The sequence below is a fragment of the Ranitomeya variabilis genome, chromosome 1, assembly GCF_051348905.1.
Source record: "Ranitomeya variabilis isolate aRanVar5 chromosome 1, aRanVar5.hap1, whole genome shotgun sequence".
Taxonomy (NCBI): domain Eukaryota; kingdom Metazoa; phylum Chordata; class Amphibia; order Anura; family Dendrobatidae; genus Ranitomeya; species Ranitomeya variabilis.
This window is the reverse complement of record NC_135232.1, coordinates 1061680355-1061752443: the sequence shown is the minus strand read 5'-3', so window position 1 is coordinate 1061752443 and position 72089 is coordinate 1061680355. Positions and strand designations below refer to the sequence as shown.

At 45.7% G+C, this 72089-nt stretch overlaps 1 protein-coding gene across 3 annotated transcripts; it reads left to right on the top strand.

Moving 5' to 3' along the window:
- Positions 1 to 46173: 46173 nt before the first annotated feature.
- On the top strand, positions 46174 to 71460 carry TMEM33 (transmembrane protein 33). Of its 3 annotated transcripts, none has more exons than XM_077279843.1 (8): positions 46174 to 46312; positions 52985 to 53040; positions 57915 to 58009; positions 59682 to 59869; positions 66924 to 66991; positions 68274 to 68407; positions 69170 to 69253; positions 70667 to 71460. In XM_077279843.1, the coding sequence occupies exons 2-8, from the start codon at positions 52996 to 52998 to the stop codon at positions 70794 to 70796; spliced, it is 744 nt and encodes a 247-aa protein (XP_077135958.1). In that variant the 5' UTR covers positions 46174 to 46312; positions 52985 to 52995; the 3' UTR covers positions 70797 to 71460. The 3 variants fall into 3 exon arrangements, with proteins under 3 accessions (XP_077135958.1, XP_077135957.1, XP_077135959.1); XM_077279842.1 differs by having other exon boundaries at positions 46308 to 46524; XM_077279844.1 differs by lacking the exon at positions 46174 to 46312 and adding an exon at positions 49261 to 49495.
- The last annotated feature ends 629 nt before the right edge of the window (positions 71461 to 72089 follow it).

Here is a 72089-nt window from a genome sequence, read left to right as displayed (position 1 = left end):
CCAGATCTGACGGATGTAGTGGGCGAACGCCCTAACATCACCTTTAGGAAGGGCAGATCGATTAGGGACATGCTGGTGCACAGCCAGTACCAGAGACCTAAAACCGGTGGTACTTGGTTGGACAGGAGACCTTGCGGTTTTTTTAAGTGCGGTGACTGTAGTCTGTGTAAATGGATGAGACCCTGTAAGAAGTTCCTGAGTTCCACCACGGGAAAAACTTTTTATCAACAAGAATTTTCAAATTGTAAAACAATGGGTGTTGTGTACTGTCATGTCGGACACTGTTCAGATCAGGTCGTCTGACAGACAGCGGTAATTCCGCGTTTGACCACTGTTTGCTCATTGGCGTCGGCTAGTTTTCGTCTGGCTGCTCCGGGGTTAATTTATCTGATCCTCGGATTGGAAGCTGGGCCATGCCCATTTCCTTTAAATGGTTCTCCTGATCTTTGGGCATCGCCGATTATAGCTTCTGTCTTATCCGTAGTTATCTCGGTCCGGAGTGGAGAGCTGGTTGTTGGAGAATCGTTGCTGGTGGTGTATTTTCCTCTGTCTTATTTACTCCTTCCTATATTTGTATTTATTTTGCCCTGCACCTTTACAGTGTATTCCTGATTGACTGCGGCGTGGTGTATATTTTCCTTTATCCTTGTTTGTTATAACTGTGGGTATTGGTCTATTGCATTCACTGGGTGGTGGGCGGTGTGTTGTGAATTCCGTTATTGGGCTCCATCCTGTGGTTGCGAATGGTATTTTTGGGAGTTCTGCTCTTGGGCTCCCTCTGGTGGTTTCAAGTGGAATTTAGCAGCTGCTTTCACTAATCGGTTCCCTGGCCTTGTTATTTAACTGGGCTTTTGGCTGTAGCTGATGCCAGCTGTCAATGTTCCTTCCTGTGGATTCAGTCCTTTCCTGAAAGTTCTCTGTTGGCCAGTCCATTTCAGCTTAAGATAAGTTCTGCTAGTTTTGGGGGGTTTTCCCTGCCTATGAACTTTTGTTCAGTTTAAGTTATGTCTCTTTTGTCCAGCTTGTCATCATGAAATATTCTGGCTAGTTGGAAGCTCTGGGGTTGCAGATTTGCCCCTCCACACCGTGAGTCGGTGTGGAGGTTATTTTTGTAAACTCTGCGTGGACATTTAGTTTTTATACTGACCGCACAGTAGCCTTTTCTTTCTCTGTCTATTTAGATAGTAGTGGCCTCCTTTGCTAAAATCTAGTTTCATTTCTGAGTTTGTCATTTCCCTCTTCACTCACCGTCAATATTTGTGGGGGGCTATCTTTCCTTTGGGGGTTTCTCTGAGGTGAGATAGTTTTCCGTTTCCATCTTCAGGGGTAGCTAGTTCTTAGGCTGTGAAGAGGCGTCTAGGCAGAGATAGGAACGCTCCACGGCTATTTCTAGTGTTGGTGTTAGGAGTAGGGATTGCGGTCAGTAAAGTTACCACCTCCTCAGAGCTAGTACTTTATTTGTTTTACCCACTAGGTCATTTCAGTGCTGCTCCGTAATCACTAGGTCATATAGGTGATTACTGTCTGTGGAGCTGCCACCTCCTCTGAGCTTGTCCATGATTGGTTTTACCCACCAGGTCATCTCAGTACCACTCCGTAACCACCAGGTCATAACAGTACAGCTGGCCCACAATGTGTTAAATGCATCTCAAAAGAGGGAAGAGAAAGTTCTGAGTCATTGTTTTTTTTTCTTGTTGCCTGTTTTGTCCTTTTTTTTCCCCTTGATTTTTGGATGGTGCAGGAGCTGATATGGAGGTTCAGGGTCTATCTGCACGTGTTGATCATCTCGCTGCAAGGGTACAGAGTATCCAAGACTATGTTGTTCAAACTCCTGTTTCTGAGCCTAGAATTCCTATCCCTGATTTGTTTTCTGGGGATAGATCTAGGTTTTTGAACTTTAAAAATAATTGCAGATTGTTTTTTGCTCTGAGACCCCGTTCCTCTGGTGACCCCATTCAGCAGGTGAAGATTGTTATTTCTCTGCTGCGTGGCGACCCGCAGGATTGGGCATTCTCCCTTGAGCCAGGAAATCCTGCATTGCTCAATGTAGATTCATTTTTTCAAGCACTTGGATTGCTTTATGACGAACCCAATTCTGTGGATCAGGCAGAAAAATTTTTGCTGGCTCTGTGTCAGGGTCAGGAAGCGGCAGAGATATATTGTCAGAAATTTAGAAAGTGGTCTGTGCTTACAAAATGGAATGAGGATGCCCTGGCGGCTATTTTCAGAAAGGGTCTTTCTGAAGCTCTTAAAGATGTTATGGTGGGGTTTCCCACGCCTGCTGGTTTGAACGAATCAATGTCTCTGGCCATTCAGATTGATCGGCGCCTACGTGAACGCAAGGTTGTGCACCATATGGCGGTGTCCTCTGGGCAGAGTTCTGAGCCTATGCAATGTGATAGAGTTTTGACGAGAGCAGAACGTCAGGAGTTCAGACGTCAGAATGGGCTGTGTTTTTACTGTGGTGACGCTACTCATGCTATCTCTGACTGCCCGAAGCGAACTAAGAAGGTTGCTAGGTCGGTTACCATCAGTACTGTACAGCCTAAATTTCTCTTGTCTATTACCCTGATTTGCTCATTGTCGTCCTTTTCTGTAATGGCATTTGTGGACTCTGGCGCTGCCCTGAACTTAATGGACCTAGAATTTGCCAAGCGCTGTGGTTTTTCCTTGGAGCCTTTGCAGAATCCTATTCCCTTGAGGGGGATTGATGCTACGCCATTGGCCAAGAATAAACCTCAGTACTGGACACAGTTAGCCATGGACATGGCTCCAGCACATCAGGAAAATATTCGCTTTTTGGTGTTGCATAATTTGCATGATGTGGTTGTGCTGGGGTTTCCATGGTTACAGGTACATAATCCAGTGCTGGATTGGAAATCTATGTCTGTGACTAGTTGGGGTTGTCAGGGGATACATAGTGACATTCCTCTGATGTCAATTTCCTCGTCACCTTCTTCTGAAGTTCCTGAGTTTTTGTCGGATTTCCAGGATATATTTGAGGAGCCTAAATCCAGTCCTCTGCCTCCTCATAGGGACTGTGATTGCGCTATTAATTTGATTCCTGGCTGTAAGTTCCCTAAGGGTCGACTTTTCAATCTGTCTGTGCCAGAGCATGCCGCTATGCGGACTTATGTAAAGGAGTCCTTGGAGAAGGGGCATATTCGCCCGTCTTCGTCACCGTTGGGAGCGGGGTTCTTTTTTGTTGCCAAGAAGGATGGCTCCTTGAGGCCCTGTATAGATTATCGCCTTCTCAATAAGATCACGGTCAAATTCCAGTACCCTTTGCCTTTGCTCTCTGATTTGTTTGCTCGGATTAAAGGGGCTAGCTGGTTTACCAAGATTGACCTTCGAGGGGCGTATAATCTGGTCCGCATCAAACAGGGTGATGAATGGAAAACAGCATTTAATACGCCCGAAGGCCATTTTGAATATCTTGTGATGCCTTTCGGGCTCTCTAATGCTCCATCTGTGTTTCAGTCCTTTATGCATGATATTTTCCGGGAGTATCTGGATAAATTTATGATTGTATATTTGGATGATATTTTGTTTTTTTCCGATGATTGGGAGTCCCATGTGATGCAGGTCAGGATGGTATTTCAGATTCTTCGTGCTAATACACTGTTTGTGAAGGGGTCTAAGTGCCTTTTCGGAGTTCAGAAGGTTTCTTTTCTGGGGTTCATTTTTTCTCCCTCGGCTATTGAAATGGACCCTGTTAAGGTCCAGGCTATTTATGATTGGACTCAACCCACATCTGTAAAGAGCCTTCAGAAATTTTTGGGCTTTGCTAATTTTTATCGCCGCTTCATTGCTAATTTTTCTACTGTGGTTAAACCTCTGACCGATTTGACCAAGAAAGGTGCAGATGTGGTGAATTGGTCCTCTGCGGCTGTGGAGGCCTTTCAGGAGCTTAAGCGTCATTTTACTTCTGCCCCTGTGTTGCGTTAGCCAGATGTTTCTCTCCCTTTTCAGGTTGAGGTTGACGCTTCTGAGATTGGGACAGGAGCTGTTCTGTCTCAGATAAGTTCTGATGGCTCTGTGTTGAAGCCGTGTGCTTTCTTCTCCAGAAAGTTTTCGCCTGCTGAGCGTAATTATGATGTCGGCAATCGGGAGTTGTTGGCTATGAAGTGGGCATTCGAGGAGTGGCGACATTGGCTTGAGGGAGCCAAGCATCGTGTTGTGGTCTTGACCGATCATAAGAATCTGATCTACCTTGAGTCGGCCAAGCGGTTGAATCCTAGACAGGCTCGGTGGTCTTTGTTTTTCTCCCGTTTTGATTTTGTGGTCTCGTATCTTCCGGGATCTAAGAATGTGAAGGCTGATGCCCTGTCTAGGAGTTTTTTGCCTGATGCTCCTGGAGTCCGTGAGCCGACTGGTATTCTCAAGGAGGGGGTGATTCTTTCTGCTATCTCCCCTGATTTGCGGCGGGCACTTCAGAAGTTTCAGGCTGATAGACCCGACCGCTGTCCTGTGGGGAAATTGTTTGTTCCTGATGGATGGACGAGTAAGGTGATTTCTGAGATTCATTGTTCGGTGTTGGCTGGTCATCCTGGGATCTTTGGTACCAGAGATTTGGTTGCCAGGTCCTTTTGGTGGCCCTCTTTGTCACGGGATGTGCGTTCCTTCGTGCAGTCCTGTGGGATCTGTGCCCGGGCTAAGCCCTGCTGTTCTCGTGCTAGTGGGTTGCTTTTGCCTTTGCCTATCCCTGAGAGGCCTTGGACGCATATTTCCATGGATTTTATTTCTGATCTTCCTGTTTCTCAGAAGATGTCTGTCATCTGGGTGGTTTGTGACCGGTTTTCTAAAATGGTCCATTTGGTACCTTTGCCTAAGTTGCCTTCCTCCTCTGATTTGGTTCCTTTGTTTTTCCAGCATGTGGTTCGTTTGCATGGTATTCCGGAGAATATTGTGTCTGACAGAGGTACCCAGTTTGTTTCTAGGTTTTGGCGGTCCTTTTGTGGTAGAATGGGCATTAATTTGTCTTTTTCTTCGGCGTTCCACCCTCAGACAAATAGACAGACGGAGCGAACTAATCAGACCTTGGAAACCTATTTGAGATGCTTTGTGTCGGCTGATCAGGATGATTGGGTTACCTTCTTGCCGTTGGCCGAGTTTGCCCTTAATAATCGGGCTAGTTCGGCTACCTTGGTTTCGCCTTTTTTTTGTAATTTCGGTTTTCATCCTCGCTTTTCTTCAGGGCAGGTTGAGCCTTCTGACTGTCCTGGGGTAGATTCTGTGGTGGACAGGTTGCAGCGGATTTGGACTCATGTGGTGGACAATTTAACATTGTCTCAGGAAAAGGCTCAACGTTTTGCTAACGGCCGTCGGTGTGTTGGTCCCCGGCTTCGGGTTGGGGATTTGTGTTGTGAATTAGACTTTTTTGGCTCCCTCTAGTGGTTACTAGTGATATGACTCTGGGATTTCCTTCCCTCTGTTTGCACCCAGCTGGGTCGTTACTTCAGGGGTGTTGCTATATAAACCTCCTGGAACCTTAGTCTAGTGCCTGGCATCGGTGTTTTCAGACACATTCTGTTTGCTCCTGTTTGCTGGTCCTGGTTCGTGCTAAATTAAGCTAAGTCTTGCTTCTTTGTTTTTTGGGTTATTTGTTTGCTATCATTTTTGTCCAGCTTGTACTAAATGTGATTCCTGACCTTGCTGGAAGCTCTAGGGGGCTGGTGTTCTCCCCCCGGGCCGTTAGACGGTTCGGGGGTTCTTGAATTTCCAGTGTGGATATTTTTGATAGGATTTTTTGCTGACCATATAAGTTATCTTTCTATATTCTGCTATTAGCTAGTGGGCCTCTCTTTGCTAAATTCCTAGCTCATTCTTATGTTTGTCTTTTCCTCTTACCTCACCGTTATTATTTGTGGGGGGCTTCTATCCAACTTTTTGGGGTATTTCCTCTGGAGGCAAGAAAGGTCTTTCTTTTCCCTTCTAGGGGTAGTTAGCTCTCCGGCTGGCGCGAGACGTCTAGGATCAACGTAGGAACGTTCCCCGGCTGCTGGTATTTGTGGTGCTAGGATTAGTTATATGGTCAGCCCAGTTACCACTGCCCTATGAGCTGGTTTTCTGTATTTACTGACTTAGCATTATTCCTGAGACCCTCTGCCATTGGGGTCATAACAGTATGCCAGGCCAATATTGAATGTTTAAAGCATTGCAGAAGTGGGATAATAAGAAAGGAAATTCTGAGTTTTTTTTTTTCCTTCCTTCTCTTCCTCCCCTTTACCTTTGAGTGGCGTGTGCTTGCTGCAGACATGAATGTGCAGACATTGATTACAAGTGTTGACCAGCTGGCAGCTCGTGTGCAGGGTATACAAGATTTTGTTACCAGTAGTCCTATGTCTGAACCTAAAATACCTATTCCGGAATTGTTTTCTGGAGATCGATTTAGGTTTAGGAATTTCAAGAATAATTGTAAATTGTTTCTTTCTCTGAGACCCCGTTCATCTGGAGATTCTGCTCAGCAAGTTAAAATTGTTATTTCTTTTTTGCGGGGCGACCCTCAGGATTGGGCTTTCTCGCTAGCGCCAGGAGATCCGGCATTGGCGAATATTGATGCGTTTTTTCTGGCGCTCGGATTGCTTTACGAGGAACCCAATCTTGAGGTTCAGGCAGAAAAAGCCTTGCTGGCTATTTCTCAGGGCCAGGATGAAGCTGAAGTGTATTGCCAAAAATTTCGGAAATGGTCCGTGCTTACTCAGTGGAATGAGTGTGCTCTGGCCGCAAATTTCAGAAATGGCCTTACTGAAGCCATTAAGAATGTGATGGTGGGTTTCCCCATTCCTACAAGTCTGAATGATTCTATGGCGCTTGCTATTCAAATTGACCGGCGTTTGCGGGAGCGCAAAACCGCTAATCCTCTGGTGGTGTTGTCTGAACAAACACCTGATTTAATGCAATGTGATAGAATTCAGACTAGAAATGAACGGAAAAATCATAGACGTCAGAATGGGTTGTGTTTTTACTGTGGTGATTCTACACATGTTATATCAGCATGCTCTAAACGCCTAACAAGGGTTGTTAGTCCTGTCACCATTGGTAATTTGCAACCTAAATTTATTTTGTCTGTGACTTTAATTTGCTCTTTGTCTTCTTACCCTGTTATGGCGTTTGTGGATTCAGGTGCCGCCCTGAGTCTTATGGATCTGTCATTTGCCAAGCGCTGTGGTTTTGTTCTTGAACCGTTAGTAAATCCTATTCCTCTTAGAGGTATTGATGCTACGCCATTGGCGGAAAATAAACCGCAGTTTTGGACGCAGGTGACCATGTGCATGACTCCTGAACATCAGGAGGTGATTCGTTTTCTTGTTCTGCATAAAATGCATGATTTGGTCGTTTTGGGTCTGCCATGGTTACAGACCCACAATCCAGTCCTGGATTGGAAGGCAATGTCTGTGTCAAGTTGGGGCTGTCAGGGAATTCATGCTGATTCCCCGCCGGTGTCTATTGCTTCCTCTACTCCTTCGGAAGTTCCTGAGTATTTGTCTGATTATCAGGATGTATTCAGTGAGTCCAGATCCAGTGCTCTGCCTCCTCATAGGGACTGTGACTGCGCCATAGATTTGATTCCAGGTAGTAAATTTCCTAAGGGAAGATTATTTAATCTGTCAGTACCTGAGCATGCCGCAATGCGTTCATATATCAAGGAGTCTCTGGAGAAGGGGCATATCCGTCCATCCTCTTCCCCTCTTGGTGCGGGATTCTTTTTTGTGGCTAAAAAGGACGGATCTTTGAGACTTTGTATTGACTATCGGCTACTGAATAAAATCACTGTAAAATTTCAGTATCCTTTGCCTCTCTTGTCGGACTTGTTTGCCCGGATTAAGGGTGCCAAGTGGTTCACCAAGATAGATCTTCGTGGTGCATACAACCTTGTGCGCATTAAGCAAGGTGATGAATGGAAGACTGCATTTAATACGCCCGAAGGTCATTTTGAGTACTTGGTGATGCCTTTTGGGCTTTCTAATGCTCCCTCAGTATTTCAGTCCTTTATGCATGATATTTTCCGGAAGTATCTGGATAAATTTATGATTGTTTATCTGGACGATATTCTGGTTTTCTCTGAAGATTGGGACTCACATGTGGAGCAGGTCAGGATGGTGTTTCAGGTTTTGCGTGAGAATGCCTTGTTTGTTAAAGGCTCAAAGTGTCTCTTTGGAGTACAGAAAGTTCCCTTTTTGGGGTTTATTTTTTCCCCTTCTGCTGTGGAGATGGACCCAGTCAAGGTCCGAGCTATTCATGAGTGGACTCAACCCACGTCAGTTAAGAGTCTTCAGAAGTTCTTGGGTTTTGCTAACTTCTACTGTCGTTTTATCGCTAATTTTTCTAGCGTTGTTAAACCTTTGACGGATATGACCAAGAAAGGTTCTGATGTTGCTAACTGGGCTCCTGCAGCCGTGGAGGCGTTCCAGGAGTTGAAGCGCCGGTTTACTTCGGCGCCTGTTTTGTGCCAGCCTGATGTCTCACTTCCCTTTCAGGTCGAGGTGGATGCTTCTGAAATTGGGGCAGGGGCCGTTTTGGCACAGAGAGGCCCTGGTTGCTCGGTAATGAGACCATGTGCTTTCTTCTCTAGGAAGTTTTCGCCTGCTGAGCGGAATTATGATGTGGGCAATCGGGAATTACTGGCCATGAAGTGGGCATTTGAGGAGTGGCGTCATTGGCTCGAGGGTGCTAAGCATCGTGTGGTGGTCTTGACTGATCACAAAAATTTGATGTATCTCGAGTCTGCTAAACGCTTGAATCCTAGACAGGCCCGCTGGTCATTGTTTTTCTCCCGTTTTGATTTTGTGGTCTCGTATTTACCAGGTTCAAAGAATGTGAAAGCTGATGCTCTTTCAAGGAGCTTTGTGCCTGACTCTCCTGGAGTCACAGAACCTGTTGGTATTCTTAAAGAAGGAGTTATTTTGTCAGCCATTTCTCCTGATTTGCGACGTGTGTTGCAGAGATTTCAAGCTGGTAGACCTGACTCTTGTCCACCTGACAGACTGTTTGTTCCTGATAAGTGGACCAGCAGAGTCATTTCCGAGGTTCATTCCTCGGTATTGGCAGGTCATCCGGGAATTTTTGGCACCAGAGATCTGGTGGCTAGGTCATTTTGGTGGCCTTCCTTGTCACGGGATGTACGGTCATTTGTGCAGTCCTGTGGGACTTGTGCTCGAGCTAAGCCTTGCTGTTCCCGTGCCAGCGGGTTGCTCTTGCCCTTGCCTGTCCCGAAGAGGCCTTGGACACATATTTCCATGGATTTCATTTCTGATCTCCCGGTGTCTCGGGGTATGTCTGTCATCTGGGTGGTATGTGATCGCTTTTCAAAAATGGTCCATTTGGTGCCTTTGCCTAAGCTGCCTTCCTCTTCCGATCTGGTTCCTGTGTTACTTCAGAATGTGGTTCGTTTACACGGCATTCCTGAGAATATTGTGTCTGACAGAGGATCCCAGTTTGTTTCCAGGTTCTGGCAATCCTTTTGTGCTAGGATGGGCATTGATTTATCGTTCTCGTCTGCCTTTCATCCTCAGACTAATGGACAAACTGAGCGAACTAATCAGACTCTGGAAGCTTACTTGAGGTGTTTTGTTTCAGCAGATCAGGATGATTGGGTGACCTTCTTGCCGTTGGCTGAGTTTGCCCTAAATAATCGGGCTAGTTCCGCTACTTTGGTTTCGCCATTTTTCTGCAACTCCGGTTTCCATCCTCGTTTTTCCTCGGGACATGTGGAGCCTTCTGACTGTCCTGGAGTAGATTCTGTGGTGGATAGGTTGCAGCAGATCTGGAATCATGTGGTGGACAACTTGAAGTTGTCACAGGAGAAGGCTCAGCGTTTTGCCAACCGCCGCCGCGGTGTGGGTCCCCGACTTCGTGTTGGGGATTTGGTGTGGCTGTCTTCTCGGTTTGTTCCTATGAAGGTCTCCTCTCCTAAATTTAAGCCTCGCTTCATCGGTCCTTACAAGATATTGGAAATCCTTAATCCTGTGTCCTTTCGCTTGGATCTTCCGGTTTCGTTTGCCATTCACAACGTGTTCCATAGGTCTTTGTTACGACGCTACGTTGTGCCTGTGGTTCCTTCTGCTGAGCCTCCTGCTCCGGTGTTGGTTGAGGGCGAGATGGAGTACGTGGTGGAGAAGATCTTGGATTCTCGTCTCTCCAGGCGGAGGCTTCAGTATTTGGGCAAGTGGAAGGGTTATGGTCAGGAGGATAATTCCTGGGTGGTTGCCTCTGATGTGCATGCGGCCGATTTGGTTCGTGCCTTTCACGCTGCTCATCCTGATCGCCCTGGTGGTCTTGGTGAGGGTTCGGTGACCCCTCCTTAAGGGGGGGGGTACTGTTGTGAATTAGACTTTTTTGGCTCCCTCTAGTGGTTACTAGTGATATGACTCTGGGATTTCCTTCCCTCTGTTTGCACCCAGCTGGGTCGTTACTTCAGGGGTGTTGCTATATAAACCTCCTGGAACCTTAGTCTAGTGCCTGGCATCGGTGTTTTCAGACACATTCTGTTTGCTCCTGTTTGCTCCTGTTTGCTGGTCCTGGTTCGTGCTAAATTAAGCTAAGTCTTGCTTCTTTGTTTTTTGGGTTATTTGTTTGCTATCATTTTTGTCCAGCTTGTACTAAATGTGATTCCTGACCTTGCTGGAAGCTCTAGGGGGCTGGTGTTCTCCCCCCGGGCCGTTAGACGGTTCGGGGGTTCTTGAATTTCCAGTGTGGATATTTTTGATAGGATTTTTTGCTGACCATATAAGTTATCTTTCTATATTCTGCTATTAGCTAGTGGGCCTCTCTTTGCTAAATTCCTAGCTCATTCTTATGTTTGTCTTTTCCTCTTACCTCACCGTTATTATTTGTGGGGGGCTTCTATCCAACTTTTTGGGGTATTTCCTCTAGAGGCAAGAAAGGTCTTTCTTTTCCCTTCTAGGGGTAGTTAGCTCTCCGGCTGGCGCGAGACGTCTAGGATCAACGTAGGAACGTTCCCCGGCTGCTGGTATTTGTGGTGCTAGGATTAGTTATATGGTCAGCCCAGTTACCACTGCCCTATGAGCTGGTTTTCTGTATTTACTGACTTAGCATTATTCCTGAGACCCTCTGCCATTGGGGTCATAACAGATTTGGTCTAGTTGTCTTCTCGTCATGTTCCTATGAAGGTCTCTTCCCCTAAGTTCAAACCTCGTTTTATTGGTCCTTATAGGATTTTGGAAATTATCAATCCGGTGTCTTTTCGTTTGGCCCTTCCAGCTTCGTTTTCCATTCATAATGTGTTCCATAGATCTTTGTTGCGGAGATATGTGGTGCCCATGGTTCCCTCCGTTGACCCTCCTGCTCCGGTGTTGGTTGAGGGGGAGCTGGAATATGTGGTGGAGAAGATTTTGGATTCTCGTCTTTCAAGGCGGAAACTTCAGTATCTGGTCAAGTGGAAGGGTTATGGCCAGGAGGATAACTCTTGGGTTTTTGCCTCCGATGTCCATGCTGCCGATTTGGTACGTGCTTTTCATTTGGCTCGTCCCGATCGGCCTGGGGGCTCTGGTGAGGGTTCGATGACCCCTCCTCAAGGGGGGGGTACTGTTGTGAATTCCATTCTTGGGCTCCATCCTGTGGTTGCGAATGGTATTTTTGGGAGTTCTGCTCTTGGGCTCCCTCTGATGGTTTCAAGTGGAATTTAGCAGCTGCTTTCACTAATCGGTGCCCTGGCCTTGTTATTTAACTGGGCTTTTGGCTGTAGCTGATGCCAGCTGTCAATGTTCCTTCCTGTGGATTCAGTCCTGTCCTGGAAGTTCTCTGTTGGCCAGTCCATTTCAGCTTAAGATAAGTTCTGCTAGTTTTTGGGGTTTTTCCCTGCCTATGACCTTTTGTTCAGTTTAAGTTATGTCTCTTTTGTCCAGCTTGTCATCATGAAATTTTCTGGCTAGTTGGAAGCTCTGGGGTTGCAGATCTGCCCCTCCACACCGTGAGTCGGTGTGGAGGTTATTTTTGTAAACTCTGCGTGGACATTTAGTTTTTATACTGACCGCACAGTAGCCTTTTCTTTCTCTGTCTATTTAGATAGTAGTGGCCTCCTTTGCTAAAATCTAGTTTCATTTCTGAGTTTGTCATTTCCCTCTTCACTCACCGTCAATATTTGTGGGGGGCTATCTTTCCTTTGGGGGTTTCTCTGAGGTGAGATAGTTTTCCGTTTCCATCTTCAGGGGTAGCTAGTTCTTAGGCTGTGAAGAGGCGTCTAGGCAGAGATAGGAACGCTCCACGGCTATTTCTAGTGTTGGTGTTAGGAGTAGGGATTGCGGTCAGTAAAGTTACCACCTCCTCAGAGCTAGTACTTTATTTGTTTTACCCACTAGGTCATTTCAGTGCTGCTCCGTAATCACTAGGTCATATAGGTGATTACTGTCTGTGGAGCTGCCACCTCCTCTGAGCTTGTCCATGATTGGTTTTACCCACCAGGTCATCTCAGTACCACTCCGTAACCACCAGGTCATAACAGCGGTGGTGTTCAGTCTAGGGCTGAATCAGGAGTCAGGGTGAGGGTGGAGGCCTGAACATGCACACCTTCAGTGTAAACTTCAGGTAGAGGGTCAGACAGGGTTTCCCTAGTCTGAGGGAAATTGCAGGGGCCCGGGTTATTAGCTCTCGCCCTCCTTGTATTCCCGTTACATTATAATCGGCCTAACAAAAAAAAAAAAAAAGGGGTTCCTTTTTTTTTTTTTTCTTCTTCTCTGTGTTTTGTCATGGATCCCATGACTTCCATAACCCGCCAGTTGGAGGCGCTGTCCCTACAGGTCACTGAGTTGAGGGGAGCAGTGCAGCAACAGGGACTAGCAGTATCTAATATACAGGCTGGAGCGACAGGAGGAGTTAATGAGCCCAAGTTTCCTTTGCCTGAAAAATTTGCTGGGGAACGCAGTAAATTTGTTTCTTTTCGTGAAGCTTGCAAACTGTATTTCCGTATGCGCCCGATCTCCTCTGGTAATGAGGCTCAACGTGTGGGCCTGGTGTTGTCATTATTAAGCGGGGATCCCCAAGCATGGGCATTTTCGTTGCCGTCTGATTCTGCTGCATTTAACTCAGTGGAGGGTTTCTTTTCTGCTCTAGGACACATTTACGACGATCCAGACAGAATGGCTCTAGCAGAATCTAAGTTACGCACTATTTGCCAGGGGGAGCGTGTTGCAGAGGATTACTGTTCTGAATTTCGCCGCTGGGCGGTTGACACTCAGTGGAATGAGCCAGCATTGCGGAGTCACTTTATTCATGGAGTTTCTAATAGGGTTAAAAAAGCCCTCCTGATGTACGAGACTCGTGCTTCACTAGATTCCGCTATGAGTCTTGTTGTCCGCATTGATCGCCGTTTGCGTCAGGGGAATCATGAGACGCCGCCTGTGGGTGAAGGTTTAGGTTCACGTGAGGTTGCTGCAGGTGAGCCCACGGAATCTATGCAAATCGCAGGGGTGTCACATGTTAAGAATCGTACCCCTGTACTCAGGAAGCAGGGAGCCTGTTTTTTCTGCGGTAAAACTGGTCATTTTATTAATATCTGTCCTCTGCTGTTAAAGAAAAATGCAACGGCGGAAAACTTCTGAGCTCAGAGGGTGTGGAGGAGTCCAATCTGAGCTTATGTATATCCTCCATGATGATTTCTCAGTGCATGCTCCCTGCCAAAGTTGTTGTCGCTGGCAGAGAGATACCAATCACTATTTTTGTGGATAGTGGTTCCGCCACAAATCTCATTGATGAGGAGTTTGCGCGCACTGCTGGTTTTAAGATTGAAAAACTGCCTCATCCTATCCGTGTGGTTACCATCAATTCTGCTCCTCTTCCACAGGGGGAGATTACTGAGTTCGTGGCTGAGGTTAAACTCCATATTGGGGTTCTTCATTTCGAGCAGGTCACATGTAAGGTGCTCAAGAGTCTTCCGGCACAATTGGTTCTGGGTTTTCCATGGTTGTCTACACACAACCCGGTGATTGACTGGAAAACTCAGGACATAATCCAGTGGAGTGATTTCTGTCAGGAGAATTGCCTGGCCACATGTGTGTCCACTGTGACTTCAAGCGTTCCTGAGTCACTTCAGGATTATGCGGATGTGTTCTCTGAGAAGAGTTGTTCAGAGTTGCCGCCACACTGCTCCTATGACTGTTGTATCAGGTTTAAACCAGGGGCCAAGTTGCCTAAAGCAAGGATGTTCAACATCTCCGGTCCGGAGAGACAAGCGCTCAAGGATTACATTTCTGAAAGTTTGAGCAAAGGGCACATCAGGCCGTCATCCTCGCCGGTGGCAGCAGGGTTCTTCTTCGTGAAGAAGAAAGATGGCGGATTACGCCCGTGTTTGGATTTCAGGGAGTTAAACCAGATTACGGTTCATGATCCATACCCTATGCCACTGATACCTGACTTGTTCAACCAGGTGGCAGGTGCTAAGTGGTTTACCAAGCTTGACCTCAGGGGGGCGTACAACCTCATAAGAGTCCGTCAAGGTGATGAGTGGAAGACGGCTTTTAATACCCCTGAGGGTCATTTTGAAAATTTGGTGATGCCTTTTGGGTTAATTAACGCACCTGCAGTGTTCCAACATTTCATCAATGATGTGTTCTCGCATGTTTTGGGGAAATTCGTTATCGTGTACCCAGATGACATCCTCATATATTCTTGCGACCGTGATGCTCATTTAGATCATGTCAGGCAGGTGTTACAGCTTCTCAGAGAGAATAAGCTGTATGCTAAACTTGAGAAATGTGTATTTTTTGCTCAAGAGTTGCCGTTCTTGGGTTATATTGTGTCTGCTTCTGGTTTTAAAATGGACGCCGCTAAGGTGCAAGTGGTGCTGCATTGGGAACGTCCTGATAACCTGAAAGCACTTCAGCGGTTCCTTGGGTTTTCTAACTACTATAGGAAATTTATCAAGGATTTTTCTATCATTGCTAAACCACTAACTGACATGACTAAAAAGGGTACCAATTTCTCCGTTTGGCCTGAGGCTGCTGTTCGCGCATTTGAATTTCTCAAGAACAGTTTTGTTTCAGCCCCCATTCTTGTGCAGCCAGATGTATCTAAACCCTTTGTCGTGGAAGTCGATGCGTCCTAGGTTGGTGTGGGGGCGGTACTATCTCAGGGCTCATCCTTGAGTGGTTTGCGTCCGTGCGCCTATTTCTCAAAAAAACTGTCGTCCGCTGAACGTAACTACGATATCGGCAACAGGGAGTTGTTGGCTATTAAGTTGGCCTTTGAGGAATGGCGACACTTCTTGGAGGGGTCGGTACATCAGGTCACTGTTATTACCGACCATAAGAATCTGCTGTATTTGGAGTCTGCCAAGCGTCTGTCTCCCAGGCAGGCTCGCTGGGAATTGTTTTTCACACGGTTCAACTTTGTTGTCACTTACAGATCAGGGTCTAAAAACACTAAGGCGGATGCTCTGTCCAGGTGTTTTCCGGGGGGAGAACCTCGGGAAGACCCAGTACCCATTCTCCAAAAGGGTGTTGTGGTTTCAGCCCTCACTACCGAGGTTGAGGCTGAGATTGCCGAGGCTCAGGAGGAGGTACCATCTGAGCTTCCCATCAACAAATCTTTTGTACCGCTTTATCTCCGACCTAAAGGTGTTGGCGGAGCATCATGATACTATCCTGGCTGGCCACCCAGGGGTTAGAGGCACTTTGGAGTTGGTGTCACGTCGGTTTTGGTGGCCCAAAATCCGACAGGACGTGGTCTCATATGTGTCAGCATGCACCATGTGCGCTAGGGCGAAGACGCCCCGCTCCCGTCCTGTTGGCACACTACTTCCTCTGGAGGTACCTAGTAAGCCATGGACGGAAATCTCCATGGATTTCATCACGGATTTGCCTCCCTCAGCTGGGAACACGGTCATTTTGGTGATTGTGGATCGGTTTTCAAAAATGTCGCACTTTGTGTCTTTGCCTTCTTTACCTAACGCTAAGACTCTTGCTCAGGTGCTTGTGCAGGAGGTGGTCAGGCTTCATGGAGTTCCGTCTGACATCGTGTCAGATAGGGGTACTCAGTTTGTAGCAAAATTTTGGAAAGCATTTTGCTCACGGCTGGGGATCAAGTTGTCTCATTCGTCTGCATTTCATCCCCAGTCAAATGGTCAGACCGAGCGTATGAACCAAAATTTGGAGCAGTACTTGCGCTGCTTTGTCTCTGATAACCAGGAGGAGTGGTCTACCTTTCTTCCTTTGGCTGAGTTTGCCATCAATAATCACCGCCAGGAGTCATCTGGGGAGTCTTCGTTTTTTTGTGTTTACGGGCTACATCCTCAGTTTTGTACGTTGAGTCAGAGAGGCTCTTCCGGCTTTCCGGAGGAAGACCAGTTAGGAACACAAATGTCATCAGTCTGGAGGAGAGTGAAACATCGCCTGTTGAGTGTGGGTGCTAGGTACAAACGTGTGGCTGACAGTAGGCGTGTGCCAGGTCCGGACCTGAGTGTGGATGACTGGGTGTGGTTATCCACAAAAAACATAAGACTCAAGATACCATCCCTTAAATTGGGTCCACGGTTTATTGGTCCATTTAGGGTCACCACCGTCATTAACCCAGTAGCGTACCGACTGGAGCTCCCTACGGTGTATAAAATACACGTGTTCCACAGGTCTCTTCTTAAGAAGGTGGTGGGTTCTGTGGACGCGGCGCCTATGCCACCTCCAGTCTTGGTGGATGGTAACCTAGAATTTGAAGTCTCCAGGGTGGTTGACTCTCGGGTGGTGCGCTGCACTTTACAATATTTGGTACACTGGCGTGGTTATGGGCCTGAGGAGAGGTCCTGGGTACCAGCCTCAGACATTCATGCGGATCGGCTTGTCAGGTGTTTTCATCGTCGCCATCCGGACAAGCCGGGTCCTATAAGCCGTGAGGGCCCTGGGGTCCCTCGTAGAAGGCGGAGTACTGTCATGTCAGACACTGTTCAGACCAGGTCGTCTGACAGACAGCGGTAATTCCGCGTTTGACCACTGTTTGCTCATTGGCGTCGGCTAGTTTTCGTCTGGCTGCTCCGGGGTTAATTTATCTGATCCTCGGATTGGAAGCTGGGCCATGCCCATTTCCTTTAAATGGTTCTCCTGATCTTTGGGCGTCGCCGATTATAGCTTCTGTCTTATCCGTAGTTATCTCGGTCCGGAGTGGAGAGCTGGTTGTTGGAGAATCGTTGCTGGTGGTGTATTTTCCTCTGTCTTATTTACTCCTTCCTATATTTGTATTTATTTTGCCCTGCACCTTTATAGTGTATTCCTGATTGACTATGGCGTGGTATATATTTTCCTTTATCCTTGTTTGTTATAACTGTGGGTATTGGTCTATTCAGTGGCGTAACTACAAAGTTATGGGCCCCAGTGCGAACTTCCAAATGGGCCCCCCCCCGCAGCCCTGCCATACAACTCAAGGTAACCCCCATAGAATACAACGCAGCCCCCCTTATAGTGCTCCATACCGTTGATTATTGCCCCATAGATGCTCCATATAAAGCTGCCCCATATATAATGCTCTGCACCGTTCATTATGGCCCCATAGATGCTCCATAGAAAGCTGTGCCATATATAATGCTCTGCACCGTTCATTATGGCCCCATAGATGCTCCATAGAAAGCTGTGCCATATATAATGCTCTGCACCGTTCATTATGGCCCCATAGATGCTCCATAGAAAGCTGTGCCATATATAATGCTCTGCACCGTTCATTATTGCCCCATAGATGCTCCATAGAAAGCTGTGCCATGTATTATGCTCTGCACCGGTCATTATGGCCCCATAAGATGCTTCGCACAGCCACTTGCCCCTTATAGTGCTGCACAAGCGTTATGGCCCCATAAGATGCTCCGCACAGCCACTGCCCCTTATAGTGCTGCACAAGTGTTATGGCCCCATAAGATGCTCCGCACAGTCACTGCCCCTTATAGTGCTGCACAAGTGTTATGGCCCCATAAGATGTTCCGCACAGTCACTGCCCCTTATAGTGCTGCACAAGTGTTATGGCCCCGTAAGATGCTCCGCACAGCCACTGCCCCTTATAGTGCTGGCACTGCACAAGTGTTATGGCCCCATAAAATGCTCCGTATAGGCACTGCCCCTTATAATGCTGCACAATTGTTATGGCCCCATAAGATTCTCCGCACAGCCACTGCCCCTTATAGTGCTGCACAAGTGTTATGGCCCCGTAAGATGCTCCGCTGTTGTGATCCTAATGGCAGAGGATCTCAGGGTCTTCAGCAAAGTCTGCAAACATAAAAACTAGCTCTTAGGGAGGTGGTAACTGAGCTGACCACATACCTGATCCTAGCCCACAAATAATAGCAGCCGGGGAACGTGCCTACGTTGGTTCTAGACGTCTCGCGCCAGCCGGAGATCTAACTAACCCTTTCAGAGAAAATACAGACCTCACTTGCCTCCAGAGAAAGATACCCCAAAGTAGATACAGGCCCCCAACAAATAATAACGGTGAGGTAAGAGGAAAGGACAAACGTAAGTATGAACTAGATTCAGCAAAGAGAGGCCCACTAAATAATAGCAGAAATATAGAAAGCGGACTTATGTGGTCAGCGAAAAACCCTACCAAAATATCCACGCTGAATATCCAAGAACCCCCGTACCGACTAATGGTATGGGGGGAGAATATCAGCCCCCTAAGAGCTTCCAGCAAAATCAGGAATCACATTATGAACAAGCTGGACAAAAACAGAGTAATACAAAATAAACAAAAACAAGAAAGCAGGACTTAGCTTATGTTGCAAAAATCAGGACCCGTAGACAAGAGCAACCAGACAAGGACTGATTACATGGATGCCAGGCAATGGACTAAGACTCCAGGAAGTTTAAATAGAAACACCCAGAGTCTTAACGAACAGGTGACTACCAAGCTGAGGAAAGAGAATCCAAGAGCCATACCGCGAGTGACCACAAGAGGGAGCCCAAAAGTATAGTTCATAACAGTACCCCCCCTTTAAGGAGGGGTCACCGAACCCTCACTACGACCACCAGGGCGATCAGGATGGGCAGCGTGAAAAGCACAAACCAAATCGGCCGCATGAACATCAGAGGCGACCACCCAGGAATTATCCTCCTGACCATAGCCCTTCCATTTGACCAGATACTGAAGCCTCCGTCTAGAGAGACGAGAATCTAAGATCTTCTCCACCACATACTCCAACTCGCCCTCAACCAAGACCGGAGCAGGAGGGTCAACAGCAGGAACCACAGGCACAATGTACCGCCGCAACAAAGACCTATGGAACACATTGTGAATGGCAAACGACGCAGGAAGATCCAAACGAAAAGACACCGGATTAAGGACCTCAAAAATTCTATAAGGACCAATAAAACGAGGCTTAAACTTAGGAGAGGAAACCTTCAGAGGGACAAACCGAGAAGACAACCAAACCAAATCCCCAACACGAAGTCGGGGACCCACACCGCGGCGGCGGTTGGCAAAACGCTGAGCCTTCTCCTGTGACAACTTCAAGTTGTCCACCACATGATTCCAAGTCCGCTGCAACCTATCAACCACAGAATCCACCCCAGGACAGTCAGAAGGCTCAACATGACCCGAGGAGAAACGAGGATGAAAACCAGAGTTGCAGAAAAATGGCGAAACCAAAGTAGCAGAACTAGCCCGATTATTGAGGGCAAACTCAGCCAATGGCAAGAAGGTCACCCAATCATCCTGATCCGCAGAAACAAAACATCTCAAATAAGCCTCCAGCGTCTGATTAGTTCGCTCCGTTTGGCCATTAGTCTGAGGATGAAAGGCAGACGAGAACGACAGATCAATGCCCATCTTAGCACAAAAAGATTGCCAGAATCTGGACACAAACTGGGATCCTCTGTCAGACACGATATTCTCAGGAATGCCGTGCAAACGAACCACATTCTGAAAAAACAAAGGAACCAGATCGGAAGAGGAAGGCAACTTAGGCAAGGGCACTAAATGGACCATCTTGGAAAAACGATCACACACCACCCAGATGACAGACATTCCCTGAGACACCGGAAGATCTGAAATGAAATCCATGGAAATGTGTGTCCAAGGCCTCTTCGGGACGGGCAAGGGCAAAAGCAACCCGCTGGCACGAGAACAGCAAGGCTTAGCCCGAGCACAAGTCCCACAGGACTGCACAAAAGCACGCACATCCCGTGACAAGGAAGGCCACCAAAAGGACCTAGCCACCAAATCTCTGGTACCAAAAATCCCAGGATGCCCCGCCAACACCGAGGAATGAACCTCGGAAATAACTCTGCTGGTCCATTTATCAGGAACAAACAGTCTATCAGGTGGACAAGAGTCAGGTCTACCAGCCTGAAATCTCTGCAACACACGTCGCAAAACAGGAGAAATGGCCGACAAAATCACTCCCTCTTTAAGAATACCAGCCGGCTCTGAGACTCCAGGAGAATCAGGCACAAAGCTCCTAGAGAGAGCATCAGCCTTCACATTTTTCGAACCAGGCAGGTATGAGACCACAAAGTCAAAACGGGAGAAAAACAATGACCAACGAGCCTGTCTAGGATTCAGGCGTTTAGCAGACTCGAGATACATCAGGTTCTTGTGATCAGTCAAGACCACCACACGATGCTTAGCTCCCTCGAGCCAATGACGCCACTCCTCAAATGCCGACTTCATGGCCAACAACTCCCGATTACCAACATCATAGTTCCGCTCAGCCGGCGAAAACTTCCTGGAAAAGAAAGCACATGGTTTCATCATAGAGCAACCAGAGCCTCTCTGCGACAAAACAGCTCCTGCACCAATCTCAGAAGCATCCACTTCAACCTGAAAGGGAAGTGAGACATCAGGCTGGCACAAAACAGGCGCCGAAGTAAACCGGCGCTTCAGCTCCCGGAAGGCCTCAATGGCCGCAGGAGCCCAATTAGCGACATCAGAACCTTTCTTGGTCATATCCGTCAGAGGTTTAACAACGCTAGAAAAGTTAGCAATAAAACGACGGTAGAAATTAGCAAAACCCAAAAACTTCTGAAGACTCTTAACAGACGTGGGTTGAGTCCAATCATGAATAGCTCGGACCTTGACTGGGTCCATCTCCACAGCAGAAGGGGAAAAAATAAAACCCAAAAAGGAAACCTTCTGCACTCCAAAGAGACACTTTGAGCCCTTCACAAACAAAGCATTATCACGCAAAACCTGAAACACCATCCTGACCTGCTTTACATGAGAATCCCAATCATCAGAAAAAACTAAAATGTCATCCAGATAAACAATCACAAATTTATCTAGATACTTCCGGAAGATGTCATGCATAAAGGACTGAAACACTGAAGGAGCATTAGAGAGCCCAAAAGGCATCACCAAGTACTCAAAATGACCTTCGGGCGTATTAAATGCAGTTTTCCATTCATCTCCCTGCCTAATGCGCACAAGGTTGTACGCACCACGAAGATCTATCTTGGTGAACCAACAGGCACCCTTAATCCGAGCAAACAAGTCCGACAATAGTGGCAGAGGGTACTGAAATTTAACCGTGATTTTATTCAGAAGCCGATAGTCTATACAAGGTCTCAAAGATCCGTCTTTCTTGGCCACAAAAAAGAATCCCGCACCAAGAGGGGAAGAGGATGGACGAATATGTCCTTTCTCCAAAGACTCCTTTATATAAGAACGCATCGCGGCATGCTCAGGTACCGACAGATTAAATAATCGTCCCTTAGGAAACTTGCTACCAGGAATCAAATCTATAGCGCAGTCACAGTCCCTATGAGGAGGAAGAGCACTGGACCTGGACTCACTGAACACATCCTGATAGTCAAGCAAAAACTCAGGAACTTCTGAAGGAGTGGAGGAAGCAATAGACACTGACGGGGAATCGCAATGAATTCCCTGACAACCCCAACTTGACACAGACATAGCCCTCCAATCCAGAACAGGATTATGAGCCTGTAACCATGGCAGACCCAAAACGACCAAATCATGCATTTTATGCAGAACAAGAAAACGAATCACCTCCCGATGTTCAGGAGTCATGCACATGGTCACTTGTGTCCAATACTGCGGTTTATTCTCCGCCAATGGTGTAGCATCAATTCCTCTAAGAGGAATAGGATTTTCCAAAGGCTCCAGGACAAAACCACAGCGCCTGGCAAACGACAAGTCCATAAGACTCAGGGCAGCGCCTGAATCCACAAACGCCATAACAGGGTAGGAAGACAATGAGCAAATTAAAGTCACAGACAAAATAAATTTAGGCTGCAGGTTACCAACGGCGACAGGACTAACAAACTTTGTTAGGCGTTTAGAGCATGCTGATATAACGTGTAGAATCACCACAGTAAAAACACAACCCATTCTGACGTCTATGATTTTGCCGTTCAGTTCTAGTCTGAATTCTATCACATTGCATTAAATCAGGCGTCTGTTCAGACAACACCGCCAAAGGATTAGCGGATTTGCGCTCCCGCAAACGCCGATCAATCTGAATGGCCAGCGTCATAGAATCATTCAGACTTGTAGGAATGGGAAAGCCCACCATCACATTCTTAATGGTTTCAGAAAGGCCATTTCTGAAATTTGCGGCAAGAGCACACTCATTCCACTGAGTAAGCACGGACCATTTCCGAAATTTTTGGCAATACACTTCGGCTTCATCCTGGCCCTGAGAAATAGCCAGCAAAGCCTTCTCTGCCTGAATTTCAAGATTGGGCTCCTCATAAAGCAATCCGAGCGCCAGAAAAAACGCATCAATATTCGCCAATACCGGATCTCCTGGCGCCAATGAGAAAGCCCAATCCTGAGGGTCGCCCCGCAAGAAGGAGATAACAATTTTAACTTGCTGAGCTGAGTCTCCAGACGAACGAGGTCTCAAAGATAGAAACAATTTACAATTATTCCTAAAATTCCTAAATTTAAATCGATCTCCAGAGAACAGCTCAGGAATAGGAATCTTAGGCTCTGACATAGGACTGCCAATAACAAAATCTTGAATGTCCTGCACACGAGCAGCAAGCTGATCCACACTAGTAATCAGAGTTTGCACATTCATGTCTGCAGCAGAGTTTCAAGCCATTCAGAGGTAAAGGGGAAGAAAAAAAAAAAAAACCTCAGAACTTCTTTCTTTTTCTTTTAATCCCACTTCTGCAATGCATTAACTATTCAGTGGCCTGGCATACTGTTGTGATCCTAATGGCAGAGGATCTCAGGGTCTTCAGCAAAGTCTGCAAACATAAAAACTAGCTCTTAGGGAGGTGGTAACTGAGCTGACCACATACCTGATCCTAGCCCACAAATAATAGCAGCTGGGGAACGTGCCTACGTTGGTTCTAGACGTCTCGCGCCAGCCGGAGATCTAACTAACCCTTTCAGAGAAAATACAGACCTCACTTGCCTCCAGAGAAAGATACCCCAAAGTAGATACAGGCCCCCAACAAATAATAACGGTGAGGTAAGAGGAAAGGACAAACGTAAGTATGAACTAGATTCAGCAAAGAGAGGCCCACTAAATAATAGCAGAAATATAGAAAGCGGACTTATGTGGTCAGCGAAAAACCCTACCAAAATATCCACGCTGAATATCCAAGAACCCCCGTACCGACTAACGGTATGGGGGGAGAATATCAGCCCCCTAAGAGCTTCCAGCAAAATCAGGAATCACATTATGAACAAGCTGGACAAAAACAGAGTAATACAAAATAAACAAAAACAAGAAAGCAGGACTTAGCTTATGTTGCAAAAATCAGGACCCGTAGACAAGAGCAACCAGACAAGGACTGATTACATGGATGCCAGGCAATGGACTAAGACTCCAGGAAGTTTAAATAGAAACACCCAGAGTCTTAACGAACAGGTGACTACCAAGCTGAGGAAAGAGAATCCAAGAGCCATACCGCGAGTGACCACAAGAGGGAGCCCAAAAGTATAGTTCATAACACTCCGCACAGTCACTTGCCCCTTATAGTGCTGCACAATTGTTATGGCCCCATAAGATGCTCCGCACAGTCACTGCCCCTTATAGTGCTGGCGCTGCACAAGCGTTATGGCCCCATAAAATGCTCCATACAGTCACTTGCCCCTTATGCTTTTGCTGCCATAAAAAAAATAAATCACATACTCACCTCACCTCTCTCTCTTCGCTCAGGACCCCCGGCACTTTCAATATTTACCTGGCTGCTCCTCGTGCGGCTCCGTCTTCGGCACTGACGTTCAGCAGAGGGCGCGCACTGACTACGTCACCGCGCCCTCTGACCTGAGCGTCACTGCCAGAGGACGCTGATGACAGAGCCGCACCGGAACGAGGAGCGGTAAATATCGCGCAGCGCTGTATACTCACCTACTCCCGGCACGGTCCCTGGACGTCCCTGCTTCTTCCAGCGCTGCAGATTCTTCCTGTATTGAGCGGTCACAGTTACCGTTCAATACAGAAATTAATATGCGGCTCCACCCCTATGGGAGGTGGAGCCGCATATTCATTTCTGTAATGAGCGGGACCATGTGACCGCTCAGTGCAGGAAGAATCTGCAGCGCTGGAAGAAGCAGGGACGTCCAGGGACCGTGCCGGGAGTAGGTAAGTATAATTAGAGAGCGGTGACGGCTTCCTGCTGCCGGTCACTCACAAATGGTGGATCATCATCAATCATGGGTCATTTCATTCTCCTTCACTCCTGTCCATGGGGCCCCTAAGTAGTCTGGGCCCCGTCGCAGCTGCGACCGCGGTAGTAACGCCCCTGGGTCTATTGCATTCACTGGGTGGTGGGCCGTGGTGTTCAGTCTAGGGCTGAATCAGGAGTCAGGGTGAGGGTGGAGGCCTGAACATGCACACCTTCAGTGTAAACTTCAGGTAGAGGGTCAGACAGGGTTTCCCTAGTCTGAGGGAAATTGCAGGGGCCCGGGTTATTAGCTCTCGCCCTCCTTGTATTCCCGTTACATGTACTTGGCGTCCTGCTCCTGCCCAAAAGACTACATAGGTAAAACCAAGGAGTTTAGGAGGAGAGTGGGGGAACATATGGGCGATATCAGGAATAATAGAGATACCCCACTGGCCAAGCACATGCATCTGTACCATAGCGGAGATCCAACAGAAGTGAGATTCACGGTCATTGAGGCGAACCCAAGGGGGGGAACCTTGACAGGATGATCCTCAGATGTGAATGCGAGTGGATATTCAGGATGGAATCTCTGGAACCAAAGGGGATCAATGAGCAACTATCCTTTGCGTGTTTTTTATAAATCTGAATCTGTCAATTTAATTCCCTTGGTGGGTACTGGGTCCTAGGTAGGGTTATTTGGCTATACCGAATGTTCGATGTATTCCTCAGTTTTGGGGGATAACATGGATTTCCATGGAAAATCATAATTCTAATGCTAAAAATCTAGCTATATGACGGTATCGTTTATCCTCCTTTGATATTTTACCGCATCTCACCCGTATCAAATTAACTTACTGACATATGAGATATTGGCTATCATAATGTATACACCCTTCATTCTGCACGTGTGCTATTTGCTAGGATATATCGGGTGTCTGAGTGAAGGATGGGAATTGTGGATGTAGAGTCTAAATGGGCCCATCTTGGTCAGACGCTAAACACTATGTTATTATTCCATATGTTTGTTTAGGGTAAGTGGTGTTATGTTTCATTGCTAGTGTTGAGCGATACCGTCCGATACTTGAAAGTATCGGTATCGGAAAGTATCGGCCGATACCGGCAAAGTATCGGATCCAATCCGATACCGATACCAATACAAGTCAATGGGACTCAAGTATCGGACGGTATTCCTGATGGTTCCCAGGGTCTGAAGGAGAGGAAACTCTCCTTCAGGCCCTGGGAACCATATTAATGTGTAAAAGAAAGAATTAAAATAAAAAATATTGCTATACTCACCTCTCCGAGGGAACCGGCAGCGTTGTTTGCTTAAAATTCGCGCTTTTCTTTCCTTACGTGAAGTCCCGGCTTTGTGATTGGTTGCGTCGCAGTCACATGGGCGACGCAACCAATCACAGCAAGCCGTGACGTAATTTCAGGTCCTTAAGGATTTTAAAATTACGTCCCGGCTTTGTGATTGGTTGCGTCGCAGTCACATGGGCGACGCAACCAATCACAGCAAGCCGTGACGTAATTTCAGGCCCTTAAGGATTTTAAAATTACGTCCCGGCTTTGTGATTGGTTGCGTCGCAGTCACATGGGCGACGCAACCAATCACAAGCCGGGACTTCACGTAAAGGAAAGAAAAGCGCGAATTTTAAACAAAGAACGCTGCCGCTTCCCTCGGTAAGGTGCAGGCTGCGTCGGAGAGGTGAGTATAGCAATATTTTTTATTTTAATTCTCTCTTTTACACATTTTTACATTAATGTTGTTTCGATACCGATACCCGATACCACAAAAGTATCGGATCTCGGTATCGGAATTCCGATACCCGCAAGTATCGGCCGATACCCGATACTTGCGGTATCGGAATGCTCAACACTATTCATTGCATTTCCCCTAACCCTCTCTTCCCCCTGGTCCGTGACTCTGTACATTGGGTCCGATGCACCGTAGAAGTATCTATGCCATGGCCTTTGGCTTGTGGATGCAGGGTTATGCCTAGCCGACGGGTCGCGTTTATAGTTGCCTGGCAACTTGAAGTGTGCGCACTTTGGTGACGTGCACGCTACAGTCTGGCAACGAGGGAGTGTTCTCTAGGCGACTGACCTGGACCGGAAAGGGTCAGAAGTATACGCCATAGTTAAGGAGACGCTCAGAGTCTCCGGTGTTTATTCTGGCAGGACACTGTTGCTTGGCAACTTGAAGTGTGCGTGCTGTGATGACGGTAACCAGGAAGTGACCAACTTATACCGGAAATGGTGAATCGTCATCAGGTTATGGGACGCACGGTGCTTTCTGCGTTCCAGTACGGGCATGCGTACTAAAGGTACCTTCACACTGAACAACTTAACAACGATAACGATAGCGATCCGTGACGTTGCAGCGTCCTGGATAGTGATATCGTTGTGTTTGACACGCAGCAGCGATCAGGATCCCGCTGTGATATCGCTGGTCGGAGCTAGAAGTCCAGAACTTTATTTGGTCGTCAGATCGGCGTGTATCGTTGTTTGACAGCAAAAGCAACGATGCCAGCAATGTTTTACAATGGTAACCAGGGTAAATATCGGGTTACTAAGCGCAGGGCCGCGCTTAGTAACCCGATATTTACCCTGGTTACCATTGTAAAAGTAAAAAAAAAAAACAGTACATACTCACCTTCTGATGTCTGTCACGTCCCCCGGCATCCGCGCTGCTGCTCAGAGCTTCCTGCACTGAATGTGTCAGTGCCGGCCGTAAAGCAAAGCACAGCGGTGACGTCACCGCTCTGCTTTAGGGCCGGCGCTTACACAGTGCAGGGAAGCGGACGCCGGGGGACGCGACACACACCGGAATGTAAGTATGTAGTGTTTGTTTTTTTTTTACATTTACACTGCCAACCAGGGTAAACATTGGGTTACTAAGCGCGGCCCTGCGCTTAGTAACCCGATGTTTACCCTGGTTACCCGGGGACTTCGGCATCGTTGGTCGCTGGAGAGCTGTGTGACAGCTCTCCAGCGACCACACGACGAAACAGCAACGCTGCAGCAATCGGCATCGTTGTCTATATCGCTGCAGCGTCGCTTAATGTGACGGTACCTTTAGAGTAGTTTGTAAAGGACGACACAGGAAATGAAGGGGAGGAACTAAGGTTCAGAAAGTTTGGCGGTAAATATAAAAGGAGGGGGATCTTGGTGGGCATTTAGCTATCGGGTATCTAATGTGACACATATTATTGAGGTATCAGGCCTCCTGATGAGCCTAAGCAGGCGAAACGCGTTGAGGCGTTTTGTTATATGGCGAGTGAATTACAGCTGTTTGAATAACAGATGAGTATTTATGGTTTACTTGTATAAATCGTACATTCTATATATATATATCAAGGTTATGTAAATGTGTATAGGAAACCCAGGTGGACAACATCATTTTGCACACTTCAGTTGGAGGTTGGTATACTAACCACATCATATCAAGGAGTGTGGTCCACCGTCAATAAGTGATTATTTACCATAACACCGCTTATCGCCATGTGTGTTCATGTTGTTGTTTTTATAATGTGTGGGGACCTAGTTCATCCTTAGCACAGTATTTATATGTCTAGTGATAGGGGATCCTCTAGTTTGTGGGTAGAGGCTCTCACTAGTGGCTGCAGGGTTTATCAGGGCCTATAGGGTTAGCCATCGTGGAGCGGGGGCACAACGCTCCCCCCTAGGGCGTCAACCTCCGCAGCCAGGTAGGGGCAGATCCAGGTGCCTCAGGTAGGGTTGTCCAGAATCCTCCCCACAGGGTATTGGTATTTTGTTTTGAGCACGTTTTGTTTTTGTTGGTCACTATAGGTGTTATGGTTTGCCTTGTTTTTAACAATAAAAAGTGGTTTTAGACATAGGGTAGGTATATGATTTTGATATGTGTCGCCTTACAAACGTCCATGACGACACATTCGAGGAAGCAACTAAACGCCTCAAATAGTGAGCAGGATATGGAGCACCCCATGGGCAAACAGCGATCTATGTAGTATGCTCCTTCACAGAAGCAGCCCAATGGGAGGACACTATTCGGAGGCACAGGTAGTAACCGGAACGCCCCCTCAATGTCTGTTTTGGCCATTAGGGCAACTTCTTGACCCGCCTGATTGCCTCGTCAAAGGAGGTACAGTACATAGTACTGTACTTGGTTCCGCGTCGATGTTGTCGTTTACTGACCTGCCCCTTGGATATGACAAATGGTAGATTAGTCTGAATGTATTGGGTTCATTTTTTGGCACAACTCCCAACGGGGGTACCACTACGTCTTCTAAGGAAAGTGTTCTGAATGGACCCGCCACCATTCTACCTAAAGATATTTATTTTTTTTGTCAAGACGTCTGGGTGTTGGTAGAGTGAGTTTAGATTTTTACTCCAGCCTTTCTTGATTTTAGAAGGGCATGACATGCCTATACCTGTGTCTCCTCCTCCTTTTACTCCTCCACCTCTTTTCTTTTCGCATGACTATATGTAGTTGTGACTTTTCCATGTGTTTATTGTGTCTTCTGAGCAGTTTGTCAGCTTTTGGACACCTTTTAAGGTGTTTTCTGTGTTTGTGTTTGCCTGCCATTGGTTTCAATGGGGTTCGACGGTGTTCGTCAAACGTTCGATGAACATTTCATCGAACACGTCCCTGTTCGACGAACCGAACCCGAACACTAGGGAGGTGGCTCATCTCTAATGATTACCTTGACCATGCATAAATATTCCACCCACCTATTCCACTTTCTTTTGCTTATTACCCTGTAGGACCATACCAGGTGATATCTCTTGTCAATTTGGACTGTTCTATTGTACATACTAAAGGTGTGCGGGCCCTATTTTTCTTTTTTTGTAGTACATATCGGGGGTTGGGGCCCCTTCCATGGCTCAGCACCCTTATCCTCCCACCTAAGGTTTTAATTGCGAGCTATGCCTGGTCTACTTTTCACTCCCCACTCAGATGACGCTGGTTTGGCACATGGAGAGGTAGGACATTAGTGATAGGGTCCATCCATATGTAGGTTCACCTTGTCGTGGTTGGAGGCTTTTGTGCATCTCTGAATTTATAGTCTGGATGCGTAGAATTGTGTCTATAAGTTATATGTCATAAAGTCCTGCAAGAAAGTGGAGAAGACCACACATAATTCATTGCAGGAGGACATGATGAACTTTTGTCACTAATCATCATTTTTCAAGACGACGGCCTCTATATGTCTGATAACATGGCGCTGTACCCCAAGGTTATACATAAACAATGCGGGAAATAAATGGTACTTCTCTACATAGAAGGGTCCTATTGTAAAAATTGTCTTCATCAATCATTTGTTAATGATTTACAAACATGATTATGGCCTCAGGTTCGACTGGCTGATGCATTCACGTAGGGATGCTGGATGGTTTACTATTGATGGATTCTATAGACATATCTGAGTGCACCGAATATTCTATCATTTAGCCAATAAAAAATCTAATACAGTTACAATTTCTTGCTTTAAAAGAAAAAAAAAATTAAAGAGGTTTTCTAGAACTGGGGAGGGCGGGGGTTTAATTGGAACGGACAAGAAAATAATATTTGTCATGTAGTTACACTCGTGCAATAGGTCCTTGTAGAAGATGATGGCATGAAATGTCAGATGTGAAGACATAGATACACATCACTGCGCTTCACAACAACCGGATGACTTGTACAGATGTGTTTCTTTGGACAAGAGTGTTCATTTTTTATTATTAGAACTTCTTTTATTATTCCACAAAGGGAATCTGTCACCCCCTGGGATGTTTTTACTTATTAATATACAGGTAATAGAATGGTTAAAATAGTCCTACCTGTATGCCCATATCTGCGGTCTTGATGTGCAGAAATCGTCTTTTATTCTGTTCCAGTCCTGAATTCTTCCAGGCTTTGGGGCGTGAAGAAAACTCGGCCTCCGGTCTTCATTTGAATCCCACCACCTCCCATCAGCGTCATAGTGCCCTGTGAGGTGTAATGGTGACCCCGGATTCTCGCGCCTGCGCCCTATTACGTGATTATACTTACCTTTTCCATCCTTCTATGGGCATTGGCATCATTGTTCTTCTGCACAGGCAAGTCACTGCGACTCACCGGCGCCTGCACAGAAGAACAAATGCCCACATTTTTTGGAAAGGTACACTCATAAGACATAAACATATGTATAGCAAAACATGTGTAACTGCAATAATTTTCTGGGAGAAATACTTCATTTTCTGGAACAATTTCACAGATGCCAACACTTTTGGCCATGATTGTATATGTTCAGGCTCAAAGTGGCCCATAGTGGAACAGGGGAATCCCCCGGTGGGCCCCTGTACAGATGTGGACCCCCAACCCCACTGTACTTGGCATAATTCACTTGATTCACGAGGTACAGAAAAAAAGCAACATCTCATCATTCATTTATCAAACTGCCCAGTTTATTATTATATAGAGGTTTAGGTAAATTTGTAAATGAGCATAATGTAATATTTGTATGCAGGTGAAAAGGCCCCCCCAAAGTCAGTGTTACTGGTGGGTCCTTGGCACCCCAGTCCGACACTGTATATGTTACAATAGATAAAGCAATAACATGGAATGTCTTAGGAGGAATTAAAGAAATGTAAAACTCACGACCCTGTTGATAGTGGTCAGGACTAGGTGAAGATACTGTATGAGTGTAGCCCTATGGGGTAAGTCTATGATGCCGCCCTTATAATACACCATGGGCTTACCCACCATCCATTATATGACTACCGTTCACCAAACTATTTTTTTCTAGGTCTTGCCATGCTGCACATCTCTACCTACACATGACAGCATCAATATCTTTTCTGAGTTTAAATATTAATGCCTGATTTGATGATACGTCTGATTTAAAGGAGTTGTCCAACCTTAGGCTACAAGTCTGCAGTCACTCTATGTGACTGCAAACTAATGAATCCTCACATCATCAGCATTCTGCGCTGTGAGGGTTTTCCAGTGGCGGGAGTGGGCGGTCATGTGACAGGTATGTGGTTTGCACACCTCTGGCCATATTTCGCCTAGACGTGTCTTGCCTCGCTCGTAGGACACCAATGCACTGAAATAAAAATTAAGGTCCCGTAACAGGTGATGACAATGCAGGTGAAGACATCACAATGGGTACTAAGCCAATAAATTTAGTTCCAGAACCTGTTGCTGCAAGACACAAACGCCAGCAGCACCTCCTAAATTCAGTTACTTAGTGGCAGCATGGTGGCTCAGTGGTTAGCACTGGAAAGTCTGTCATTGTCTTAAGATCCCCTATAGAGTATCAGTGCAGAAGCAGTGATGTCATAGTGATGACCTCAGCAGGGTAATGGTGTTATAATGGCCAATATCAGCAGCAAAACATCTCAGGAAGACGAACATAGTCAGTCTTGGCACTAGCCGCTCTGCTTAGCAGATGCCAAGAGTTCCCAGGCATTTACTCTCCATGTGCACTGCCCGGCATTGGGGTCACCATCACCTGCCACAGCTCTCAGCGTCATCCAAGGGAATGGAATGGGGTCCCAAAGCAATGGTAGCTGGCAAGGGAAATGTAAAATGTTATAGGTGCCATCCCATTCATACCGCAGTCACATATTACAGAGCCTCTTCTGGATCCTGCTCCGCTCTGGTGGCCGGGAGCGCCTCTCCTTCAGTGTGTCAGTAAAATCACACAATGATCATTCTTCTGGCATTTTCACAGCATATTTCACCTTTTGTAATGCAGTGAAAGAAATCCACATGAAATGTATCCACTCTGACTATTTTTGGGTGATTTGATCCATACCATATTCTACCTCTTGAATTACTACATTGAGTGGGATTTTATAAAAAAAAAACCTGTTAGGGAATATCAGTCAAAATAATTATAACCAGCACCCCACTCATATAATCCCACTCATGGGACACAGCATCAGGGCCGACATTACCTTCACTACTGATGTAACCAGAGCACAGCTTAATTAAGGCTCCAAAGGATTTCCAGACTCTGGAGACCACAGAGCTGAAATCATAACGCAGAACTCCAGCGAGCATGAAATCACCAGCTACTATATTATACCAGTGCTGAATAATATCCAAAAACCTGGCAATCCTACAAAGCAAAAAGAATATTCTGCAGTTTGTGTTCTTGGCAGATACATGGTGGGGTTATCAGTGCTTTATGGCTGCCACATTATGCAGAACAGTCAGCTCTTTTATATCAAGGGAACCAAAATATCCAGAGACGATCTCCTATCAGCGCCGGATACTCACCAACGTCTCTCCGGTGACAGATGCTCTTTAACCCCATCATCTTCTTGTATTTTTACAGAAGCAGATACCCTGTTTACTCAGGTCATATCTTACTAAGGCTCGATGCACACTGCGCTGAATATTTCCCGATTTATACCTCCAATGGGAGGCTATGACAAATGCCACCATATCAATATACAGGGGCATATGTCATGCATTGTAAACATATACACTCACTGGCCACTTTATTAGGTACACCTGTCCAACTTCTTGTTAACACTTAATTTCTAATCAGCCAATCACATGGCGGCAACTCAGTGCATTTAGGCATGTAGACATGGTCAAGCCAATCTCCTGCAGTTCAAACCGAGCATCAGTATGGGGAAGAAAGGTGATTTGAGTGCCTTTGAACGTGGCATGGTTGTTGGTGCCAGAAGGGCTGGTCTGAGTATTTCAGAAACTGCTGATCTACTGGGATTTTCACGCACAACCATCTCTAGGGTTTACAGAGAATGGTCCGAAAAAGAAAAAAAATCCAGTGAGCGGCAGTTCTGTGGGCGGAAATGCCTTGTTGATGCCAGAGGTCAGAGGAGAATGGGCAGACTGGTTCGAGCTGATAGAAAGGCAACAGTGACTCAAATCGCCACCCGTTACAACCAAGGTAGGCCTAAGAGCATCTCTGAACGCACAGTGCGTCGAACTTTGAGGCAGATGGGCTACAGCAGCAGAAGACCACACCGGGTACCACTCCTTTCAGCTAAGAACAGGAAACTGAGGCTACAATTTGTACAAGCTCATCGAAATTGGACAGTAGAAGATTGGAAAAACGTTGCTTGGTCTGATGAGTCTCGATTTCTGCTGCGACATTCGGATGGTAGGGTCAGAATTTGGCGTAAACAACATGAAAGCATGGATCCATCCTGCCTTGTATGGAGCATCTTTGGGATGTGCAGCCGACAAATCTGCGGCAACTGTGTGATGCCATCATGTCAATATGGACCAAAATCTCTGAGGAATGCTTCCAGCACCTTGTTGAATCTATGCCACGAAGAATTGAGGCAGTTCTGAAGGCAAAAGGGGTCCAACCCGTTACTAGCATGGTGTACCTAATAAAGTGGCCGGTGAGTGTATATAATAATAATAATTTAATAATAATTTTATTTCTATAGCGCCAACATATTCCGCAGTACTTTACATTTTAGAGGGGACTTGTACAATAAAAGACATTACAGAATAACAATAATCACATAAACAACAGATACCCAGAGGAATGAGGGCCCTGCTTGCAAGCTTACAATCTATGAGGAAATAGGGGAGACAAGAAAGGTGGATGGTAACAATTGCTTTCATTGTTCTGACCAGCCATAGTGTAAGGATCGGGTGTTCATGTAATGCTGCATGAACCGGTTACCAACAATGTGTAAAAGTTCAGACACAGGGGGCTATTAAATGCATAAAGTGTGTGAGAACATGATAGGAGGAACCTGGTTGTAAAGAAAATTTTGAATGGGCAACACAGGGATAGTTACATAAATGTGTTGAGGCGGTAGGCCAGTCTGAAGAAATGCGTTTTTAGGCCACACTTAAAACTGTGGGGATTGAGGATTAATCAAATTATCCTGGGTAGTGCATTCCAGAGAATTGGCGAAGCACGTGAGAAGTCTTGGAGACGGGAGTGGGAGGCTCTGATTATTGAGGATGCTAACTAGTGATGAGCGAATATACTCGTTACTCAAGATTTCCCGAGCACAATCGGGTGTCCTCCGAGTATTTTTTAGTGCTCGGAGATTTTATTGCCGCAGCTGGATGATTTACATCTGTTAGCCAGCATAAGTACATGTGGGGATTCCCTAGCAACCAGACCACCCCCACATGTACTTATGCTGGTTAACAGATGTAAATCATCCAGCTGCGGCAATAAAAACTAAATTTCCGAGCACTAAAAAATAGTCAGAGGACCCCCGAGCGTGCTCGGGAAATCTCGAGTAACGAGTATATTCGCTCATCACTAATGCTAACCTCAGGTCATTAGCAGAACGGAGAGCACGGGTAGGGTGGTAGACTGAGACGAGGGAGATGTAGAGTGATGCTGAACTGTGGAACCCTTTGTGGGTGAGAGTGATAAGTTTATGCTTTTCTGTAGAGTAGAAGAAAATGTATAACAGTCCATTAGAGGTCATCACAGCACTCTTTTGTCCTCCGAAAAGTGTAGCCCAGTGGATACATTAGACTAGGGTAGTATCTCTGGTGTGTATGTCAAATGTAGGACTCAGGCCCAGTATGCACAGGTCCTAAGACACAAACTGTTCAAGGCAGGGGTGGGCAATTCATTTTCACAATGGGCCAAGAGAGACCATGACTGTTCTGGAGGACCAAATCAACAGGGGGAACTCAATTCTGCTTATTATTATTATTGTTAAATAATTTGTATAATTTAATATTGAGCAGAATTAAGTATGCTGACTCACTGCTACTGCTAGTATGTTACAATAGGACTTATTGTAACCTGCATTCTTACATGTAGACATGTAGCAGCGAATCAAAACCATATAATTTACTGTTTACTATAAAGTTTGTAAATCATAGTGCACCTGTTTTTCAGCCTTGGTGCCCTGATCAACAGCTCTCTACAAAATGATGCCCCCACAAAGCCCCTCACACAGCTCCCCAAGCAGTACAAAGTCCTCTTAACAGTTCCCATCACCAGATCACACATATAACCGGCAGCTTTTGTTTTTGCCAAAAGATTTTTCAAGCCGCCACCATAACACGGTAGACACTTTTGGCCGGGCCCTACTCTATTGTAACCTATTAAATATTTGTTAAAATATGCAATACAATTTAGGTATATTTTTATTTATTTTTCAATTTTTAAAATGACCAATAATATCACATACAAGGAACAAATACAACACCATGACCAGACCACATATTACCACCAGTGACCGAATAATAACACAAAGAACAAATACCACCGCACCATGACCAGACCACATATTACCCCCACAAAGTGACCAAATAGCACATACAAGGGACAAATACCACAACACCATGACCAGACCACATATTACCACCACATAGTGACTGAATACTACAATACTGATCAGTAATAAAAAAAACCCACAATACTATCACAAGTGCCCTTATACACAGGAGATCTATACTTAGTATGCAGTGTCTGTGTAGAGGTAATACAGTGATCACTGGTGACATTATACACAGGACCTCTGTATATAGTATATAGTGTCAGTGTATAGGTAACACTGACTCACCAGTGACGTCTCTAGGTGAAGTCCTTCATCTTTCATCCAGGAGACCGCCATCACTTCATCCAGCCAGGACTCGTCTCTGCAGGAAATAACAGTTATTTCGAGCTCCGCTTGCAGAACACATTAGTTAATTTTTCCCAACTTCTACATTACACCACATGAAGAAAAAAAGGCGACATAGTGTCACTCAGCACAGTAACAGGACCGCCCCCCATTTAAAACAGTATACTTAAAAAATAAAATAAATACATCACTGCAGTAATAATATCCCTTAATTAGCCCCTATGGTAATAATAATATCCCCCATCCTGGCCCCATGTATCTCATTCCTGGCTCCAGCCATATGTTCTCGCATCCTGCCCTCATGAGTATCCATCCTGCCCCATATGATCTCCCCATCCTGCCCCATCGGTCTCCATCCTGCCCCATGATCCTAATACTCTACAGAAAAGCCACAGTCAATAAGTCCCATAAAAAATGTACTTTATTAAATATATGTTAAAATACCATAGCATAAAGGAAAAGGTACATAAAGAAAAAATGGGGCTGGTGAAACAACTGAATAGCAATACCAATGATACACATAGGGCTACAGGGTACCCCCCACTGCATCAACACATCATGAATTGTTAGTATAAATCACACATAGTGAATGGGAGTATATATACATTGCAGTATATACTAGCAACTCCAGGAGGCCGGAAAAAACATATAGGAGATATAATGCAAGTGCACACGTAAAGCTAATTATCCAATACTGGCCATATATTACCAAACATCCATACTCCCAATATATTTCCTGATGTGTGCCAACAGTGGGGAACCCCGAGCCCACCCCGACGCGCGTTTCGGAGCACAGCACGGCTCCTTCCTCAGGGGGTCCATCCTGCCGCATATGATCTCCCCATCCTGCCCCATCGGTCTCCATCCTGCCCCATCATCCTGCACGATCTGTCTCCAATCCTGCCCCATGTCTTTCATTCTGCCCCGTGTCTCCAATCGTGCCCTGTATCTACATTCTACCCATGTCTCCAATCCTGCCCCATCTGTCTCCAGTCCTGCCTCCAGTGTGTCCAGCATCTCTGCCCCCAGAGTCCAGCATCTCTGCCCCCAGTGTCCAGCATCAGTCTCCCCAGTGTCCAGCATCTCTGCCCCCAATGTGTCCAGCATCTCTGCCCCCAATGTGTCCAGCATCTCTGCCCCCAATGTGTCCAGCATCTCTGCCCCCAATGTGTCCAGCATCTCTGCCCCCAATGTGTCCAGCATCTCTGCCCTTAATGTGTCCAGCATCTCTGCCCCCAATGTGTCCAGCATCTCTGCCCCCAATGTGTCCAGCATCTCTGCCCCCAATGTGTCCAACATCTCTGCCCCCAATGTGTCCAGCATCTTTGCCCCCAGTGTCCAGCATCTCTGCCCCCAATGTGTCAAGCATCTCTGCCCCCAGTCACAGTGTCCAGCATCTCTGCCCCAATGTGTCCAGCATCTCTGCTCCCAGTGTCCAGCATCTCTGCCTCCAGTTTCCAGCATTCTGGCCTGGGTCCCCCGGATTGCTGCACTCAATAAAAAAAAACAAAAAACTGAGTTCTTCTCACCTGACCGCGCTCCTTCGGAGAAGCTCCCTCCTCGCAGCTGAAGCGCGCACTCGCCGGCGACTGACAATGACATCAGATGCCGGCGACGTGCGCGCTGTGGCTAACGTCAGCTGCCAGCCTCCGATTGGCTGGCGGCTGTTAACTACGTGCCCGCACCCGCACGTCAATAGCGTTAAACTGCTGCAGCGCCGGTAGGGGCCCGGTGAGCAGATGAGACGGGGCCCGATGCAGGCCCCCTCTGCCCACCGGGCCAATACGCCAGTCAGGGCAGTAATGCCCTGATGGTGGCGGTCAATCTGAGCGGTAGCCCAGGGCCCCCCCCCACACCACTGGGCCCTGGGCTACCGCCCAGATTGACTTCATTATAATCCGCCCGAGTATGATGCTCCCCCCACAAAATATGATGGACCAACACAGTCCGATATAGTATGATGTCGCCACGCAACTCCGGCACACAGTATGATGTCCCTTCACAGCCCCCCATGCAGTATGAGGTCACCCCCACGCAGTATGTCCCCTCACAGACCCCACAAAGGATGTCTCAATACAGCCAACATAGTACGTCTCTATATGGCCCCTCACCTAGTATCATGCCCCAACACAGACCCCCATGCACTGTCCCCTCACAGCCCCCCATGCAGTATGTCCTCACACAGCGCCTCACATAGTATGATGCTCCTTCCAGAACATATGATGTCCCAACACAGCCCCTGACATAGTATATCCCCACGCAGCTCCCTACATAGTTTGATGCCCCCAAAAAGTATGTTGTCCCAACACAGCCAGCCCCTGACATAGTATAATGTCCCCACACAGGTCCCCACATAGTATGATGCCCCAACACCACTCCCACATAGTATGATATCCCAACACAGCCTCCGAAATAGTATGATATCCCAACACAGCCCCCGAAATAGTATGATGTCCCAACACAGCCCCCAACATAGCTTGATGTCCCAACACAGCCCCCGAAAAAGTATGATATCCCAACACAGCCCCCAACATAGTATGATGTCCCAACACAGCCCCCAACATAGTATGATGTCCTAACACAGCCCCCAACATAGTATGATGTCCCAACACAGCCCCCAACATAGTATGATGTCCCAACACAGCCCCCAACATAGTATGATATCCCAACACAGCCCCCAACATAGTATGATATCCCAACACAGCCCCAACATAGTATGATATCCCAACACAGCCCCAACATAGTATGATGTCCCAACACAACCCCAACATAGTATGATATCCCAACACAACCCCCAAAATAGTATATCCCAACACAGCCCCCAACATAGTATGATGTCACAACACAGCCCCCAACATAGTATGATATCCCAACACAGCCCCCAACATAGTATGATGTCCCAACACAGCCCCCAACATAGTATGCTATCCCAACACAGCCCCCAACATAGTATGATGTCCCAACACAGCCCCCAACATAGCATGATGTCCCAGCACAGCCCCCAACATAGTATGATAACCCAGCACAGCCCCCAACATAGTATGATGTCCCAACACAGCCCCCAACATAATATGATATCCCAACACAGCCCCCAACATAGTATGATATCCCAACACAGCCCCCAACATAGTATGATGTCCCAACACAGCCCCCAACATAGTATGCTATCCCAACACAGCCCCAACATAGTATGATGTCCCAACACAGCCCCCAACATAGCATGATGTCCCAACACAGCCCCCAACATAGTATGATATCCCAACAGCCCCCAACATAGTATGATGTCCCAACACAGCCCCCAACATAGTATGATGTCCCAACACAGCCCCCGAAATAGTATGATATCCCAACACAGCCCCCAACATAGTATGATGTCCCAACACAGCCCCCGAAATAGTATGATATCCCAACACAGCCTTCAACATAGTATGATGTCCCAACACAGCCCCCAACATAGTATGATATCCCAACACAGCCCCCAACATAGTATGATATCCCAACACAGCCCCCAACATAGTATGATATCCCAACACAGCCCCCAACATAGTATGATGTCCCAACACAGCCCCCAACATAGTATGATGTCCCAACACAGCCCCCAACATAGTATATCCCAAAACAGCCCCCGAAATAGTATGATGTCCCAACACAGCCCCCAACATAGTATGATGTCCCAACACACCTCCCACATAGTATGATATCCCAACACAGCCCCCAACATACAGTAGTATGATGTCCCAACACAGCCCCCAACATAGTATGATGTCCCAACACAGCACCAACATAGTATGATATCCCAACACACCTCCCACATAGTATGATGTCTGACCACAGTGAAACAGAAGGAAGAATATGCAATAAACACATATCTTAAAAATAAAGAATCACACATTGAATTGACAAACAAGCAAACAAGACAAGACAAGACAAAATTGATTAAAAACACTTTAAAAAGCCCACGGCTTACAAAACTAGCCAAAACTAATAATGACGTTGAGGCCGCTCTGATCCACCAGGTCACACAGAAAAATGTGAATACACAAACAATAGTTGTCTCAATATTAACAATGTAATGCAGCGAAAAATATCATAATAAATACAATCAGATACATAAAGTACCAATGTGCATGAAGGAGAAAAACACTCCTGGTAGAAATGTACTATAGTACAGGATAACAACAGATAATATGTATCAATTGTGAAATACCCTAGATCAAAAACATCCCCTATGGAAAAAAAGTGAAAAATATCACGTAACAAAGATAGTAAATAGCTATCTATTAGCATTATAAGATATAGAGGCAAAAATGAAGAAGGCTAAGATCAAAGATCCATAATGGACAATGCATTCATATAAGACCTGTGCAAATGGTAAGGCAAGAAGAGGGACCAAACTCCACGCGTATCGTGGCGTCCTCAGGGGCAAATGTGCAATTAGGCTTTTTTTACACCTACCATGGTTTTGCGTTCGCTTTTGTGGCCCCAATAGGTTTCTATGGGGCCGCAAAACCAGGCCGCAATAATTTCATTGTGCACAGTATGGCCGTATTTATGGCTGTGAAAAAATATTGAGCCTGCTCGATCTCTTTCACGGCCTATGGACACGGCCCCATTGAAAATCAATGGGGCCGCAAAAACAACGGAAGCTTGTTTTTGCGGTGCACCGTGACTTATGGTTTTGCGGAATGCCGTTTTTTTTCCCAATACTTTTTCCATAGTATTGGAAACCCTAAAAAAGAGGCGATCCCCAAGTTTTTTGCAGTCCGTTATTGAGGCAGACCGTGAAAATTACGGCGATACGTCCTGCAAAAAAGGCCTGCAATAACGGCTTAAAAAAACACGGTAAGTGTAAAAGAAGCCTAAGGATTGGCCTGATAAGGTTATACACTGTGTTCCAAATTATTATGCACAAAGAGTTTAGGAGTGATAAGGTTAGAATTTTTTTGTTTGTCATTTAAACTCATTGATGGTGATGTGAGTCAGGGCTCTTTATATCACTGAAAGCAATTGCAGATACCTGCGCAAATTAGTTTGGCAGGTGTGTCCAAATAAAGGCAAGACTACTTAAGAAGGCTGTTCCACATTATTAAGCAGCCTACATTTTTTGCCAAAATGGGAAAGAAAAAGGATGTGTCGGCTGCTGAGAAGCAACAAATTGTGGAGTATTTAGGTCAAGGCATGACTACAATCAACATTGCCAAGACACTTCATCGTGATGATCGCACAATCAAGAAGTATGTAGCTGATTCCCAGCACACACGTGTGTGTGCTGATAAGGAAAAATTGAGGACTCTTTCCAACAGGCAATTGTGTAAGGTTAAAAGAGCAGCTGCAAAAATGTCTTGTCATAGCAGCAGACAAGTTTTTGAAGCTACTGGTGCCTCCAACGTCCCCAGAACAACAAGATGCAGGGTCCTTCAGAGGTTTGCAGCTGTGCCTAAGCCATCCTGTCGACCACCTCTATCCACTGCAACAAGCAGAAACTGCTCCAGTGGGCCAAACGATACATGAAGACTGACTTCCAAACTGTTTTGTTCACCGATGAGTGCCGTGCAACGCTCGATGGTCCAGATGGATGGAGTGGAGGATGGACACCCCATGAAAACACAGCTAAGGCGCCAACAAGGAGGAGGTGGAGTAATGTTTTGGGCTGGAATCATGGGGAGATTGTCGGCCCCTTTATGATCCCTGAAGGGGTAAAGATGAACTCCATAATCTATGTGGAGTTTCTAAAACAACACTTCCTGCCATGGTTCAGGAGGAAGAACCGTGCTTTCTGCAGCAAGATCATTTTCATGCATGATAATGCACCGTCTCATGCTGCAAAAAACACATCTGCATCTCTGGCTGCTATGGGCATAAAAGAGGACAAGCTTATGGTGTGGCCACCATCTTCCCCTGACCTCAACCCCATTGAGAACCTCTGGAGCATCATCAAAAGGAGTGTCTATGATGGCGGGAGGCAGTTCACATCTAAGCAACAGCTCTGGGAGGGTATTCTGTCCACATGCAAAACAACTGAAGCAGAAACCATCCAAAAACTGACAAATTCAATGGACGAGAGAGTTCAGAAGCTTCTTTCGAACAAGGGGTCCTATGTGCAAATGTAACATCACCTAGAATAAAGTTTTCACTTGAAAACTGTTTGATTTCATTTTGTAATAAGCTGATAATGCTTATAACTTCACAATGGACCATTTTTTGTTCAAAATAAAAAAAAAAGGTTAAACTCTGCTGTGCATAATAATTTGGAACATGCATTTTGAGTGTTTATTTTTTTTAAAAAGATACTGTTTTCATAGGCAGTTTGTTCCAAAACATTGCAATTATACTAGAATAGTAGATGACTGGAAAATAACAATGACTGCAATTCAGATAGGTAATTTAGAGAAAATATGAGGAAATATTATTTGCATAATAATTTGGAACACAGTGTATATAGCAATATGAATATATGAATGCATTATATATAGCAATAAATATAATAATTACCAGCTGGCGGCAAAGGAGACAAAATGTACGAATTCCGGCATCTCATATGGAGTTTTACGCATGCACAATGTAATAAACGGCACATATGCAGAGGCAGTGGTCACATGAACAAGAGGATCCACTGAGGATCCACACTCAAAACATGGTGGGATCTGTGCGTGCGGCAGAAGTTATTTTGCACCGCGCACGCGTATGTGATCACATACAGAGGCGGAAGTCGTAATAAATACCACGACATGCAGTGATGGCAGTGACTACTAATACGGCGAGAATAAAAGATCATATCGTGCATTCATGGGTAATTATACACAGAGGATTGAAGGCAATGGTCATGCTAATCAGCAGGAGCCGCACTCAAAGTACACAAACGCAGACGTAAAATGCACAAGTATAGGTGCAGCCATCATAATGCTCACATGTAGGCTATATAATAAACAGATACAGTATATGTCCTGATAATCACATAGTAGCCATACAGGTAAGGGTATACTAAATAATCATCTATTAATAAATCATAACGATTCATATTAATATGAATAGATGTGGGTTCTGCTTGATATGCAAAAATGTATATAAAAAAGCGCAGTGTGTAAGATATACATAAAAAAATACATGTATGAAGTAAAAAGTGAAAATGTTTTCATAAGAAGTTATCTCCGTTTATCTCCTCCATCCCTAAGGCCTCTTTCACACTTCCGTCTTTCAGCTCCCGTCACAATCTGTCGTTTTTTGAGAATGCAGGATCCTGCATTTTCTCATAGACTTGTATTAGCGACGGATTGTGATGGATGGCCATCCGTTTCATCCGTCTTTCACTGGATCCTGCATAAAAAAACGGTCCGTCGGGCAGAGAAAACGTTCAGAGGGACGATTTTTCTGCCCGTCGGAAAATCGGTCAGCGACGCAGCCTGCGCTGCCCGTCACTGGCTACAATAGTAGTCTATGGGCGCAGGATGCGTCGCTGCCTGTGAAAAGCAGGAATCCAGCGACGTGTCCCGCCTTTTCAAAGAGAGCATGCGTGGAAGAATTTCCCGTCAGGGAAATTCTCTCTCTTTCTCTTTTTACTATTGATGCTGCCTATGCAGCATCAATAGTAACAAGATATAATGTGAAAAATAATTAAAAAAAATTAAAAATCGCAATATTCTCACCTACCGGTGTTCCCGCGCAGCGTCACCGATGATCCCGGCAGCTAGTGTTACTTCCTAGTAATACATTGAGAAATCTCACGAGAAGTCGCACAGGATCCGTCATTTCAACGTCTTGACGGATCCTGTGCAGATTTGGAAGACGGAAGTGTGAAAGAAGCCTAACACGATACCAACACAATACTTCAGTGAATAAAACAACATAAACAAAAATAAAAATCGTAGATCCATAGGACGATAACCCAATATTCCTGCTGAGATGATTAGAAGAATCCCACTGTGTATGTTATTATTTATTATTATAGCGCCATTTATTGTGTGTCGCTTTACATGTGAGGAGGGGTGTACATAATAAACATGAGTACAGTAATCTTATACAATACAAGTCACGACTGGTACAGGAGGAGAGAGGACCCTGCCCGCGAGGGCTCACAATCTACAAGGGATGGGTGAGGATACAGAAGGTGAGGGTAGAGCTGGGCGTGCAGCGGTTTGGTTGATCGGTGGTTACTGCAGGTTGTAGGCTTGTTGGAAGAGGTGGGTCTTCAGGTTCTTTTTGAAGGTTTCGATGATAGGCGAGAGTCTGATATGTTGTGGTAGAGCGTTCTAGAGTAGGGGTGATACGTGGGAGAAATCTTGTATGCGATTGTGGGAAGAGGAGATAAGAGGGGAGTAGAGAAGGAGATCTTGTGAGGATCGGAGGTTGCGTGCAGGAAAGTACCGGGAGACGAGGTCACAGATGTATGGAGGAGACAGGTTGTGGATGGCTTTGTACGTCATGGTTAGGGTTTTGTACTGGAGTCTCTGGGCAATGGGGAGCCAGTGAAGGGATTGACAGAGGGGAGAGGCCGGGGAATAGCGGGGGGACAGGTGGATTAGTCGGGCAGCAGAGTTTAAAATAGATTGGAGGGGTGCGAGAGTGCTAGGCTGCCGTCACACTAGCAGTATTTATAAGCCAAAACCAGGAGTGGGTGATAAATACAGAAGTGGTGCATAAGTTTCTATTATACTTTTCCTCTATTTGTTCCACTCCTGGTTTTGGCTTACAAATACTGATGTAAAATACTGACCGATTACTGCTAGTGTGACGACAGCCTTAGAGGGGAGGCCACAGAGCAGGAGGTTGCAGTAGTCAAGGTGAGAGATGATGAGGGCATGGACTAGGGTTTATGCAGAATCTTGGTTGAGGAATGTACGGATCCCGGAAATATTTTTGAGTTGAAGTGGAAAGGGCTTGGATATGTGGTTTGAAGGAGAAATCAGGGTCAAGGATTACCCCGAGGCAGCGAGCTTGTGGGGCTGGGGAGAGTGGGCAGACGATTACTATAATGGATAGGTCCGTTAGGGGGGGTTGCGTGAATCTTTATCAGACCCACACGCAGTATGATGATCCCATACAGCTCTCCAGAAAGTATGATGTCCAAACAAAGCCTCCAACATAGTATAATATCTCCACACAGCCCCCCATGCAGTATGATGTCATCTCACAGCTCCCTACATAGTATGATGGCCCAACACAGACCCCACTAGTACTGACACTTTTAAAAAACACAGCTACGTATCGGGTGCAATGTAGTGACATCATCACGTCTGCTACACGCTCAAACACACAGGCCCTAGGGTGGAAAAGGAGCTGATGGCAGTAAATCACTGTGCGCAGCGGTACCTGCAGGGAGCGGCCACATGGGGCGGGATGCCGTTTTCTCCAGCCCTTCGGCTAGCGCTGTCCGTGGGCCAAACGTGAACAGCCAAAGGGCTGCATGTGCCCCGCAGACCGCACTCCATGCCTCTTAGGGTGTGTGCACGTTAAGTATTTGGTGCAGAAATTTCTGCACCATATCTGTACCTCTTGGCAGTAAAAACGCACGTTTTTGGTGCAGATGTTTTCCCTCATTACTGCACCAAATCTGCAAGTGACAAATAATCATTTTCCTTTGTGCTGCACATGAGTGTGATCAGTAGTGTACGGCCGCTGGGGTCTGCGCTGCCACAGGTCGCAAAGACATCCTGCTACTTGGTCACCTGACCTCTGAGGCTTGTGATTGGCTACTGTGGTTGGTCTAACTGTTGACAGTTCAGGTCACATGACCACAGCAGCCAATCCCAGGATGCAGCGGTCATGTGACTGACTATCGAAGAGTCTAGCACTGGCTCCATAGGGAGTAGACATTATTTTATCACGAACTCCATTCTCCCATCTGAGCGTTCCGTGTAGAATCCGGACAATACTTTGTCGTCACTTCACCCTCACAAAACCGGAGTCATTCCATAGTCCCGGTATAACGCGCCCTCCGGCCCCGAGTGAGGGCTCTGCGGCGCTTCATCCATGACACCGGCCCAACCACACACAACCCATCCCGCGTCCGTGACGTCACGCGGCGGCCTCCAGTCCGCAGAACATTCCAGAAATGTCATTCTCCTCGCCTCTGTCATTGGCTCCCCGCTCTGTCAGTCATCGTGACGTTATTAGATTCGCGTCAGGCCCCGCCCCTTTGCTGCGCTGGATCCACGCCTCTATCTCTGCCTCCTCTGCAGTCATTGGCGGACAAGCTGAGTGACGTCATTGGGTTGCAGTCGTTACCGGAGGAAGAGAGTGTCCGGTACTGGGACTTGTGTGCGGTGAGGACTGGTGACGGGGCCGGTGGGGGATGGTGGGCGCGGGGGTGGAGGGTGACGTGGGGGCTGCGCGGCTAATATGCGGCCTCAGGTAGAATGAATGGAGCCGGGGCTGACACTGGCGGTGTGGATGCAGTGTGTGGATAGAGTGTGTCAGCTGGTGACAGCCATTGTACCGGCGATGTCACATCCCTGCCCTCCGGGCTTGTGCTCCGGTGGGTTCTCAGATCTCGTGCACACTCTGCTTTTCTTTTTCTTGCGTATTTTAACCATCAGTGCGTTTTTATCTTTCAGATCTGCCGCTTTTTTTTTTTTTTTTGCAGCACTTTTTACCTTTTAAAATGAATGTATGAAAAGCAGAAATAAGAGTGCAGCAGGCCCGCGTGTATTGTCCTCTGCGCTCGGCTGTGTGCACACGTAGGAAAAGAGGTGCAGGATTTTCTGCGGTTTTTGCCACTGTGCAATTTTAACATGGAGGGGTGCAGAAACGCTGCAGATACGCACAAAAGAAGTGACATGCACTTCTTTGAAATCCGCAGCAATTCCGCACTGATTTTTCTGCACAGCTATTTTTTTTCTCATAGAGTAACATTATACTGTACATCACAGTGTGGATCCGCAGCAAATCCGCATCGTGTGCACATAGCCTTAGTGTGGAGGAATCCGCTGTAAATACTCAGGGTGTACGTGCCGCTAGGGTCTGTTCACATGTGGCGGTTCAGCTTTTGCTTTTTCTGTTTTGTTTTGTTTTTTGTGGTTCAGAAAAAAACCCAGCAGTAAGCTAAGATCTCCGTCACACGGCACCTTTTTTTATTTGGGTTTCTTTAGCTGCGATGTCTTTTTAAAAGCACAACGGCCATACCAAATCAGCACTTGTGTTAACAGCAGCCCGTTAATGCATGTGGTGAATGGGCTGCTGTTAATGCAATGTGAACCTGGCCTTAAGCAAAGTTTTTATTTTCCCCACATGAATATTGTGGTGTTGGCAGGAAAACGCTGCACTGTCTGATGGCTCTGCCTGTGTAATTGTATGCCGGCCTGTACTCCTTATTGATCCCATTTGTAGGTACATGTGGGGTCTCTTGTTTTCTGCATTTTCTGGAAAACATCCAAGAGTTCTACTGACCCCCTGTAGGTAATGGGGCACAATCCTCTGAGAAAATACATTGTGTATGTAGGCAGGGTCGTGGGGTCAGTAAGCCAAACCACCGACTCTGACTCCACAGCCCTAGTATGTAGCTGGGAGATAAAATGTAACTTTAATGTGTATTGGGATAAGCCTAAGGCTACGTTCACACAGTCAGGATCTAGCCGCGCTGTGGTCGCAGTGTATGTTCACTCTATCCAAAGTACTGCCGTCTATTGTACACAGGTGAATCCCCGTGTGATCTCTGAACCGTACAGAATCACCCGCTCAAGTACATTCCATTGATGTCATTTCTGTTGCTGAGGCTAGCATCTGCACAAGAGAAACTGACATGCCGCAGTCCTGAAAGACGCTCCTCATGTCCGTCTCCACAGGTGATCCGCAGGTGCACAGAGTTGCATAGTGGACATTGGATTCCTAGAAATCCCACCCACTGTGCTGTAACATCCGGCTGCTGCTGTGGGTTTGACGCTGCATAAATATCAAACCCGCAGCAACTCCTGATGGTTGGAACGTACCCTAAGGTCCCACTCACACATCCGTGTTTGTCTGCCCGAAGCAGGAGTGTTTCCAAACCCAGAGCTGTTGTCAGTCTTTTACGTAGTCTTTCTCTGTATGTTCTGCTCCTGGTTTAGGCACACTCACACTGATGCAAAATACAGACGTGTGAATAAGGCTTTGTGCCCACAATGAGTTTTTGGTGAGGATTTGACATTTGTGTATTTTCGGTGCATCAAAAACACCGTGTCTTACCGTCCCTGTAAAGTGGATGGGATTTATAGAAATTCTCCTACACACAGCTCGTTAATTTATCTTGCAGATACGCTGAGATTTATGCAGGTTTTCCCATAGACTTGTATTAGGTGCGGAATTAGGTCCACAATTAAAATATGCGTTTTTAGTCTGTTTCCACAGAGGAAATGCATCAAAGACACATGTACTTCACACATGACTATCAATAAAGTTTTGTCAAAGCCAAATACCAGGAAGTATCAAAAGCTAAGCAGCTTTATTTAAAAGATAATAACCTGGGAACACTAGTGTAATTACCTCTAGCCATTTCTGTATGTCCTAATAGGCCTTCAACCCCTTCACGACATGCGCCATACATGTACAGCACAAGTCAGAGGCGGGTGTACGGAGTGGGCTCATGAGTGTCTCATAGCCAGGACCTGCCTCTAACAGTCACGGGTGGAGAGAGGAGCTCTGCCTGTGATTGTTAACCTATTAAATGCCGCTGTCAATCTCTCACAGCGGCATTTAAAGGGACTCTGTCAGCACAGAATGACAGGTGCTCGGTGCTCCATGATGGGGCCAATCATTTAAATACACTTTCCCACGATCTGTTTCCACAAATTTTCAAAGATAGGCTGGAGCTGGTCTTAAAGGGAACCTGTCACCCCCCCCCCCCCCCAGTCGTTTCAAACTAAGAGAGCCACCTTGTGCAGCAGTAATGCTGCATTCTGACAAGGTGGCTCTTTTAGTTCTGGGTGCTGTAACTAGAGAAATAATCAGTTTTATAATTTGTCAGAAATACCTGGTCTTCAGTCAAGTGGGCTGGCATTTCCCCCCTGCTTCAGACAGCACACAGCTGTCACTCACATCTTCTTGGCGCCGGGCGCTGCCTCCTCCTCACTGCTGTTTTCAAAAGTAGCCGGCGCCTGCGCTCTTTTCCCCTGCTTGGTGCAGGCGCAGTAAGCGCTGCCCGTCTTTCCTCACATGCAGCCCAACTGACTGCGCCTGTGCGGCCGCCCTGCTTGTGATTCCCAGCCCCGCAGTGACTTATGATTTATTCACATTGCAGGGCTGGGATTCACAGGCAGGGCGGCCGCACAGGCGCAGTCAGCTGGACTGCATGTGAGGAAAGACGGGCAGCGCTTACTGCGCCTGCATCAAGCAGGGGAAAAGAGCGCAGGCGCCGGCTACTTTTGAAAACAGCAGTGAGGAGGAGGCAGCGCCCGGCGCCAAGAAGATGTGAGTGACAGCTGTGTGCTGTCTGAAGCAGGGGGGAAATGCCAGCCCACTTGACTGAAGACCAGGTATTTCTGACAAATTATAAAACTGATTATTTCTCTAGTTACCGCACCCAGAACTAAAAGAGCCACCTTGTCAGAATGCAGCATTACTGCTGCACAAGGTGGCTCTCTTAGTTTGAAACGACTGGGGGGGGGGGGTGACAGGTTCCCTTTAAGACAACCCTATCTTTCAAAGGTTGTAATGAAGGTTTATAGATGCAAGGAGATTATTCTTCCCTCTTTTTGTAATAATCCCAAAAAGCCAAAAGAGGAAACATTTCACATGCTAGATGTTAGACAGGCTCTGGTTGAGTACATATCAGTGACAAAAGAGTGCAGGAAGTGTCAGTCCTTGTTTGTTTCTTTCCATGGTTATAGGAAAAGCCTCAAGGCATACCCTAGCTAGGGTGGTTAGGGAAGCCATGAGATTAGCCTATTCCTCTAGTGACGTGTCAGTCCCAAAGAATTATTAAAGCTCATTCTACTAGGGCTGTTGCGACCTCTTGGACAAAGAAGGTGGGGGTGTCCATCGATCAGATATGTAAGGCAGCAAGTCTACTTCGACCTTCTATAAACATTATAGGCTTGATCTCTTCTGATCCATCCTTTGGGAGAAGGGTTCTTCAAGTGCAGGTCCCTCTCTAAGGTGGATTTAGTTTCTCTGTAAATCTCTCATGTGGTGCTGTAATGGCGGAAAAGACAAGACTGAGTTACAGTACTTACCTGTGACAACATTTTCCAGAGACCATTATAGCACCCTTCTATTCCCAGCCCCCCATTACTGGGTCCGCAGCAGTTTCCCATGAGTTTACAGTACAATGTAAACCTATGGGTAACCGAAAACGCTGTGCCCGTGCTTCGGAAAAACCTGCGCGGAAACACAACGGTTTACATTCCGCAGCATGTCAATTCTTTGTGCGGAATCCGCAGCGGTTTTACACCTGCTCTATAATAGAAAACCGCAGGTGTAAAACCGCAGTGGAATCCGCACAAAAACCGCGGTAAATCCGCAGGAAAAACGTGGTGTTTTTGCCCTGAGGATTTATCAAATCCCCTGCAGAAAAATCTGCAGAGGACCATTCTACGTGTGCACATAGCCTTAAAGAAAACTTAAGCCTCATTTGCATATGAACTAAAAGCAATTTTGAGCCAGGGAGTAATAACAGACTCCATCAGTAATGGCGGGGATGGCATTATCTTTCAGAGATCAACATGACCATATACCGTTTGGGGGTTGGATTTCCCTAACAGATTCCCTTTAACAGTTCAAACACCAATTTCTAAAAAGCAAATTCCAACATAGGAGATAAATGAAATGAAACTCATGAGGGTAAGAAGCTGCAATTTTGACCATTACGTGTAACAGAGGCTCTGCAGATATCCATGCTGATGTGACTCAGAACCTATAAGTTGCCCCCTTCTGCAGATGTTGGTTCTCAGCAGTAGTAAGTTGCCTTCTTCTGCAGATGTTGGTTCTCAGCAGTAGTAAGTTGCCTTCTTCTGCAGATGTTGGTTCTCAGCAGTAGTAAGTTGCCTTCTTCTGCAGATGTTGGTTCTCAGCAGTAGTAAGTTGCCTACTTCTACAGATGTTGGTTCTCAGCAGTAGTAGGTTGCCTTCTGCAGATGTTGGTTCTCAGCAGTAGTAGGTTGCCTTCTGCAGATGTTGGTTCTCAGCAGTAGTAGGTTGCCTTCTGCAGATGTTGGTTCTCAGCAGTAGTAGGTTGCCTTCTTCTGCAGATGTTGGTTCTCAGCAGTAGTAGGTTGCCTTCTTCTGCAGATGTTGGTTCTCAGCAGTAGTAGGTTGCCTTCTTCTGCAGATGTTGGTTCTCAGCAGTAGTAGGTTGCCTTCTTCTGCAGATGTTGGTTCTCAGCAGTAGTAGGTTGCCTTCTTCTGCAGATGTTGGTTCTCAGCAGTAGTAGGTGGCCTTCTTCTGCAGATGTTGGTTCTCAGCAGTAGTAGGTGGCCTTCTTCTGCAGATGTTGGTTCTCAGCAGTAGTAGGTGGCCTTCTTCTGCAGATGTTGGTTCTCAGCAGTAGTTCCTTTCTCATCTGTTTCCTATTGTGCTGTTTTTTTACACTTCTGGTTTTTCCAGTGTGTTGTAATGTACAGAACCCACTTGTCTTTTGTATGGTCACTCCTTCCTAATATGTGATGAAATCAGTGACATGAAGTGCAGAGAGCAGGAAGATATTACATGTTTCTGAAGCAGATACATACGGTATATAATACTCTTTTTTTTCCTCATTTATCATCTCTCAGCTTTCATAATAACATGGTCCTATGATACTAACGATGTGTAGTATATTTTTTACTGTTATAGGTAAATCCCATATTTGTAAAGGGGGAAAAAAACACCTAATATTTGTATAATTGTCGTAGTGATGTAACCGGTGAATGATTTGTTTCGAGTGTTTACTTTTTGGGGTCGTTGAACGCATTTCCTGAGCTGATAAGATATGAGTATACTAGGGACTTGGTAAGATAAATCCGTGCCATTCAAGATCCTCACATGGAAATGTGAGCCGCGTTATGGAGGTTCACTGGTTAATGCAAATCTATTCAAAATTATTGAAATTGCAATAATAAAGGGGTTTGCGGCCACTGTGTCAAAATTGACCAGAGGAGAGGGACGTAAAGAAATGTTACTTACCGGGCCCCAATTGTCTCTTGGGACTGGGAGCGATGACGTCCTGTCCTTGGTCACCTGATCCTGTGGGTAGCCCTCCTTAGTATTTTGTGTAGACTTGTCAGAAGTTGTCATCAGAGGGGTCCAGACCCTGAGACACCCAAACCAATCTGCATAGGATGTGAAATGTAAATGAATCTAATCTTATAGTCATAGCTGGAAGATTTGGTCTCCGGACCCTACTAATGACCGCTTCTGACCATTCCGAAATGCTGGAAATTATAGTTACTGTGGCAAAGTGGCACATAATACCCTACCAGTAAATATCACATTTACCGTAATGCCCTGTTAGCTATTACATAAAAAGGTGATGTGCCAGGGTAAGGAGACTTTTATAGGCTAATGCAATGCTCTTCTGGTAAATTATTGCATGGCCTCTAAGCCTCTTTACTCTTGCATGTCAGGGATTTCACTCTGCACAAGGAGAAGCGTTGCCCCTTAGACTCCAATCAGAGGCCTCCCATACAGCCAAATCAGATCTCGTGCTTTGCCCGGAGGAGGGGAAACACCGTGTCTGTAAATTTAGATTCTGGTTTGTCCTTTCTCACAAGTCATGTGGCAAAGGTCGATATTGACATTTAGGATTGGAACTTCCAATAAATAGCAATAGAGTTCAAGTCTTGAAGAGGCAATTATATATATAAAATATAAGGCCGAATATCTAAGGCATTGAAACCAGTGTAAAGCCAAAATGTACCATCTATCCTATCGGATGCTGCCTGATTAGGAGATCTTAATACAATGTTTTTGATGACACCATTCAAACTATGGTAATGTTGAGTGGCCTTAACAGCAGTACTAAAGCTTCCTTCCCTGTTTCTTTCAGAATTGGCAGACATGGCGGACTCCGTCCCTAACATCCCCCCTCAGGGAGGAGCAGTGGTAAGTAGACTTTTCAAGTGTTTTGTGGTGTTCATAGTCCTAATAGGAATAGGTTCTCATGAGATCGGGTTTATATTACATCTGGCACACTGTCATGGCTCCCATCATGAACTGATGTTACACTTTAAAGGGTTTGTCCATCTTAAAAACAATATAAAGTATAGTAACACCTAAGGAATCAATATACGTGTAACAGTGACTACAGATTATTAATTATACATTAGACAATACAATAGACTGTCCCCGGTGTTACCAAAGAAAAAGTGGTGATCACTTAGTTAGGGAGAAAAACTAGAAAAAATAAAAATCAACACAGCAAAGTTAGAGTATCTATCTATCTATCTATCTATCTATCTATCTATCCTTAGTGGAAATAAAGTGCTGGAGAGACATAAATTAATCAAATAACAAAAACCTCCGTGCAGGGATCAAAGTGCATTATGCATGGTTCAATGTGCAAAAAATGGAGAACCGTACCTTTAAGGCTATGTGCACACGTAGGAAAAGAGGTGCAGAATTTTCTGCACAAAATCCGCATCTCCTGGCAGAATCCGCAGCCGCGGATTTTCTGCGGTTTTTGCCACTGCGGAATTTTAACATGGAGGGGTGCAGAAACGCTGCAGATCCGCACAAAAGAAGTGACATGCACTTCTTTGAAATCCGCAGCAATTCCGCACTGATTTTTCCGCACCATCTGCACAGCTTTTTTTTCCCCCCCATTGAATAACATTATACTGTACATCACAGTGCCGATCTGCAGCGTTTCTGCGCGGAAAAATCCGCTGCGGATCCGCAGCAAATCCGCATCGTGTGCACATAGCCTAAGTGCCACCTGGTCCTAATAATGTGCACACCCCGACGCACGTTTTGGAATTGAATTTCTTAGTTGGGGGGGGGTACCAATTTTTTTTCACTCTATTTATGATGATCCCTATTATCCCTACTAGGAGCTTATTTTTATGGTCTAATACACTTTAGGTTTATATTTAGTATATTTTGGTCCACCATCTATAATATTGACCATACTTATATTTCAATATTTTTTATATATTGTCCTGATATGTGCACACAGTTTTAATTTATTTTATTCTGGTCAAACTGTTGCTAATATTCGATAAAGACACATATCTAATTATATAATTTTGTCTGGACTTTCATGGTTTATTCCATAGTTTTGGTGGTTGGTGTTTTTCATCTTAAAAACAAGCCACTTTGCAATTTACGTCTTATTAAAAATCACCTGTGTTCTAAAGAAGGGATTTTACATTTTCTAGCTTACAACTCGTTTATGTCTCAGAGGCAAGGAGTGTAGCTCTTGTATGTTTTATAGAAAAGAGCTTGCAAACACTGCTGAAGATGGGCTGAACTGTCAATCAGGAGCCTCCCACCTGGTAAGCCGGAAGCAGGGGAGCGGTGTACTCCTGAAGATCAGAAAACCCTTTTAATTTGCTTGTACATCTTAAATAGCTGTTGGCCGAATCCGACAGCACTTTTTTTTTTCCTGACTCCCCTATACCCTTATGTTATGTATTAGGAAATCGGAGCAAGACTGTCCAGCACCTCTGTCAGCAGATTATAAACCTGACGAATAAAAGGGTCAGGTGTTTGAATCCACACTGTCTGATCCTTTTCTCCCCAAACAGTTGAGTTGGAAGGCTTCTAAGTACATCAGATAGTCGTCTGATTAGCGAATTTGGCCAACGTAAAGGAAATCTGACATCAGGATTTACCCCTAGAAGGTATTAAGAGCACTTTATGTGCCTCATAATACCCATTTAATAATGCCTGTGTTACACCCAAACACTAAATGTATATGTTTAATTGTCTCTGTTTTGCCAGTAGGCAGCAGACTGGTCCAGTGACTGTTGTCATTCAATCTGGGAGCATGCCCACAGCAGCGCGACTAAAATCCCAGCGTGTGCAGTGAGAGGATGGAGGAAGAGAATGAGATCGTCTCTCACTGCGATTGCTGGGATTTCAGCCGCGCTGCTGTGGGCATGCTCCCAGATCAGATGACAGCAGTCTCTGACTTTTCTGTAGCCTTCAGGCAGAGATGATTAAACATCGTTTTTAAACACGCTCATTTAGCGTTTAGGGATAATACAGCCATAAATCAGAAGGGTGTTAGGGGGCTGATAATGTGCTCCTAATACATTTGAGGGGTAAATCCTGATGTTAGGATCTCTTTAAATCTAATGTGTGTGATCATTAAGGTGTGAAAAGCATCCAGTGACTGATCCAGATTTCCATGTGTCTGGTTTATATATGTATGGAGGGTGGGGTACATAGTGAGTACAGTGGCCGGATCAGCTTTTTGACCTTTTGGTTTCCATCACCTCAGTAAATGAAATCTCATTAAATATTAACTCTTTCCACTCTAGGATTCTCCCCGATATATTCTAGCGATGGTTTATAATTAACATTGTTCTCATTATTAGTAGCTGCTGCCTCTGCTGTACATGGCTTGTTGCTCCTCTTTATCTCCGACCTGCCGTCATACTACATAGACTTGTGTGTTTCCAAGCCGTCTCAGTCAAGCGGTATAGAGAATATCTTTATTACTCTCTCATTAAAAAGCAGAGCAGTGACAGCTACAGAGTTCCCATGTTGATGCCATATTATTAATCTGGCATGTTGGCAAGCTGTCAGATTAAATGAACTAGAAGCCATTGTCACAGATAACAGCTGGGAAACTCATGCAGAACCCACCGCTGTCACCAATATGGCTTACCCCCTTTCCAGCTGGAGATGGCTGACTGCCGCATCTCAAGTGTATGCTTGGCCTCGTGGATATCGGCAATCTGTGCGGCCTCCTTTTGGCTCCTGGTCCATCACGAACTGTCGCACCTACACATTGGAAAGATGAAGAAATTAGTCCTTCATAAGGTCCTTCAACTCCTCGAAGGTGGTAACAGTCCTTGGACCCACTACTTGAAGTTGGTTTTGAGCCCGTCCACCACATTACTGTAGCTGTTGTGAAGTCCATGTTGGAGGGTCCAGACCTTTTTTTTCTGTACACTTCATGAGGCAACTGATCTTTCCTTATCAGGGCCTGTTGGATGGCCTCATAGTTTCTATCTTGTTCTTGAGGGAATAATACTCCTGGGGTTAGGTATTGATTCTACTGGTCGTCGGGCAACTGGTCCTGCCTGCAGACCTTCTCAAACCCCCTCAAAAATGTGTCCACATCTGTGTCCTTGTCCATAGGAGGAAAATACTCGAGAAGAGGTTTAAAGTTGTTGACATTACTGTACTTCCTGTTCAGTGGGATAAATTGCTCCTTCTTGTGTCTGCAGCCTCTAACTCGGCTTGACAGTCAGAAAACTCGGCCTGTTTTGTGCTGTAGCCTTTCACTCGGCCCATTTTATACAGGCCAATTGGACACTTGTTACATGTAATGTATAGCTTCAGAGGTGCGGTTTACAAATCAAGAGGAACATGGGTATTACATTTTATATATTTTTAATCCAGAAAGATAGGCAGTGTTGACTAAAAAAAAATACAAAGATGTTCCAAAATGGAAACAAAATAATACAGTATGTACAGTTACATAGCATAAAAAGGATAACGAAAAAGAAATACTAAACCTGATGTTGCAGGAGTGTCTCTTATCTTTATGGAGCGAAGCACTCCAGTTAGGAAAATGGAACACAGTCACAGTGACTCGTGCCTTCCAGAGATGAACAATAACAGAAACCCAAACTCCTGATTTTTAATCAGATCAAGGTTACGCCCATATACCTCCCCTTGGTGAGCCATATGGGGCTGGTTGTGGTATGTGCTAGGTCTTTTAAAAGACGCCTTACTATTACTAAGCCGTGGGCTTGATGTCACCACACAATACAAAGGTGACATCCACTCCACAGATATGAACCCCACTTGCTCCAGCCACAGGGCAAGCGGGAGGAACCAGGAAAAGCTCCAGAATTGGCGCATCTATTAGACATGCCTTTTCTGGGCAGCTGCAGGCTGCTATTTTTAGGCTGAGGGGGGCAATATCAATGACTCCTTACCAGCCTGAGAATACCAGCCCCCAGCTGTCTGCTTTAGCAAGTCTGGTTGTTAAACGGCTTGGGGTCCCCCTCCTACATTTTTAAAAAATTATTTAAATAATTAAAAAATACGGCGTGCTGACCCCCCTATTCTTGATAGCCAGCCTTGCTAAAGCTGACAGCTGAGGGTTGCAACCCGCAGCTGTCAGTTTTGACTGGCTGTTTTCCAAAAATACAGGTGAACCCCACGTTATCTTTTTACTGTATTTATTGCCCAGGCAGCGGCTGATGAATACTCCATCAACTGGCGCCTGTGCTCTTGCTGTTATTATCTGAATACAACTCTTAACATTGTCCCCTGCTTGCGCTCATCACAGCGTGAACGTGGAAGAATGATGAGAGCGGTCATCAGCACCTGGTGCCGGGGAAACAGCTCAAACAATACCGCTGATTTCCAGGCTCCGGTACGTGACACACTGATGAAAAGTGTTTGTTCCAGAGCAGTGAATTACAAAAGTGCTTGTTTTTAAAATATCCATCCATGAAGAGGAGAATAATCCTTGCAAGGTTCAAGCCGCCTGCAGCTACTACTATATGGAGTGGTCATGCATATTGTGTTATTTTATTTTTTTTAAATGTTTTTATTTTTATAAAGTTCAGCATAAAAGTGGTGCACAGTGATCTCTTGTACTTCCCCTATCGGTCACTATGGGCAGCCATTTTTTTATTTATGCAGGAAATTTGGAGCAGTGTAGTAGAAAAGTAATGCATGTTAAGTAATGTTAACATAATTGAGCATAATTAAATAGCAAAATGGTGATAAATCATCTTTTATGTATATTATGAATGTTAAAAAATATATATATATTTTTTTTTTCTTAGCAATTCATGATGGCGAACAAACTTGACACAGCTATGTGGCTGTCGCGGTGGTTCACAGTATACTGTTCGGCATTATTTATTCTTCCTATTTTAGGGTAAGGTATTTCAACTCTGTAAATTCTGCACAAACTACCATACATTAGACTTAAGAGGAGTCTTTAGAAGCAATGTATTTTTTTCTTTGACAAGACCGAGTATTTTGTGATTACATATACAGCTGTCCCCAAAAATACTCCTGGTATTAGAATCCATCTGTTTAGGAGCAGGAGAGAAACTACTACAGAATAAGGTCTCTCAAGGAAAATCAAATTACTCGACTTTGTCCAGGAAGCCTCGCAGCAGCTTACAACGTGCTGTTTGCAGCAGCCTATATTCTGCTTAGGGCAAGCAAATTAGCTTTCCTCTTGAAGCATGGAAGCTGTCTATGATGCCACCTACTGAAGGTGGCTACACTATAGTCAATGTCCCACACATGCAACATAACTAGAGGCCCTCGTACACATTAAAGTTGGTCGAAGCTGTTGGTATAAGGTCATCTCTCCTTTACCCTGACACATAGTCAGGGGAGAGAAGGATCTTGTTGAATTTCAGAATCTGAGCCTTTTGTTCTCTGTGAGATAAACCATCCCCAGAAGAGTTTGGCAGTGGCACTCTAATAGACAAAACACAAGAACTCTTGCATGAGACAAGCCTTCCTGTGAATGGAGAGTCGGGGGAGATGGTTGTCGACCAAACCATCTAATGTGTATGGGTGGGCTAAAAGAAGCCCTTTTTGCCCCGTCAGCCTATGTGTATGTAGTGTCAACAAGGCTCCATAGGGAAATGTGTAAAGGTACGCCCTTAAATCGTAACTATCACCAGTCTGGGGATGCCTTATCTATTTAGTAAAGGAATGGGCAAATCCGAGATTGGTGATTTTTCTAAATATCATTTAGTAGCAAAGGCGCTCAGAATGGCTCCTAATAGCCTCCAAAAAGGGCCGAAGTTCTAGCAAAATTTGAGGCCGAACTTTCAGGTTGTGGGCAGTGCGTGCATCTTACAACCCTCCGTGGCCGCTCTTACAGTGAACGAGAGAGATTTCACAAGATCTTGCTCTCTGCACTAACTGAGCGGAGCTGCGTTCTTCACTAAACAGTGACTGAAATGTTACCGCTCAGTCGCCGCTTAGTACACGGCAGCGCTCAGTTACCGTAAAGGGCAGGATCTCACTCTCACAGCGTGGAAGGCTGCGGCGGGTCGTAGGATTTTGTTATGCTCTCCTTACAGAGATCCCCCAACCCAAAAGTACGTGCCCAGCTTTTATTAAAAAGTCGGGCCTGTTCAGGGTACATTGGGGTTCCACGTGTTGTTGAGATGATATTTAGAAAAATCACCAGTCTGAGGTTGTTTTTTCTTTTATTAAATTAAAAAGGCAGCCCCAGATTGGTGATAGTTGCTCTGTAAGTTTAAAGTTGTCCCTTTTTTATTTTTTTGCAAAATCGCCCAGCTGTGTGGCCACTCTGACACTCTTTGAGTTTGTGCTGGGTGGCTTTATACACCACACAGAATCACATACGGAGATGCAGACTGGTCTTGTATAGTTCTGAATGCACGGTTGAATAGGAGTGGTGTACACAATGCTGTGCAAAGATTGTGTGAAAATATATATATATATATATATATATATATATATATATATATATATATATATATATATATATATATATTTTAAAGGCTGATTTATTGTGTTGCCGTTCTCGCCCATAATTCTGTTTCTCTCATCTCCAGCTTACATGAAGCTGCCAGTTTTTATCAACGTGCCTTGCTGGCCAATGCCCTCACCAGTGCCCTGCGGCTACACCAGAGGTTACCACACTTCCAGCTGAGCCGGGCATTCCTGAGCCAGGCTCTGTTAGAGGACAGCTGCCACTACCTTTTGTATTCACTCATCTTCGTCAATTCCTACCCTGTCACCAGTATCCTTTTCCAGTTACTTTTTATAATGGTTTTGTGTAAAGGGGTGGAAAAAAAAGACCTACTAACGTCTAAACGAGGGGTGTTTTAATATAGGTCTTAAAATGTTTATTCCAAAATTTAATCTACGGGCCAGGTTTTGTATGTTAGATTGCTGCGGCCACCATAATATCTATTACAGGGGTCCGCCATTCCTGCCTCTCCATACAAACTCTGTTGGTGTTACTGAAATAGATGATTGCTCCATTTCTCCATGTAAAGCCCTTCTCATCACGTGTCGTGTAGGTTACGAGAAATTTGGGATCTCTGGAACCCTGTGACTAGTTATCAGGGGGATCCTAACAAAGGGTCTCTGAAAGATCAATATCCACCAGCATCCACCTAATGTCCTTTGTGGGCAGAAAATAGACACCACATTCCTCAATAATGAAGGACTCTTGGTTTTATTTGTTTCTTCTTGATGGGAAGTTCTTGGGATTGGTATTGGGAGTCTTTTTTTACCCACCAGCTTAATGTTGTTGAGTCCTCGGATGGATGGTCTAATTTCTTTTTCTCAGTCGCCCATGACAGCACTACCAGAGAGAGATGGAGTCCGCCCTTCAGGGACAGGAAAACCTACAGGATAAAAGGGCGGTACCTCTCTCCTGCCTCAGTTTGTTTCCTGTCCCTGACAGGGGAACCCTCAGGATCGGTACCTGTAGCCGGAGCCGACCAGTGGAGGTTTGACGGCGGGGAGGCCCCTGTCACCGCTGGCTCGGTGTCTGACGCCGCCGCTTCTGGGTCCGAGGGGGCTGCAGAGCGAGCGGAGGGAAGCGCCGCTGCCTCCCCGGATTGGGGTAGGGGCTTAGGGACCCGGCGTGCCTCCACAGAGAGGCCTGGTCCGGAGCGACGGCCTGGTGTATGAGAGCACCAAGATGGCCGCCGCACCGGATATAGATGTGACTACTTCCGGGTCCCGACGAGCGCGCATGCGCACTGGGGACCAGCGCTTCCCTGCAATGCAGCCTGGAGGAGGGGTGATCGGCGCGCTGTTTAAAAACCACAGCTGTGAGAGTACCTGCCGCTGCATGCAGTCCCACTATGGATAGCGATCAGCAGCTCCAGCCGGCGCAGCCCTTACAGCCACCGCCGCAGCAACAGCAGCGTCACCACCAGCGCAAGTCGGGCGGAAGGACCTCTGCAGGCACCCAAAGTACCCGCTCCAGGAGCCATTCTACGCCGCAGAGTAAAGCCTCCAATATGTCCAGCCAGCCGACACCTTCTACTTCGGGTCTCATTCAAGATCCCGTGCCTCCTCCAGAACTGGTACTTGTAGCTGCGCAAGATGGGTGAGTGATCTTCGTGAAAGTTCACTAAATAATTAGGGTCCCCTTTTCCGTTTATTTTTTAGGCAAGAAAAAAAACGGAAAAAACCAAACATAGAGACTGCCCCTTATGTGGAGAACCCCTGTCACAGAGCTGGGATAAAAAACTATGCGGTTCCTGCATAGGTCAAGTCCTCTGTGAAGAAACCCCCAGTTTTGCCTCTGAATTACGCTCGGTAATAAGATCAGAGGTAGAAACAGCATTTAAATCCCTTAAAGGGGAGGGGGTTAAGGAGAGATCACCTGTTCCCCTGTCTCATTCTGATCCTTCTAGTTCTGATGAGGATGTGTCAGAAAAGAAAGGTTCCTCCTCCTCCTCAGACTCTGAGAGTGGAGGCCGCCACTGCTTCCCATTAGATGAAATAGATGCCCTGGTAAAGACTGTAAGATCTACTATGGGGGTTCTAGACCCACGTCCTGACAAAACGGTACAGGACATTATGTTTGGCGGCCTGAGCCAGAAAAAACGCAGAGTTTTCCCGCTTAACGAAAACGTGCAGGCCCTGATTAAAAAGGAGTGGGAGAAGCCAGAAAGGAAAAATTCATCCGCACCCTCCCTTAAAAGGAAATATCCTTTTGCGGAAGATGACTCTACAGCATGGGATAAAGCCCCTAAACTGGACGTGGCAGTCGCTAAGGCGTCAAAGAAATTTGCTCTGCCCTTTGAGGACATGGGTACGCTAAAAGACCCCCTCGATAAGAGAGCCGACACCTTCCTAAAAGGGGCCTGGGAGTCAGCAGGGGGATGTTTAAGACCCGCCATAGCGGCCGCATGTACTTCCAGATCTCTAATGATTTGGTTAGACAATCGGGAAAAACAGTTAAGGGATGGAGTATCCCGACAAAAAATAATTGAATCAATTCCCATGATTAGGGGGGCGGCAGCCTTCTTGGCTGACTCTTCGGCGGACTCTATAAAACTGACTTCAAAATCGGCAGCCCTGTCCAATGCAGCTCGTAGAACGCTGTGGCTGAAAAATTGGCCAGGCGATCTACAGACGAAACAAAAACTTTGCTCAATCCCATGTGAGGGAAAATTTCTGTTTGGGGAAACCCTAGATGACATTTTACAGAAAGCAGGGGATAAGAAGAAGGGATTCCCTAACCTGGCCGCACCATATGTTAGACGGCCCTTTCGGAACAGGAAATTTTTCCGCAGGCGTCCCCCTAGAGAACAGAACAGGTGGGAGGAGGGGAAAAATAGAGACAGAGGCTTCCTCTTTGGCAACTCCCCCAGAAATAAAAAAGCCCCTAAGTGACGCCTCCCCCAGGGTGGGAGGGAGACTGTCTCAATACCTTCCGGCCTGGGAAAAAATCTCTTCCAATACATGGATTTTAAACCTAATAAAAATGGGGCTTCAATTAAACTTTACCACCCTTCCTCCCCAACACTATGTGGTCACTCCATTGAAACCTTCATGGCGGCAACAACAGGCCTTGGAACTAGAAATCTCGAAACTCATCTCCAAAGATGTGATCCGGGAAGTTCCTCTACCAGAAAGAGGGAAAGGTTTTTTCTCCCCACTATTTCTGATCCCAAAGCCGGACGGTTCCTTCCGCACAATAATAAATCTCCGGAGATTAAACAGCTATGTAAAGAATCAAACATTCAAAATGGAATCGATAAGATCTACAATAAAAAACCTATTTCCAAATTGTTTCATGGTAGTGTTGGATCTCAGCGGCGCGTACTATCACGTCCCCATCCACAAAAACTCACAGAAATACCTCAGACTAGCAGTAGTCATGGAGGGAGTAGTGAAGGAATATCAGTACAAGGCCCTCCCGTTTGGCATTTCAGTAGCACCCCGTATTTTCACCAAGGTGGTAGCAGAAATGATGGCCCATATAAGGGAGGAGGATGTCATTATAATACCTTACCTAGATGACTTCCTGATTGTCAGCGATACAGCGCAACATTGTCGCCAACAGTGCACCAGAGTGATAAAAACCCTAACAGAATTAGGTTGGCTCCTAAAGCTCCAGAAGTCAAAACTAGAACCGACTATGGTACAAGAGTTTCTGGGCCTAACTCTGGACTCGGTTTCACAGGAATGTCGTCTTCCAGACCTGAAGAAACAAAAAATACTAAACATTGTGTCTGGAGCTCGCTCAAATCCTCATATGACCTTAAGAGGAGCGATGTCTCTACTAGGGTCCCTTTCTGCTTGTCTCCCGGCAGTACAGTGGGCTCAGATCCACACGAGAGACCTCCAGTGGGATGTCCTGAGAAATCAGGTTACACTAAGGGGACGCCTGGAAGATTGCATGACTCTAAGTTCAGACGCTATTCGTTCCCTAGACTGGTGGCTAGATTCCAACAATCTATCAAAGGGGGTTCCGTGGGTGATAGAGGTACATCAAGTAGTTACCACGGACGCCAGTCCCACGGGGTGGGGAGCTCACCTGGGAAACAGTTTCACTCAGGGAGTCTGGACAGATCGAGAATACCAGGTATCCTCAAATCAAAAAGAACTTTCCGCAGTGAACCATGCTCTGTCAGGTTTTTCTTCCCAAACTACGGGGACAACATGTCCGGGTTTTCTCGGACAATCAAGTAGTGGTGGCCTACCTGAACCACCAGGGGGGGACCAGATCCCAAGCCCTGATGGAAACTACTTCCCAAATCTTCACCATAGCCGAACATCACTTCCTATCCCTCTCAGCGTTACACATAAGAGGCGTAATGAACAAAAAGGCAGACTTTCTAAGCCGTACCCAGCTAAAACAAGGGGAATGGGCTCTGAACCAAAGGGTCTTCAATCAGATCACAAAAATCTGGGGGGTACCAGTAATAGACCTCTTCGCCAGTATAGAGAACAGGAAAGTAAAACCGTTTTGTTCTCTAGATCTCAGAGGGAACCCCAGTACACTGGATGCATTCTCGATTCCCTGGACTCACGGTCTGACATATGCCTTTCCCCCTCATATACTTATACCGGCAGTCCTGCGGAAGATAAGACAGGACAGGGCGAGAATCATTCTAATAGCACCCTTCTGGCCCAAAAGGGCCTGGTTTTCCTGGCTGAGAATCCTATCTATCACAGATCCCTGGGTCCTTCCGGATCTTCCGGACCTCTTATCACAGGGGCCGGTGTTCCACCCTCAGTCGGCAAATCTACACTTGACAGCGTGGAACTTGAAAGGTCACTACTAAGGGCAAGAGGATTCTCAGATAATTTAGTCTCCACACTATTAAAAAGTAGGAAGACAATAACAACTAGAATCTATGGTAAAACTTGGAAAAAGTTTCTGTCCACCTCTGATGTAAGGCTACAAGATGGGGTTCCAATAGTCAAAATATTAGAGTTCCTACAGAAAGGCTTGGATATGGGTCTCTCGGTAAGCACCCTAAAGGTGCAAGTAGCGGCCTTAGGGGCGTTATACAATCATAGTATTGCCACTAATCCATGGGTAGCAAGGTTCATTAAATCTGCTGCACGTTCTAGGCCAATAAAAATCAGAAACCCTCCATCTTGGGACTTAAACTTAGTCCTTTCAGCGATGACAGAACCCCCATTCGAACCCATAGATTCGATACCGCTTAAAATCTTATCCCTTAAGATGGCCCTTCTTACAGCTCTAACATCTGCCCGTAGGATTAGTGACCTTCAGGCTCTATCTGCAAACCCTCCATTCACACAAATCATGGAAGATAGGGTAGTATTAAGGACAGACCCTGCTTATCTACCCAAAGTTGCTTCCAGTTTCCATAGGTCCCAGGAAATAATCCTTCCTTCCTTCTGTCCAAACCCGAAAAATCAAAAAGAAGAAAAATTCCACACCTTAGATGTGAGAAGGTGTCTAATACACTACCTAGAGTCCTCCCGTCAGTGTAGGAAGGAAGGCAGTCTTTTTATCTGTTTTCAGGGGCCTAGGAAAGGACTCAAAGCCTCCAAAAGCACTATAGCTCGTTGGGTCACTGATGCGATAGCCTTGGCATACTCGTCCACGGGGAACGCAGTTCCTGAAGGACTCAAGGCACACTCTACAAGGGCTATGGCGACCTCCTGGGCCGAAAGGTCGGAGGTACCAATAGATAAAATCTGTAAAGCGGCCACCTGGTCAACACCTTCAACCTTCTTTAGGCACTATCGCTTAGACTTAGCCTCTTCGTCGGACTTAACCTTCGGAAGAAGGGTCTTACAGGCTGTGGTCCCTCCCTAAAGCAATAATCTCTGCAATTCTCTCTGGTAGTGCTGTCATGGGCGACTGAGAATAGTGTAGTTACTCACCGATAACGGTGTTTCTCAGAGCCCATGACAGCACCTGCTTATTCCCCCCCTTATCACGTGTGCGGTGAGCACCTTATTATACGAAGTGTGTGTTTGATTTAGACACGGTGTAATCTTCATAAGTATTTTGCTAAAAATGTGTATTTCTTGTTGTCACTAACCTGGAGGACCTCTGATGCTCTGTAAACTAAACTGAGGCAGGAGAGAGGTACCGCCCTTTTATCCTGTAGGTTTTCCTGTCCCTGAAGGGCGGACTCCATCTCTCTCTGGTAGTGCTGTCATGGGCTCTGAGAAACACCGTTATCGGTGAGTAACTACACTATTTTCTGTTCTCACAACAGATTCACATGTAGCTTATAGTTATTGTGTACAGACAACATTCTGACTAAGGCCCCTTCACATGTCAGTGTTTCCAGTATGTGTGGTGACTGTTTTCACAGGTATTGGAGACTTTTACACACACACACACACACACACACACACACACACACACACACACACACACACACACACACACACACATTATCTATGGGCTGCGCACATGTCTGTGTGTTCATACGAACCCTATGTTTGTTACCCACACGTTGACATGTCTATTTTTTCCAGCAGCAGGGATGTTGGTCCGTCTCGCACACAGATGACATATGATGTGACATCCGTGTGCACCATCCGTGTGACACATACGGGAATAGAAATGACAGGTGTTCAGGTGTTAGATGTGCAAAGATAGAAATATATCCATTAGGCTACGTTCACATTTGCGTTGTGCGGCACAGCGTCGGCGACGCAACGCACAACGCATGCAAAAACGCATGCAAAACGCAGCTTTTTGTGACGCATGCGTCCAATTTTGGCTTGATTTTCGTCGCCAAAAAAATGCAACATGCAGCGTCCTGTGCGCCCTGACGCTTGCGCCAAAAATGACGCATGCGTCACAAAACGCAAGACAACGCATGTCCATGCGCCCCCATGTTAAATATAGGGGCGCATGACGCATGCGCCACTATGCGTCGCCGAACCTATGCAACGCAAATGTGAACGTAGCCTTAGAAATCTAATTGGTGTCTTGTTTGTGTAGTTTACTTGCATTAAGCTAATAAATAAATGGAAAAAAAAATGACATGGGGTTCCCCCTATTTTTGATAACCAGCAAAGGTAAAGGAGACAGCTGCAGACTGATATTATCAGGCTGGGAAGGTTCCTTGTTATCAGGCTCTTCCTTGCCTATAAATACCAGCACACAGCCATCCCAGAATTGGCGAATCACATTAGATGTGCCAATTCTGGTGCTTTGCCCAGCTCTCCCCAATGTTATGGTGCAGCTGCAATCGGAGTAATGGTATTGGGGGTGATGTCAGCTGTGATTTGTCAGAAATCACATCTGGCGTCAAGCCCTGGGTTTAGTAATGGACAGGTGTCTATCAAATATGATATATGTTCCTTAATAATTTTTTCAGTGAGCATATTCCCCGTTTTGCTGTTTTCATTGCTTCATGCATCAACATATACTAAGAAGGTCCTGGATGTAAGTAACCATCTTCTGCTGTTGCGGTGTCAGCCATTTCCTACCACGACTGTCACCGCTGTTAGGTCATTGTGTGGTGTAGGGCATTCAGAAAAGGCTCTCATTTTAACATTGGTTTTAGAGCTGTGGGCAGAGTAAGTAGAGGAGAGACTAAATAAATCTTGCGGTGGCATTTGGGCGGGGTGTATGGGTACATGTCAGCTATACATTGAAAGTGTTCCCCCCAAGTATGGTACTCTGGCTGTACAATAGCATGTGTATATTGTGTTTTGTGGGGGGGTTTTATGTATGAAAAGCTCAGTTTGCCTTTAAAATACAGGTGTAAAAGTGTCTGCACATAGTGCATAACGCCTATGGCTTTATACATGGTGCTGAGCGTAACCCTATTTCAATGCCCTTTAAGTTACTAAACAGTTTTTCTCTTATTTTACTCCTGCTGCTTCTCTAAGCATGGTTTTTATTTTTTTTATTCCGCCATATGATTCCTTGGATATAGGCATTTTTATCTAGCTCTAATTTTTGTGATGTTTTCTGGGGGGGAAGGGGCCTAAATGTACTCCCCTAGGGAATTCTCTGAGCCACACCCCCTTGAAAAAAGACCATAAAAATTGGCACAAATTAAACAGGCCCATATTTCTGGAACAATATGGCAGAGGAAAAACATAGGAAAACTCAGCGGAGTGGCAGGAATAGAATAAGATGAAATGCTGACCACTTTAAAAAGCACTAACAGGCGTGTAGTTGCTAAGAGTCATCTACCTGACTGTTGTACCCGGCGCCAGTCATTGACCGCTCCTGCCAGAGATTCAGCATCTACTCCTTGTCAACAGAGTAGCGGTCTCTTTTTTCCCGTTGACAGGGCGGGACTACTGGTGTCGTGCTGATTGACAGCCAGCTTCCCCCAATTAGGCAGCAGAGAGCCGGCTGTCAATCGGCATGACAACAGTAGTCCCGCCCTGTAAACAGCAAAAGAAGCCGCTGCTCTGTTAACATCAGCGGACGTCTGTGACTGCTCTGTGCCGGCAGAGAATGGCGTTGGGCACAGCAGGCAAGTAGGTAGCAACTTTTTTTATTTTTTTCCTGGACATCCTTTTTAAATCTGCCCAAGCTCAGACATCCTTGTGGCCTGCCACGTCCTCATTACACTTCTACAATGAATGTACGGAGTTGATCAAAAAAGATCCTTGTAAGATTTTCCTAATTTTAAATGTCATGCTGAGTGCTAACACTTGAGTACAGTTGTCTTGATTTTTCTTATGTTTTTTTTTTTTTTCCATTTCAGGCCAAGGGAGCAAACAGTATGCCATTTATCAGATCACTTCTGGAGAAACTGAATTCAAATCAGCAAAATATTCTCAAGTTCATCGCTTGCAATGAGATCTTTTTAATGCCAGCTACTGTCTTCATGCTGCTCAGGTATGAACCTGCAATAGGAATATGGACATTAAATAAGAAATATCAAAATATGACTGGTGTTAGATTCCAGCACGACTACACTTCATCACAGCAAGAATGATTGTGAATAGTCCCCTTTTTGTGATGCTAGCCGTTAGGAAAAGCCCAAATTCAGCATGGGACATCAGGGGCATATCCCATTCTTCTGCAAACGTTTGAATTGGATAACCCCCTTTCCTACAACCTCAATTTAAAAAAAAAATGTAGTGATAAGCGATCATGCTCGGATGAGGTGTTATATGAGCATGCTCGAGTGCTAATAGTGTCTTCGGCGTGCTCTAATACTATGAGTCCCCGCGGCTGCATGTCTCTTGGCTGTTTGACAAGCGAAACACATGCAGGGAGTGCCTGTTTGTTAGACAATCCCTGCATGTTTTGTGGCTGTCGAACGGCCGTGAGACATGCAGCCACAGGGACTCGAACATAGTATTAGAGCACTCCGAAGACACTATTAGCACTCGAGCATGCTCATATAACACCTCCTCCAAGCACGCTCCTCACTAATTCTCAGGTGTATGGAAAATAATGTAAGCAGCTGACTCCTGTTCATATGTCCGTTTACTAATTACATAGAAGAAAACCTACAAACAGTGTAGCATACGAGTTCTGCATTGTGCACATGTTGTGACTGGAGTCTTGTGAGCTGCGCCTGCCTCATTAGATGAGATGCTAATTACCGATCCGGTTCTTACCCCATGTCTGTATTTTCTGCTTCTTCTACAGCGGTCAGGGGAGCTTGTTGCAGCCTTTTATTTACTACAGGTTCCTAACCCTGCGATATTCCTCCAGAAGAAATCCTTACTGCCGGTAAGACAGGTTGTCTGGGATTAACAAAAAAGGGCCATGGGCGCCGCGGAAAATGTCATAAAATAATTAAAGAAGCATTATTATTCCTCTTGCTTCAGCGCCACCATTCCAGTACTGCCCATACACTGTGCTGCAGCGATGAGCTTAGTCTGTGCACTTGACTGCTGCAGCCAATCACGGCCATCCACTTCAGCTCCACCCACTAAGGCCTATGATTGGCTGCAGCAATCGCGGGTCGATGTACATGATTGGCTGCAGCAATCGCGGGTCGATGTACATGATTGGCTGCAGTAATGTCATTTCTGCAACACAATAAAGAAACAATGGCTGGGAGCAACAGGGCCAAAGTGGGATTTATAGGGGGCTTCCTGTCTCCTCGAGGGGCACGGCTGTCAGCGGAGAGATCTCTATTAAGCTGAAATTAGCGCCCATTCTTGAGAAAGATGCAGGTCCCATATTGGACCCCATTACTATCGCGGTGCAGCATTCTTTTGAGAATTGGTTGGACTTGACCTCGTGGACCCCAAGAACATTTTTGTTAATATTTTAGAAGACGAGTCTGGTTAGCTCTGCCTTTGGAAGATGCCATCATGTGAAGCTCTATGTCTCTCGCAGTTACAATAGATCACACATTGGGGGACATTTAGGGTTTTCTTGTCAGCAGTTAGTGGATTACTAAGATTCTAAAATTGCAAATTAGTCTCAGAATTTTTTGTAAACTATTTATGCTACAACCTGCATTATATAACCTGGCATAGGTTGACGAGAGGGTTTTTGTTACATTTAACATACTTTATCATTTGGCACATGCTTAAGTATGTGACACAGGCCCTTGGGCATACCGCAGCTTATCATTAAAGGGAATTTGTCAGCAAGGTATTTAATCTGAGAACAGCATGATGTGGGGGCAGATACCGTGATTCCAGTGTCATTTACTGGTCTGTTATTTCAATAAAGTCAGTGTTTTATCAGCAGTAGATAATCACTAGAGGACTAGTTGTCTTGTACCATGTAGTCCTCATGCTCTGTGTAACCCTCCCCCCCACCACTGATTAGCAGCTTTCTGCCTATGCACAGTGTAAATAGAAAGCTGTCAATCAGTGGTCTGGGCAGGGCTACACAGAGCTCAGCATTCAGAGAACTTGTTGATCTGCAGCAGAGAAAACAGTGATTTTATTTAACGACAGCAAGCAGCTCAGTAAGTGAAACATCCCTGGAATCAGGGTCTCTGCCCCTACGTTATACTGTGCTCAGCATAAAGGGAATCTGTCACCTAGTTTTTTTTCTTACAAGAGACTCTGGATCAGAGTCGCTGGGGACACCTGCAATTCAGATTTTCTTTGCACAATAGCCTACAATTTCAGTGAAGGGCAATCTGCTAATACAAAGTATGTTTAATCCCCCGTTTTCCAGGACTTTGTTCACAGAGCTGAGGATTATCTTGGAGCACCTTATAATGAAACCAGCATGTCCAGACTTTGTGAGAAGATTGTGTCTCAGCAGCATTGCCTTTATAAGCCGGCTAGCACCAACTGTTGCATAAGTTATTCTTAATTAAATTATACAATATGTATGTAAATGAGCATTCGCAGCTGGTATTTCTGCTCTCCGACCGAATTCCAGATGGTTTACAATTATGATGGCGTCCACACAGATCCATGCCGAATCCTCGTCTGCCTTTTTATACATCACTTGTTACAACTTCTTAGAGTGATCCCTGTGACTTCTTCCCCTTAGGTGAATGTAAGCCTGACTGCTACGCCCTTTGACATGACCCTAGTTTGTACATTCTTGTATCAGTACCGTCAGGAATCTCCTTTCCAGTGATCGCCTTGGAAAGTTGCAGCATGGGGTTTTTAATACGTAAGCTGCAAAAAATGCACAAAGTTTGTCTGACAACAAAATTTCTTTGTAACAGAAAATACTGTCATCCCTAAATGTTTTAGATTCAGCTTTCCAGGAACAGAATACAAGTTTTAGAAATATTATTTTCTGGTTCTCAGATGTTTCTTTCAGATTATATTATCTCCTTTGTATAAAGATTACTGTTGAAATGTACTGTACATAGGATAAACTAATTTACACCGTCATTTTAGAAAATATTTTGAAATATGTAGGTCCTGGAAATGTCCAACTCTGTGTTTTATTTCTTTTTTTTCCCCAAATGTACATTGAAAAGATGCAATAAAATTCATACCTGCACCAATGCAAGCAAACCGTAACGTGTGGTATATTAAATATCATGGACTTCCACTGGATAAAATATTTCTTCAGATACCATGACATCTTGATTTTTAGATTTAATTTAAACATTTTCTTCCTTTTATAATACCAATCCTCATAATGTCTCTGCATCACCACAAAACAAAGGTACAGTAGGGAAACTAAGTATTTGATACACTGCCGATTTTGTAAGTTTTTCCACCTTTAAAGAATAGAGAGGTCTGTAATTTGTCATAGGTACACTTCAACTGTGAGACAGAATCTATAAATAAAAACTAGAAAATCACATGGTAAGATATTTACATAATGTAGCATTGCATTGCATGAAATAAGTATTTGATGCAATAGGAAAAAACAGAACTTAAAGGGAACCTGTCACCCCCAAAATCGAAGGTGAGCTAAGCCCACCAGCATCAGGGGCTTATCTACAGCATTCTGGAATGCTGTAGATAAGCCCCGATGTATCCTGAAAGATGAGAAAAAGAGGTTACCGTATTTTGCGGACTATAAGACGCACCGGACCATAAGGCGCACCCCAAATTTGGGGTGAAAATTGCAGAAAAAAATATTTTTTTATAAGATGGGGGTCCGTCTTATTGTCCGAATTTACAGT

What these genes read in the sequence shown, in the direction of transcription:
- TMEM33 (XM_077279842.1), top strand. Translation starts at nt 46,410, where the DNA reads ATGGAGCCGGGGCTGACACTGGCGGTGTGGATGCAGTGTGTGGATAGA. An exon ending in TTTATTCTTCCTATTTTAGG is followed by an intron (nt 58,010 to 59,681) that starts GTAAGGTATTTC and finishes TCTCATCTCCAG; the next exon opens with CTTACATGAAGCTGCCAGTT. An exon ending in AGAAGAAATCCTTACTGCCG is followed by an intron (nt 69,254 to 70,666) that starts GTAAGACAGGTT and finishes CCCGTTTTCCAG; the next exon opens with GACTTTGTTCACAGAGCTGA.